Consider the following 60,948-nt stretch of genomic DNA (forward strand, 5'->3'; position numbering starts at 1 on the left):
TAAACTCAGTTAACCTCACAAATATCAACATGCATCATGTAAAAAAAGGATAAATCCAGTTATTTTAGAACATTTTATTTTTCATATATGAGCAAAAATCTGCAGTGTAAAGAATATTTTATCAGGAACACAAAGAGCTCGTGACATTGCATCACATAAAGATACTTTCTCACTGGATCGAGTGTTAAAGTGAACATGAAATGTGAAAAACAGTAGTTCCACTTAAATAATAAACTCTACTAAACATATAAAACCTCGCTGAAATACACAGAGTAAAGAAACTGAGATTTACGAAAATAAATGAGATCTATGAACATTCATTTTATCAATAGGCTAACTATGAAATAATCTCTTAAGCTTATTGCATTAAAGCACAATAACAAATCATAATTTACAATGCATTATAATACCATACAAACTCCAAAATCACTTGTCGGTGCGTCAGCTGTATAATAAACTCATAAGGAAATAGAAGGATTATCTGTGTTGCTTGCAATTGCAAAACCTTCCCACCCACATTTATGGCTAATTATTGTCTAATATTTTATCACACTGACTGTTTATTATAGATTCTGTGGGGCAAAAAGCAGTCAGTCAAAGTGTGCAAAGTGAAAGTCCATGATACAATAGCTTAATACGACCCTGTACAATTAAGCTCTGTTCTAAAACCTAGTAAGCTGCCTACATAGCAAGCATCATATACAACATACATTGCGAAAGGAATTCAAATATACTTTATGGTTATAAGATTATTGTATTGTTAGCTTAGCAACATGCAATGCCGAATTGTAAGTCTCCTGTGCGGTTTACATGAGGAGCACTAACTGAGCGCTGATTGAGTTGCTTCCTATGCACTTAGAAGTAGACATCAAGGCAGCTCACAAGGTTTTGTAAGAGAGCCTGGAAGTGAGGGTTGCAGCAGCTTGTGGAAAAGGGGAAATAATGGCCATCTCCCATTCTGAGCATTAAACCAGCAGTCCGTCAGTGAAGCGACAAAGGTCTGGAAACAGGAAATACCACCTGATACCACAGGAAGTACTAAGAACACCAGTCAATCCATGCTGAAATATGCGCTCGGAGAGCCGGCGCTCAAAGAAAGAATGTGATTGGCCGAGACACTCCCTCTGGTCCTCTGGCTTGTTTGTTTAGCCTCTTACATTCTGTATATCAAAAGAAAAACATTACATTTCAAACATATTCCTTTGACAAAGTTAATATTTTATAATTATTATGGATGCCATTTTTATGACTGGGCTACATGGAATTTTTGTACATTTAAGGCAAGACACCACAGGTGAATAGGGAAAAACTTTGAACCGATTGATAGATATCAACATACATTCCCTAGTTGATTAACTCTTTACCCGCCATCGATGGACAGAATTTTCCGGCTTTTAATGAGACGCTTCCCCACCATTGATGGAATTTTCCATTTTCTATGAGACAACACTTCCCTGCCATTGACAGAATTTTCCGCCTTTTCTTAGACAACTCTTCTCTGCCAATAACGGAATTTTCCATCTTTATTGAGACACTTCCCTGCCAATGATGGAATTTTCCATTTTCTGCTTTCTCCATTTTCCAATTATGCTTTTTTAAATTAAACTTATCCACATGCATGAAGGTAGAATGAAACTTTTATTTTTTTTATTTTTTATTTATTATTATTTTTTACAGAGGCTCTTTCTTGAAACTTTGAATTTTTTTTTTTTTTTTACAGAGGCTCTCTTCTTTCTTTTGATATTTTGCATGTTCAGATATTCCTACAACAAAATATTCTTAGGGGCAATGAAAGTTTTGTGAAAATTATCAAAAATGCTGGCGCTGGCTGACAACTTTTTAAATAAATGTTGGCGGGGAAAGAGTTAATCACAGTACATTCAGACAAATGATGCATTATCTAATTTGCATACATTTACACAATATTTATCATTTATGACACCATAAATAAAGAAATACTGTCAAAAGGCAGACTTTTTTTCACTATATTTTTAAGAAATAAAATACATAAATCAGGCAAATGATGAACAACACCCTCACAATATAAAAACCTTTAAAATATAGATAGGAATAAAACTGTAAAGTTTAGTGTATGTACAGTAAGTGCTTCTGATGTGGAGATTTGTACAGGCGCAAATAAAGTGTAATAAAATAATAATACATAAATGTACATTTTGGATGTTTGTTACATGTTATGGACATGTTATGCAAGCAAAATAGCTCAAAATTGACCAGCGAATTTATTTTGCCTGTAGTGTCTTGCCTTAAAAATATTCAAATAAAATTGTTTTTTCACTCTGCAGGAGTATTAAAGTCAATAGGTGATTACAAAAAATAAAATAAAGGAATAATAAATAAATTTCCTTAAAATAAGGAAAATAAAACAGAAATTGTGATCTCCTATACATATACATTTTATACACACCTTCTTCGGTGAGAATGGTTCCTGTCTGTCCACCCTCTGCATGATTTCCTTGACCCATTTCTCTCTGGGATCAGCGCAGAACACACGGCCGTGTCTCAGTGTGAAGCTGCAGGGAGAACATTGCATTAAACACCATTAACCATGAGGTCAGATGTAGACAGAGTCACATAAGAGTCCAAATTGGGTAAGTGCATTTTCTTGCAGCACACCTCTAAGTGTCTCGTAGCCTATCTCTCAAGTCATGATTTCATAGACGTCCAAACATGTTATGCACACACTTCCCATATGGAAAAGATTAAAACTCAAGACTTATATATTTTCTAACTGAAACGTGTTATTTATGTAAGGGATAATGTAGAGCGAGGCGGTTGTTATATATCGAATACAACCCCGACAGGCTGATCAGAGCGGAGGGATCTTGAATCAGCCTGAAGGGGTTGTTATTCGCTATAACAACCGCCTCGCTCTACATTATCCCGCTTACTACATGGCTACCCACCAAATAAATCAATAATTTGGCACAAAATATTGATTTTAAAAGGAGTTTATTGATTTAAAAACGATTGTATTGCTTCCGCTAAAGAAAGTAGTCCGTTTTGTCTCTACGGTACGGTTAGAATCGTGCGCGTCCATAGCAACGCTCTGTTTTTCATGGCAACGGTGTGTAATAAGAAGTGATAAATGGACATGCAAAATTTAAAGTAGAGTCTTTTAAGTTTTACTTTTTGTACACAGTTTAAAAAGTCATATGTTGCTTACACAATAGCAGGGATGTTGCAGCCTCCGTCCTGCTGTTGTTTTCTGTAGCTGGTCACTCTGTTCCTCATGGACTGTTTAACTTTCTTGGCATACCGCAGGCAGCAGTCCTCATACGAGCCTACAGACAGAGGTGTATAACTTCTAAAAAAAGTTGAATTGCTTAACTTATTTTGATGAGTTAAAGCCATGTAAAAACACTTTATGGTAAATGGACTGCATTTATATAGCGCTTTCACAGACCTATGGCCACCAAAGCGCTTTACATTGCCTCACATTCACCCATTCACTCACTCATTCATACACCGACGGCGGTGTCAGCCAAGCTCGTCGGGAGCAGCTGGGGTCAGGTGTCTTGCTCATGGACACCTCGACACTTGGTCACAACCTACATGAACCACTGAGCCACTGCCGCCTTGTTACTTTATCATAACTTTTTGATCATATCATTTTTTTTACAGTGTAAATAATTATTAAAAATATGCACAGCAAAGAAAACACAAATGTTTAGTAACCACGATATGTATCACCAGAACTTAATTTGTATTATTTCTTTTATTTTACTAATCAGGAGTGGAACAATAGGAGTAATATAATCATTTAGTTATTGTTTCCAAAAAGACACATTCTATATGCAATATCACTAAAACTTATCATATGACAATTATGCTAAACATGACAAAAAACAGACTTTACATTGCATGAGTGATTTTAATTAACATTTAAAATCATGCATTTTAACATTGATTGCTGCACCATTAAATAAGATGTTTGTTTGTTTTTTAGAATGAATTTGAAAAGGCAAAATTACTATTTGAGTTTGAAATTAATTTATTTGTTGTTGTTCTGAATCTCATAAGTGCACACTAAAGATGATGCAATAACAAATAAAGCATAATGCAATGCGTTCCAGTATGTTTTCTTAAACTTTGTACATTGCAACCTCAAAAAGTAACCCGATTATTTAAAACACAAGCTTAACAGCTTCACTTATCATCATCATCACTTGTGGCGTTTACCTTGAGCCAGTGTGAGGTAGAGGAAGCCCAGGAGGACGACGAAGAACAAGACGCTGAACCGCATGATATCCCAGTGTCTCTACTGTACAATGAGACAAAAAATCACAAACTGATAGTGCTTATACGAGAAACCTTATCAGCATAGGCCGGGTTTTCCCAACACACTTATCCTTATTCCTCCAGCCTTGACCCTTGGACATCACCAACATATTAAGTGTGAACATAAAAAAGCTTTTTGTGTTGTCGAAAAAGCACTTAAAATTACGACAGATGCTGTAAAATCATCACCTCTGAATAAAACAAGCAACCATTCATAAACTTTATGGGTTGCATATAGAGAAGAAAAAAACAAAAACTGAATGCAACCATTAATGTTAATTTAGCTTTAGTAAATCATTAATGAATATGGACCTGTGTTACAGTACAACGCAGTAAAATCAAGTCAAATTTGCCAGTTAACCCACCATACAGGTGAAAGTCTGCATTTCAAAGAGAAAAATCCTCTATATCTTCAAAGGAGTTTAGATTTTCAAAGCATTGCTGTTAAACATTATATAGAATGGTTGCTGTAAAATGATGTTGCTGTCGGCTCACCTTGTTTGTGAAGAGAGGAGAAAAGCAGTTTCTTCCCAGGATTGTGCACATTTCCCATCTGCATCGACTTATATTGGGCCCAACCCTGATACCTGAGCCAGGTAGAGCCACATCCCTCACAAGGAAACCGCAGGGAATTATGAGATCAACTTACTTGCATTTTTTGGTTGAAAACCACAGTTACTGATTTGTCTATCAGGATTTTGGATTTATTTCCTAATACTTCCTTATTTGTGGCTAACCACCATATCAGTGGGTTTCCCTCTCATAATAATCTTTGTTGGTCATCACTCATCAGTGCTTGCAAAAATTGTAATATGTAAACACTACATGCAGGAAATGGGCTTTAGATGCTGATAGGAGTACTGTGACTTTCCTTTAGTCAGCTTTGATGTTATAGAGATTTATTTTAATGTTTTCTGAAAGAAGTGTCTTCTGCTCACCAAGGCTGAATTTATTGTAAGTTATGAAATTTATTCCTATGTAATAAAACATATATTCACATAGAAAAGTTATTTTAAATTGTAATAATATTTTTACTGTATTTTAGATAAATAAAGGCAACCTTAGTGAGCAGAAGATACTTTTTTTCAAAAACATAAAAAAAGAAAGAAAAAAACAACTATTTGATCACAGGAATAAATTATAATTTAAAGTATATTAAAATAGAAAACAGGCAATTTAAATTGTAATAATATATTACTGTTTTTTTCTGTGTTTTTGATGAATAAAAATAAAAATATAGTCCCGTAGTGGTATATATATATGTATATATAAATAATTTAACGATTCAAATCTTCATATGATTCAAGGAATATTTCTACTCAAAAACCACTGATTTATTAAGGCTGAAGATGTTTATTTTAGTCAGTGGAGAAGAATTCGTCGATGTCTCCTGTCAGGTTCTGTTAAGCGTGAAACCTTCCAGTTATTGGGAATATATGGGAATATATGACTTTTTATGTCGTATTTCTCTTGGCTTGATTCATCTTTGTCTGAAACTATCAAGGGTCTATGTATATGAGGTCCCAAACATTTGCTGTAACCTTTTATTTGCCTTCCATAGTTTTAACCCAGTAGGCAGATGTTATTTAAGCTTTCTCTGGCCCTATTTTAACGATCTAAGCGCATGGTCTAAAGCGAGGGCGCGAGTTCACTTAGGGCGAGTCCGAATCCACTTTTGCTAGTTTAACGATGGGAAAAATGGTTGGCGCTCCCGGTGCACGGTCTAAAAGGGTCGTCCACATGAGTAATGGGTGTGTTTTGGGATTTACGTGCGTTAAACCAATCAGAGTCTCATCTCCCATTCCCAATGCCAGTTGCGCTCGCGCCATGGCGGATTCACTATTTACATGACGGACTTTGATAGTGGAAAGACCAAACGGTCTCCAGAGCGCAAACGGATCTGCTCGTGCGCGAGGTAAAAGTGTGCAAGCAGAACATCTACGGGACAAGCCGGATTCACCATATCTTTATGTACACAATAATAATCTTTTACATTGTAATCCTTTTATTTTAAATATCTGGCATGTTTGTGTGCTGCTGTGCGTCCCTGTGTGTGTAATGAGCAGAGTGTACATGCGTTGTGGACCCACCTAGCGCACATGACTAACTCGCTCTTTAAATAACAAAAAATGATATATATATATTGCGCCATTGACTTTAGACCAGGTTTCAGTTGGTCAATGGCTCAGTCTATTTCTGTTGCCTCAAAATAGCAACGCACCAACAATGCGCCAGAACACACCTCGTTTTCAGACCAGCACGCCCATGGGCGCACAAATGGGCGCAAATGCATTTGCTATTTAAACAACGTGGCGCAGGACGTGAAAATGATAACTGCGTCGGGCTGAAACTAGCAAAAAACACTTGCACCAGGTGTAAGATAGGGCCCTTTATGTGTCCACTTCTGTTTTTGTTGAAAATAGCTTTTGCAGCCAAATGTATTTGGATAAATGCGTCTGGTAAATGCATTCATAAATGTAAAAAAGAATTAAACCACAAACTTACATTCAGTTTTCATTGTTTTGATTAATAATGAAAAATACTTATGTGACGGTCAAGATAAAAAATGACTAAAATGATAAATGATAAATGTGGTTGTTCATGCATGATTTTCTGATCCTTCAAGAGCCAATTTATACAAATTTTATGAAGATCTTTCAGTTCTTGCCATGTGTTATGTAGTGAAAAAATCTGAAACACAAGCCATCAAGGTGAAAATTCAGGCCTTGCAGCGTTTTTGAGGAAATGTGAGCCAAACGCAGGGCTGTTTAAACTTGACTTGTGTTGAATGAGACTTCTAACATTTTGCAATTATACAAAAAGCGAGTGACAGGAGAAGTTCATCAAATTTCGACCTCTGAAGAGACACAAACATGCTTCAGCTTAAAAGCACAGATGTTCCTGCATCTCATGTTTCGTAAAAACCTTTTAGTGTGGCATTTTGCATTCTGATTGTCAGGTTGCTGTTATGTAAGCTTTAATTCTGTTTTTCTAAGCCTTGACTTCACACACCACATTATATAACAGGGAACTTGTAAAGGAGTTGTAATGAAATTCATAGCATGTGCAAATTCTACACCTGAGACTCACTCCAACTTTATACGGTTCTCAAACTGACTTGATTTGTTTTACAATGCAATCAAAATTAAACTGTCTGGAGTAATGTTACGGTAAAAAAAATCAAAATATCAAATAAGAGTGGAATGAAATCGTTATCGAGAAGTTGGCCTATGATCTCAAGACTGTGAAATATGACAACTCTTTCTGCTTAAAAGTCACAATAACGCTTTTTTCTGTGGTGAAAACAAGCATCCATAAAAAAAAAAAAAAAAAAACACTGCTATGAATATGCAGTGGAAATCGTTGTGCACAACCCGTTTTGTAAATGCTGGAATGATATAGGGTAAGTCGGGGTAAGATGTCCCCCGGGGTAAGATGATATGATCTCATTTAAGTTTTTTGTGTCCATTTGTTAAAGAGGGATTTGTGGAAAAATTCATGTTTTTATTGGATTTGTGGATTTTTTAAATAAAAAGATCAAATTAGACCCTTGGGGTAAGATGGGCCACCAGAAATGGCACAGAAGTCCCAGAGTGGCATGTTGTTACTAGTGTTGTTATTTTTTAATTGAATAATTATTGCATTTAATGGAGTTATTATTCAGTATTTCCATGAATTTTGTACATTTCAGACATCTTCCCTTTCATTAAAACCGATGGGTTAGTTGAGTGAAATTATTCAATTTGCAATGTTGTAAAGGCCTTAAAAAAACAAAAGAAGAGCTGGATCCAAATGCAGTTTTATAGTTTATAACAAAACCACGGCAACCAGAGAACCGGGAACAGAATGAGCATGAGCACATGACAGACGCAATGAACGGATTATCACTACTTGATTCTCTGCTTGTTCCCTCGGATTTCTCTCCTTGCCTTGAATTGCTAAACAAGACTTCGTCGGGAGTGAATGTGAAAACAGGCTTATATGGGGTGAGCTAAACAAGGTAATGACATACAGGTGAATGTGATGATGGCTGATTAGTCTGGGCAAAGGATTATGGGAAATGTATTTTGTGGATGTGTGGTGATTGTCCGGGTTGGAGTGCCCTCTGATGGTTATCCCGGGCACTCTCACTGGTGATCGTTGCAGGTGCAGATTTTAATAATTAATATACACAGTGCTGATTATAGCCCACAAACTATAAATGTACACTGTGAACAATACAACTGTTGTGCTGTTACTTTCAGATTGTACAGAGATGTGTAGCTTATATATGACATTTGGGCTGTATTGTGCCAAAAATAACATCAGTGCGAAGAAACATAAGGGACTCCTTAGGATTTAAAAAAAGTCAAAAGGACGAACTGGAGCGTTTACTTCCCAAGCTGTTCTCTATCTCATGTTGTATCATGTTCTGACAGCGTTTTGCATCATATTTCAAACTCTTCTGTCACCAGAACATTAAATCATGTGTTCTAATGTGTTGCACCTTTGGGCCCTTGTTTCCACTTCAGTCGTCCTGAGACGCCAGAGCTCCGATGTGGGAATGTGGGACCATGTGTTAGCGTCGGTCACTGTTTATGATATCTCACTTTCTTCAGAGTTGATCCATAGCAAGAACTGAATCCTTTTACTTTCGACAGTGTTTGTTTCCCACGGTATGTGATGCTCTCTTTCTTTTTCTCTTTTTTTTAAGGGTTAGTCAGGGGCTATTTTGCCTTTAATGACAAGACCAACAACATGGTGAGAATGATAGGCAAATGGGACTGTGCCTGTTTCTAAAATGTATGCTGCTATACTTTCTAAGCATTTACACATAGCCTACTATTTGTATATATATATTTTTTTCAAATATTATATATTTGTATAACATTCAAAAGTTCATTCTTTTATTCAGCAAGGACACATTAAATAGATCAAAAGTGACGGTAAAGATTCTCTGTTCATCAAAAAATCCTGAAAAAAATTATTTTACGGATTGCACAAAAATATGAAGCAGCACAACTGTTTTCAGCATTGATAATAATAGTAAATGTTTCTTCAATGCAGCATATTAGAACTATTTCTGAAGGATCATGTGACACTAATGAAGCTGAAAATTCAGCTTTGAATCACAGGAATAAATTACATTTCACAATATATTCACATAGAAAACAGGTAATTACTGTAATAATAATATCTCACAATTTTCAGTGCAGCCTTAATTGGTGTACATAAGAAAATAATTGATTTGTTTAATTCATTCATTACGTAATTAATAAATGAATGCACTGCTGGAACTATAGCAAGCTGCAGAAAAAAATATTAAAGTCATTCTTTGATTAAAAAAATCTTTGTTTATTTTTTTTATTTTGTGTTATTACCTACATAAACTGTAAAATCTGATTAGTTGGACTTACTTAAAAAAAGCATGCGAACTGATTGCCTTAAAAAAATCAAGTAAAGTGAAATAGGAATAGTATGTGGTATTGACAATGCTTAGTTAGTATAATTCACTTACACAAGAGTTCTAGTAACTAAGAGAACTGTAGAGAGTACTTGATACTTTACTTTAAATAAAATATAATTGTTACCATTGTTGTGTTTTGCATGCTGAATGTTGAAGTCTGTGTGACTCAAGTATGATCAATTGCAATGTCACAAATATAGAAGGATTATATAAACCCGAATCATAAGTGTTAGCAACAAAATTATAAAAGATCATTAATTGACATGAAATATAGTTATATTATACATCATTCATTCATTCATATACACTGTAAAAAATGATCGTGATTTTAACGGTAAAAGACTGTGAAAACTGTTAATTGGTTAACAGAAAGTTTCCGTACTATATACGGTAAATAACTGTGATAGATCTAATGGTACATTTAATGTATTTTTACTGTAAAATACCGTTAAATTTACAGTTTTTGAAAGTGAAAAAGAACAACTCATTGTATAATTTACAGTGAAAAAACGTAAATTGACATTCCCACAATTCCCTGCTATCAGGGTTTTGCAGGTTGAAGACGAGGAGACAGGATTTCAATACATCTGGTTTATTTCCAAACACAGATAACACGAACACTCACACAGACCTTGACACTACAACGACCGACCAAGACTGAAGGAACACACAGGGCTAAAATACACAAGGAAACAGATCAGGGAAATTAAACACAGCTGGGGCAAAACAAACGAGATAACTAAACGAGGTGATTAACAAGGCACAGGTGAGACAGGTGAATTGAAGACAATGACAACACAGTCCAAACAAGAACGGAAACGTGACACCTGCGTGACACTTCACATTTGATCTATTTTTGTTAAAATAACTGTTTCTTCATAGTTTTCTTAGTTTGTTCTAATCAGTTATGTACATTAGGGTTTTATGTTACATTTAATGTTGTTAAATTAATGTTTATTGCATTTTTAAAATTTCATGTGTGTTACCATGATGGTGTTTAATGTTTGTGTGAATGACACTGTGCAGCTTCTATTATATTATTATTATATTTCTTGCGAAAGAGCTGCTTGTGATGAGCTTTGATTGATCATGTGACTCTCATCACTGCTGTGATTGGTGGTTATCAGTGTATTACAATGGTACAAAACAGATATTAATACTTCAATAGGACGTTAAATTCACATTATATCAGATAATGAATTACGGTTTATTACTGTAAATTTTAAGTTAAGTCTGTAAAACCAATAACGTTGCTACCGTATTTTTGACGGTAAAGTACTGGCAACCACAGCTGCCGTTTTTTTACCGTAAAAATCACGGTTTAATTTTTTACAGTGTACAATAGGCTACTTTGGGGAAACGCAGCCCTGATCAGTGGCCGATTGTTTGGAGTCAGAAATATAGAATACGGGCCATTGCCTTCTCAATATTTATTACTTCAGCTTCTGATACAGGACATGTTCATTCTCTTTTATAGGCGGGTATTTGTTCATTACCACAGAAAACCGCTTGCGTATCCATGTTGAACTTGTTTCTTCAATGTAGAAACTGAAGTAGCCTACCTAAGCTATTTTCTGTGAATGTGTGAGACTTCCGGTTCATTAGCCGCTATATGGAAATAATGAGATGAATAACAAAATGCTGTAAATGATAAAAATATTTGTGCTACAAACTAGTGTTTACAATTATGACAAATTCAATACATCAAAATATCAAGAAGCATAACAAGCTTTTTTGTACTGCTAGAAATAACTGTAAGCGGATGACACCGGAAGCCAGACACTTTCATTTATAAATGGCTGTGCCCACTCTTCCGTGAAAAATAATGTGGATACCATAGGCAAAACAAATTCTCCTAAAAAGGTGTTGATAATGTGAGTTAGTTTTTTTTATTATTATTAGTTGTATGTTTTGCCTCTGATTGATTTGTGCTTATCATTCCTTGCAGGATTATCAGAAGTGTTGTCGCTCTTCTACCACTTGACACCATCACTACCCTCCTCACCTGGCCTTCATCCTCACCTGTCTTTCTTTCTTTCTAAGTTTCTTTTTTACCTGTTCAGGATCATTTTTGCATGAATTGAAATACATGAATTCTTCACTGATCTTAATTATTAAATATATATTGTTCAGTGGTCTTCTTTTAAAACAGATTTCTATTGTTGTATTATATTACATTATTATTACTAATGTATTGTTTAAAAATACACAATAAACCTTGTTGTGCAGTTAAATCTTCAATTGTTATTTTTTTCTATTTCCCATTAACAGTTAAAATAATATTCCTACAGATTTTCTACAGGTAACACAGTAGCACTATACAAGTAAATAAAATAACATTTCATAACTGTATAATATACAGTATTATTAAAAATCAACAGTGTAATACTGTGCTTTAATGTGGTAAAAAATTACAGTAAAATAATGTATTTAATTTTACAGTATGCTTAACAGTACTGTATTTAGTGTTACAGTAATTTTACTGTTGAATGAAATACAGCAACTACTGGATAATTGCTGCCAGTAAGTTACTGTTAATTTGACAATAATTTTTTTACAGTGAACGATTGCAACAAGAAATCAGTTATTCGGTTTCAAAGGAAGAGAAGTGTATATATATACACACACACACACACACACACACACACACGTATATACGTATATATATATATATATATGTATTGTATCAATGGGAAGAGAATTACAAGTGCCAAGTGCCCAACCAAAGGGATAACTAATCGCCATAATGGTGACTAAAAACATTTTAGGAAAATCAACATCAATTTATGAAGTCAACTTATGTGATGTTCTCTCAAATTTTTCAGTTGTATTAAAATTTCAACATTTAAGATGACTTTGGGAAATGAGTGAATGCAAATCGTGAAAAATAACTGCAGAAGTGGAGGAAATGAGTGAAAAGTCCATTAAGATTTTCCCCGCCTCAAAAACCACACTCAAACCAATCAATTAATCTTAACTTGGGTTTTCTTAGTAAACAAAGCAAAGTATGTGAATAGTGCAGATTACTAGATTTTTACAATTAAGTTAAGACTTTAAGTAAAGTTAACTAAATAGTGTTAGTTAGAATCACTGTTGGATTTTACAGTGTACCCACCCAAAAAAATTGTTTCTTAAAAAAGGATTTGTTTCTTAAGAAAGTTCATAAGAAAACAGGCTCGTTATCAAAAAAATTCCCATTTGTCTGAACTCTGACATTTAGCTGGCATAACAACAGTGAAGAGAGAGTGAAAGAGAAAAAGTGTTGGCATCTGGATCTTTCTTTTCCCGTAAGAGATCATCAGAGCACCATCTTGATAGATTAATGGCACTGATAGCAAAGAGATATTTTTTACAAATAAAGACCTCCAGAAATTGATGGTCTGCCGCCAACCGTACTTGTTTCTTTTGTGCCTGAAAAAACAAATATACACTGTCCTCCACAAACCATAACAACCGTTCCCATGCTATACCAACTTCACTGCGCTGAGGTCATTTTCTGAGAGTTTTTAGGAGAAAATATAGATGTCATCAATCATGAGCGGATCAGATTGGCCCCGGGCAGATGAAGACCTCAAAGCGCCTCAATCATCACTGCACAAATTCAGCAATGATCTTCAGTCTCTCATAAACACTTACATTGCAGCGTCTCATGGAGACTGAGAGATGTACGAAAAGAGACTCACATTGCCTAAAGGAAAGATCAAATCATCTGAGCTGCTCTCCAAATTCATTTTATAGCTCTATACTCTTACTGAATGACAACTATTGACTCATTATTGACTCATTTTGACATATTGACTCATGTTTTTATATCGACAGAATTAGGAGAAAAGTTTACACTGGCAGTCCAAAATTTGGAAAAATAAAATAATTATTTCAAATTGTCAAATGAGTCCCTAAATCCTGACCATTTGACGTTCATTACAAATACTATGCATACTGAAATCTAAAAGTAAAGAAGTCACTTCACCCTCAAAATGAGTCTTAAATGAATCTCTCTGAATTTCTGGCAGCAACATTATTACATAACATTACATAACGCATGGGAGAAATTTAATGTAAACGTGCAGCTGAGCTGATATATACTGTATATGTGTCAAATATCTGGCTGAAAACCACAGATGTGTGCCTTATAGTGTACTTGTGACATTAATGTCTTTTGATGTCTCACTTATGGTATTTTGTTACATAAGCAACTCAGATCCACCATAGGAAGCCTGAAAGGCAGGAACAAGTAGCTCACATGGGAAAATAATCAGTCATCTGTGAGAAATTTCTAACCCTCCCAAATCAAAAATTTCAAGTGACCGATAACATCTAAATTTTTCAATTGGCCCAAGTGAAAATCTTGTTGCAATAGTCTGTTAACATTGGCTCAATGAGAAATAATACGTCAGACTAATTGAAAAATTTAGATGTTATCGGTCACTTGAAATTTTTGACTTGGGGATGTAATTTTTTTTTACAGTGTAACAATGAAGCCTTCCTTTAAATATCTGGCCTGAAATGAGGTTGCAAAAGACAGGAATGTATTACCGTGGTATTCTTACATACCATATTCACTGCCTGGCCAAAAAATGCTGTTTAAACAGGCAAATGCTTAAGAGTCTATGATTGGAACATTATTATTATTATATGTTTGGCAACAGTTCTTCAAACCCTAATTGATGGAGTGTGTAGCTTTTCATTTCTTAAACAACCATTTATGAAGACACATCATGATCATATACCAGGATGACAATGTTATTGGTGGTTGATTATGATTTGACTTTTCTAACTTTAGTTAGTGTGTAATGTTGCTGTTTGAGCATAAACAACATCTGCAAAGTTACAACGCTCAAAGTTCAAAGCAAAGGGAGATATTTGCTTTTAAAGAAATCGCTTTTTAAGGACTACAACAAACGGCTGGTAGAGACTACACCACATTCCTCCCGGGTTAGTGACATCACCAACCCTAGAATTTTCATAAACCCCGCCCCCGGAACACGATTTATAGATTATCAAGACAGAATATGCTAATCAATGACTAGAAGATAACTACACATACATAAATTCATAAGTTCAACTAACCATTCAGAAATGTTGTCTATGTTGTCACTTCTTCTTGAGTCTCTCCATCTTTCTGACTCCGGTTTGAACATAAAAGGCTAAAAGTTCTTGAAATTTTCAGTGCATGTCTCTTTGAGGTAATCGAAGCTGCTAAGGACACAAGCTGTTGAAGCTCCGCCCCCTGTGCCGGGAGCAGCAGCTCATTTGCATTTAAAGGAACAGACACAAAACCGTATGATTTTGTTCACCCTCAAGTGTCAACTTTAACATGCTATATAATATCTGTGGGGTATTTTGAGCTAAAACTTCACATACACTCTGGGGACATCAAATACTTATTTTACATCCTGTGAAAAGGGCATTATATCACCCCTTTAAGATTCATCAGGCTCAAACTGTGAAAGAATGGTCGTGAGGAGCATGAAGAATCGTTTTCACACATGAATCGGCTCCTCTAAGTCCAGATCTTAAATTAATTGAAAGTCTTTGGGATGTGCTGGAGGAGACTTTACAGCGTGCTGGACTCTTGCACTGACAATACAAGATCTTGACCAAAAATTGATGCACCAATTCTTGCAACCACTCTTTCACTATTTGAGCCTGATGAATCTTGACATTGTCATCCTGGAATATGATCATGATGTGTCTTTACGAAATGAAAAGCAACTCAATCAATTAGGGTTAGAAGAACTGTTGCCAAACATATAACATTCTAGAAACATAATAATTGGAATTTTTTTTTTCTTTTTTTGGCCGGGCAGTGTGTATTTGTAAAAAAACAAGGAAATAAAAGATGTTTTTTTGTTTTTTTGTGAGAGAGTCTGGAGATCCCCTGTATCATTTCACACTAGCTATCAATGGTGAAAGTGTTACTCTGCATGTACTCTACACAACTGACAAGGTATTTATTAAGCCATTATAAGCCACGTTGTTCCTCGTATTGAGCTCATGAACCAGTACGTCAAATCTAATCTTGAATAATCTGAGATCCTTTTGTTTACGTGTGGTCTTAATAAGGGACTGGATATCACTTCTGGGACTTCATATCACATCTGATACACTTTAAAAAAATAAAGGTTCCAAAAGTGATGTCATAGAAGAACCATGTTTGTTCCGCCAAAGAACCGTCCAGGCAACAGTTCTTAAAGGACCATTTTAAAGGTTAATTACGCTCAAAACACATTTTGAAAGTGTCAACAATAAGCCTGACTGTGAGAAACTTGAATCAGCTGCTCATGTTTCACTTTAAGCCTGAATGAGCCTGTGAGATATTGTTCATTGACAGTTCATAACTGTGCCACTGGCTCATGTAATATATACGCTACACACACGGAATGGGTTCTAATGGTCAAATACACGAACAAATCCATCTTTATACTTTTCTGTGTACTAAATATTTGGAATACAATGAAAATGAAAAACACCCGTTTATACACACAATGCCCTTTAATTTACCTGTTTTCCCTTTCATAGAGGAAAATAAATCTTTCAATCAAGAGATTATCATTTTTTCACTATATAATCACTCACATTTATCTTCATCTGTCGGGAGGTCTGGTTGCATGGGTTTCGCCTGAGGGCTGTTTATACGCATTTTGAAAGAATATAAAACATTCTCCTTTCATTTATAGAAATACTGGAGCTTAATAAAAGGGAGCAGTTGCTTGCCGTTTTATGCAATGGTCAGTCTCATTTGAGAAACATGATCAATTGTTGAGTATCAGAACTTGTACTTGAGACCGGTCTTGAGATCATTTTTTGAAGGTCTTGGTCTTGTCTCGGATTTCAAGACCACAACTGCGAGGATATCACTATCACTATTGCCATTTCTGATTTATTTGTAAACATCATTGTGATTGGATATAACATTTCTTGCAATCAGAAACTCATTTCTAATTTGCTTTATTTTGTTACTGTAGTGCTGGGGCAGAAATCAATGAGGAATTGTGGCAAAGACGTCACCAAAAATGTATATATATATTCAAGATATGAAGGCTTACTTGTATAAGATCTTGTTTTTTTGTTTGTTTTTTACATTATATGATAATAATTAAGCAAGAGAGCTGTTTTCACAAATATGAGCACGACTGCAAATGTGAAATTGAGTTTATGCAAATGCTCAATAAACAAAATTTTATTTTTAAAACATTATTTATGCAGCTGTAATTTGATGCACCTCTGCAACACAAATATGAATTTTTTTGTTATTGATTACAGTGTTTTATTATTCTAATTGTATAGCCTATTGATTATATGTTTATAGCAATGTAAAAACATACTGTATGTTGTCATTGATCATGTTTTTACATTGCTTTAACTCATCAAAATAAGTTATGCAATTTTCAACTCTTTTTTTAAAAGTCAGATTAATGTCATTTAAGTTTAAATTACTTAAACATCCAAGTTGATTGCACTTAAATTAATTTATTTTTTATTTTTTTACAGTGTATTGATTATATAAGACATTTCTCTGGCAGTAAATGTGGATCTTTTAGATGAATTTGTGGAGGTCTGGTCTTGGTTTCGGTTTAAGGTGGTCTTGACTAACACTAATCAGAACTTTCCAGTTACTTTTACTGGGACTCAGGACTGAACCTGAAACATTGCAGCTTATTGCATATTTTATTAAAAAATAGATTTCATATAATTTTAAATTATATTTGAAGTCTAAATACAAGGTGAAGTTCAGGCCAACCATCAAGTCCATCTCATCCAAACTACAGCCTTGACCAACTTGGCCATCTAGTGGTCATATTGATTACAAAACACATACGAATAAAAATAATACAGAAATACATTGGAATAAAAAAAAAAATAGTTTAATGAAATATATAAATTATAGGCTATGTTCATAATATAAAAATGTATAATTTTATTTAGAATATATATATATATATATATATATATATATATATATATATATATATATATATATATATATATATTAACATTCGATTAGCAATATTCATTATTATATTATTACTTAATATTAAGGGGCGAAAAACAGGAATAAACGTAATTTAGCCTGCAACAAATAACAGTGACAGATAATATAATAAATAATTAGGCCTTGTAATATGTTAACATTAGATAATCGTTTAATATAATTAATTATTTTTCTGTTAGACATCAGCAAAGAGACAAAGGAAAAATATTTACAAATAGTAAGAATGTGGTGATTTTTAACAAATAAAAATAATAATTAGGCATTGTTATATGTTAACATAAGATAATATATTTATAATAGTAATTAATAGGCTATATTGTTAGTAGATGCAACGATACATAAAGGGAAATAATTGTCATATATTAAAATAATATAGGCCTAGTGGTTAATATCTAGATGTCATAATAATAATTATTGCAATATGTAACATAAGATAATCGTTTTTACAAGAAAATTAGTTTTTCTTTCTACAGGCAACAAGAAAATGATTTACAAACAGTAAACTAATATCTGCTATAACAGAGATTATTTACTGGATATTAAAATAATATTAACATTATAGCCTAGAGCATTATTTACCTTACAATATTTATTAAAAGTTTACATAGACAATAGGCCTACTAATACATAATATTGTAAAATTCCACACAAAATGACTAATATTCAAATGTAAATGCATTTCAAGTGCAGCTGCTCTGTGAAATAAAGCGCACTAGTGCCGCGGTGCATTGTGGGTGTGCACGGAGAAGTAAAATGGCGGACTTGGCGAACGAAGGTAGGCAACCGTGTGAATCCGCAAAATGAGCAAAATAAAGCAAATAAACCGCCACCATGAGCCGTACACACCATAATAGTGTTGGTTAGAGTTCCACACGGGTTTTTGGTGCGTTCTGTGCGTATTAGCTGCTCTGAGTGGGAGTGTGTGTGGATGTTTAGCTCAAGTTAGCCGATGAGTGTGTTAGCTTCGCGGGCTAAACAGCGCACTGACAGAACTGTGTGTGTATGGTAGTTAAGTGTGTTGTGTAGCTAACAGACGAACCCCCGGCCTCTCGCTGTGTTTCTCTTTTTGATTTTTAGGCGGGTGGAAACGCACGCGCCTCACCCCGATGCTCTCGCGTGCACGCTCTAAAATTATGAAAACATGTATTCATGCATTGCATAATAATAAAGGTTTAATGAATGACGCTTTTTTATGTGCACGTGATTTATATTTTATATATATATAGATATAGATATAAAAAAATGTGGCATACATGTCCCCATTTATCTAACTAAAATGCTTTGTGCATAATTATGGCATCTTTTTAAGCTGACACTATTAGTATGCATTTAGCTTGCAACGTGTTGTTCTGTTCTAATCGTGCTTTGTACGTCTGTCCCCGTTTGTTAACTGATAATTAATTCTTTATCCTCCTTTGAGACAGCCCAAATTCAGAAACGAAAGCAAATGTCTGGTGGGTGGGGTAGTGAGTTGCGCATCTCGTGGTTTGTTTAAATCTGATACGAATGCACAATCCTTTTTGGACGTTATTCTGATAAATGCATCGATTATTGGTCGGAAAGCAGAGTCTGGAGCAAGTGGCGGTGGTTCGTTCACGGTCAAGCCGCCTGTCGGTGCCTCTCATGCGGCCAGTGGCGTTACCGGGGTCCGCTGTCTGTGCTAATGCAGGCCCGCCCACCCTTCTCCTGCCCCGGGGTGAAATGCAACCCCATGCACACATGATTTAGCCCTCTAATGTCCTCCAGCACAGCAGCCATGAGTGGTGAGATCACCCTTCGGTGGATTCCTCACCCCTTGACCTAATTACAGTGATGTGCATGGGTTTATCACAGTGCTGAATGAGCCACCCAGAAAACTATGTGATTTGTTTTGGGAAAGGCAGCTGTTTACAGATGCACCACGTGTGTTTGGATGTATTGCTCACGTTTGTGGCTTGCATATCATCTTCAACAGGCCTTATACTCTTCATTACAAATATTTGATTTATTACCCTCCAGTTGTGTTGCTGTCAACGTGCTGTAGCTAAAAATATCAAACAGTGTCAGCCTGATCATGTGTCTCTGTTTATTTACGAAGCATGACGATCATTTTAAAGCCCTTTGAATGAGCCAGAAGTGTCTGGGATTTTATTGGTTGGCTTGAAATGAGATAAGATATAAGATAACACTTTGACAACACTGGTTAGTGACTGTTTGGCTCGCTGTTGCTGGTTACTAACTCCAGATGATCAGATCACCCAGAGGCTTGTAATAGCAAGAACATACTACAGGTTGCGGTCCAAAAAAGTGGTTGATTGATATGACTTTTTCAGTGCAATGGACAACATTAACATATTTACTTTTACGCATTTTGCAGATGCTTTTTTCCAATGTGACTTACATTGCAGTGAAGGTATACATTTGTATTAAGCCATGGAATCACTGGGAATCAAACCCATAACCTTGGAATTCACTTAAAGCAACGCTAAAGATTATTTTGTACCTTAAAATAATGTTTCCAAAATCGTTACAGGGTGAACGGCACTTCTGCATTCGCTTTGCGGCCCTCTATCGGCTATAACCGCACTATGCAAGTTTGCCAGATCGGTAGCGTTTCTGTAGTTCGAATGAGACATAAGAAACTACAAATGTGACTTGCTTTACGGCAAGCGTTACAATAGCCGATAGGTGGAGCCTATATAAAAAAAATAGCCGTTTCTGATGTCGCAATGCATCATACTTTCATAAAATCATGCAACGTACTCTACCTTGTCTGTGGACATCGTTATTTCCAAAGCCGGTGCTGGATAAACAAATAGCGTGCGTACGACGGTAGGCTAAGTTATTTACGACAGCGGTAATGGACAATTCCGCTTCCAACCTGTAGGGGGACCGAAGAGGAAAAGTGCTTTGGTGTTGCTTTAAATATTGAGTATTGCTTAAATATTTTTATCAGCCCTATCTCAAACATATAACGATCATATTAGCATCTGGTGACTCTTGCATTCATCACTTCAAAGTGGTATGACAGTTCAAACTAACTTAACATAATGAAATGTTGGTTTTCTGCTCCATAACAGACATTGTTTTTCTTTCATCACGTTCTTAATGTTTATGATTTAAGATTAGATGATATCACTGTGAAAATACCACAGTACTTCTTTATTAATAAATGTGCTTAATAGATTAAATGTGATTATAATAGGTTAATAAGTGTTGCTGTTGAACATTGCTGCTTTTTGTTATATTGCTATATATTTGTTTTTTTTTGTTTGTTGCAAAAACAATAAGCTACTGGAGGCCGTATGTTACAGTTAGTGGTCGAAAAACTTAAAATCCTTAATTTTAAAATATGCTGTGCTATATCCAGTTGCCCACTGTGTCTTATTCATATCATTTTCACTGTGTGCTGTAAAATTAGCGTTACCTTGTCTTTATTTGGAAAAAATAGGATTACCAGTGCGCAGTTGGTACAGTTTATTTGTGAAAAATACTGTAATAGGATTGCAGATTCAAGAAGTTGCCATCTAAAGTATAAGTTTATTTTAAGGATTTGTTTTCTAATTTATTTCTAATTGATTAAATATTGATTAAAATAAATATGAAGTGTATATATATATATATATATATATATATATATATATATATATATATATATATATATATATATATATATATATATATGTATATATATATATATATATATATATATGTATATATATATATATATATATATATATTTATATATCTTAGAGAGCAGGGTGGCTGATATAAAGCCTATATATATACACACACACACACACACACACACCACGAATGCCTCAAACCCCCTTAACCATGGTAAAATCTGTAACAAACACCATCAAGTGGTTTATTGATATTAAGCTCTGTTGATTTTTTTTTTTTTTGGTTAAGTCTGATGTCAATGCCATTGATCTCAAATTGGCTTCGAGTGTTTTGTCAAAAAGCGTTTGTGTAGTTAAACTCAGATGTTACATCAAGAACAACATTTGCTTTGGATGCTATTGGTCGGATGCACATTTCACCTATTTTGTGAAATGTGAATGATTATCTTGCATGACTTTGGATATTTTTGTGTGATGTAGGGAAACTTGGATCGATCTGAAAAGTAACATTGGTACATCACAGCTGACATTTTGGCTTGAAACTAAACTTTTTGTGGGAGATGTCATAGATTTCCAACTAATTTTCTTTCTTTCCGTTTTGTTTTTTTAACAGAGAAGCCTGCCATAGCTCCTCCAGTGTTTGTATTTCAGAAGGACAAAGCACAGAAGGTTGGTTTGCTCTAATTCTTGCTCTGAAAGCAGTTTCATGTGTACACAAACAGTCTTTTCAACCACACAGTATCATCATTTCTGTGTTACAAATACTCATTATCACTAACACTTTATTTTACAGTGTCCTTGTTACATATCTTACATGCACTTACCATAGTAATAACAGTAAATTATGCATAATTACATGCAACTAACCCTCAACCAAACCCTAATCCTCCCCTAACCCTATAGTAAGTGCATGTAGTTAATTATTATTACTCATTACTTAAATGTATAATTACACTGTAATACTGACACCTTAAAATAAAGTGTAAACAAATAAAGTGTAACCAAAGTTTATAGTTCGGATATAAACACTGATGAAAATCGAGTAAATTGCCTTTTGAAAGTAACTTGGCGATTCAAATAACGATTGAATATTACATTGTTACAACAAGTGACTGTTAAATGTATTTGTCATTGATTCATTTGTTCAAGAGATTTGTTTAAAAAAAACTGATTTATCTTGTAATGAAACAAGTTAATTCTTTGAGTGAGTCATTGAATCATTCATTCAAAACATTTTTTTATTTTTTTTATAATTCATTTAGATTTTGAGATTAATTTCAGAAGTTACATGTTATTTTGTTTAGTTGACTGTTCAGAATCGTGAAATATAGATTGTGGTTTTCAATTTTTCCCAGAACTGCGCAGCTCTACCATGACATTATGTAGTTGAACACACTTTCCATAATAACCCGAGGATGTTATGATGGAATACACTTAGTGGGAAGTATTTAATTTAGCTTTGAGTTTTATTGCAATAACAAAATAGACATTTTTCAATAAACACTCAGGCACGGCATGAAATTAGCATCTGGTACCTGCCAGATTTCAGCATTGGCAAGTAAATTCACCTACTCGTCTGGCCAGTTTGGCTGGTAGTGAGATGAACTTCAGCTGCCATCTGACTAACACAGATACAAATCAGGCTTTTCCCCGAAGCATTTTAAGCAAATTAATGGGATGGTTCTGGCCCTTGGTTTTAAGATTGTGTTTTCCACTGTACAGTGTGTTTCTCTGTGATGTAGTCCAGCTCTGTGTGATCAGATTAATTAATTTAGTTTTGTCTGTTCCAGAGATCCGCAGATGGGTCGAGTGCAGAGGACGGAGACGGTGAGTTAAAGTTTTCGTGCAGATTCTAGTGATGCACCAAAATGAAAATCCTTGCTTGAAAAATTAACTTTAAACCAAATATTTTACATTTGGAACTTTTTTTTGAGAGCCATTATTATGATGTGCAGAATGAAAAGCACATTTGTGCCCTACAATATATTTCATGAGATGTTGGTTAGTCTTTTACTGCAATGAGCAGTGTTATTTTAGTATCATGGAGATACTATTTTAGTTTTTATTAATATTCTTTTTTAATTTTCTGGTTTCAACTTAGTTTAGTAGTAAAGTTTTTTGTATATGTTTTTTAGTGCTGTGCGATTTAATCATAATTGATTTTCGATTTCGGCTTCCAACAATTATGCAAACAAGATAGTCGAGGTAAAACGATTCCATCCAGCGCAACTTCCTTTCCTTCACAGCGGTTCGTTTTCATTCCTCCCTAAAAACCCAAACTTAACATCCAAATCAGTGTTGTAAAATGCAGTCTACTGTTGCTAAACTGTGGGACGTGTTTGATATTAAACAACAGTGCTATTAAAAGTGCACTAAGCCACAAAAGAAAGACTTTTCCCCAGGCGGCTTTCTGTGTGTGCTAGTCGGAGCTGAACGCGGATACGCAAATGGGTTTCGGATGCGCACCTAAACGCGTACTCACAAAAATATCCAAAAGCCTTTTTGAAGAGTATTCATGTAAACACGGTGGCTTATGTCTTAAGCAAACGTACACAGTTGAGAAAGAAATGGGTGTGTAACAGTATATTGGATCCGTGCATTAAAAGTGACAGCTTAAAGTGACAACAGCCTAATAAATCTGCTGTCGTCTTTGTCATTAATGATAATCAAACAACAAATGACAAAGGAAAATCACTCGCTGATCTTGACTGAATAACTTAAGTAGCTTTAATAAGGATTCATCTATATTTAGTGTTATTTGTTTTTTTAGTTTTAGGCTATTATCTGAACAGCACTGTAAGTACATCCTGAAAAACTTAAAACACTGTTTATTTAATTTGTATTTTCGTTCTGTTCTGTTGTATTTATTTGCATGTTTTGTGTGTAATTAATTTCTTTGTTCTTTATTGTATTACTGACTGTTTTCTTTTCTTATGTAATTATTTTGAGGACTTTTTATTTTATTTTATTTTTTTACATTAGTTAACCCTGTATTAGTTTTTGCTGAAGTATCGGTAATTGTGAAATTTCACAAAAAAATTTAATTACTCGTGTCATGAAATAAGGCTTTGATCATATCGCCCTCCACTAATCGTGTTAAATAATTGTGCTTTCAATATTAACCAAAAATAATTGTGATTATGATTGCTGCCATAATCGAGCAGCCATACACATGTTTGACATTTTTTTTATGTATACAGTGAGGAAAATAAGTATTTGAACACCCTGCTATTTTGCAAGTTCTCCCACTTGGAAATCATGGAGGGGTCTGAAATTGTCATCGTAGGTGCATGTCCACTGTGAGAGACATAATCGAAAAAAAAAAAATCCAGAAATCACAATGTATGATTTTTTTTAACTATTTATTTGTATGATACAGCTGCAAATAAGTATTTGAACACCTGAGAAAATCAATGTTAATATTTGGTACAGTAGCCTTTGTTTGCAATTACAGAGGTCAAACGTTTCCTGTAGTTTTTCACCAGGTTTGCACACACTGCAGGAGGGATTTTGGCCCACTCCTCCACACAGATCTTCTCTAGATCAGTCAGGTTTCTGGGCTGTCGCTGAGAAACACGGAGTTTGAGCTCCCTCCAAAGATTCTCTATTGGGTTTAGGTCTGGAGACTGGCTAGGCCACGCCAGAACCTTGATATGCTTCTTACAGAGCCACTCCTTGGTTATCCTGGCTGTGTGCTTCGGGTCATTGTCATGTTGGAAGACCCAGCCTCGACCCATCTTCAATGCTCTAACTGAGGGAAGGAGGTTGTTCCCCAAAATCTCGCAATACATGGCCCCGGTCATCCTCTCCTTAATACAGTGCAGTCGCCCTGTCCCATGTGCAGAAAAACACCCCCAAAGCATGATGCTACCACCCCCATGCTTCACAGTAGGGATGGTGTTCTTGGGATGGTACTCATCATTCTTCTTCCTCCTCCAAACACGTTTAGTGGAATTATGACCAAAAAGTTCTATTTTGGTCTTATCTGACCACATGACTTTCTCCCATGACGACTCTGGATCATCCAAATGGTCATTGGCAAACTTAAGACGGGCCTTGACATGTGCTGGTTTAAGCAGGGGAACCTTCCGTGCCATGCATGATTTCAAACCATGACGTCTTAGTGTATTACCAACAGTAACGTTGGAAACGGTGGTCCCAGCTCTTTTCAGGTCATTGACCAGCTCCTCCCGTGTAGTTCTGGGCTGATTTCTCACCTTTCTTAGGATCATTGAGACCCCACGAGGTGAGATCTTGCATGGAGCCCCAGTCCGAGGGAGATTGACAGTCATGTTTAGCTTCTTCCATTTTCTAATGATTGCTCCAACAGTGGACCTTTTTTCACCAAGCTGCTTGGCAATTTCCCCGTAGCCCTTTCCAGCCTTGTGGAGGTGTACAATTTTGTCTCTAGTGTCTTTGGACAGCTCTTTGGTCTTGGCCATGTTAGTAGTTGGATTCTTACTGATTGTATGGGGTGGACAGGTGTCTTTATGCAGCTAACGACCTCAAACAGGTGCATCTAATTTAGGATAATAAATGGAGTGGAGGTGGACATTTTAAAGGCAGACTAACAGGTCTTTGAGGGTCAGAATTCTAGCTGATAGACAGGTGTTCAAATACTTATTTGCAGCTGTATCATACAAATAAATAGTTAAAAAATCATATATTGTGATTTCTGGATTTTTTTTTTTTTAGATTATGTCTCTCACAGTGGACATGCACCTACGATGACAATTTCAGACCCCTCCATGATTTCCAAGTGGGAGAACTTGCAAAATAGGAGGGTGTTCAAATACTTATTTTCCTCACTGTATATATATATATTTTTTTTTAAATGTCTATATAGTTTTTATTCATTTTCATTTCATTTTTATGTTTAGTTGTTTTAGCACATCAAGTTAAACTAAATGGAAATAAGAAATCTTTCCATGGTAACTAGCTGCAATAAAATACGTTTTTATTGTACATTTCAGTTAACCCTCTGGGGTCTGAGGTGTTTTTGGGGCCCTTGGGATGTTCTGACATGCCCTGACATTTGTGCTTTTTTCAGTTGCTTATAAGCATATTAATGGCAAAGGTGTAAATTCACTCTATATAGCACAAACAGGGCTACCATAATATGTAAGCATCATGTATGTAGATGTTTGTATTTTTAAGAGAATAATGTTTATGCGTGGTTATTGAACATACATACATACATTTTATCATACGTGTTTCAAAGTTAAGGATTCATTAGTTTGAATATCGCCTACATTGGAACAAACATCTTAGTTGATTATTTTTGACAAAACATATATATATATATATATATATATATATATATATATATATTTTAACACGAGCAGAAATTGGCAACATTATAAGCTTATTTGATGTGGCAGTATTTTACAGTAAAAACTTTAGAATCTGTCCGATTTTTGTAGTCGATTTTTACTCCTCTTAGTAGGCACGCATCTATGCATTCATTCACACGCAGAAACGCGACTCATATTTAAACAGTCTTTTTGCGTGTACAGACACTTGCGATTAGAACAAAGCATATAACTGACCTATTCCTCAGCTGGATCTGTTGCTCCTTGAAATGAAACTTCCAGAACTTGAGGTAAGTTTTCCAGGATTATTATCAAGATAGTTTTATTTCTCACAGCGTCGTAAAGTACATGAGACTGAAAGTGAACTCGCGGTGTGTGTTATCCAGCTGATGTGGGCGTTTCACAGGTTTGCGTCCTCAGATTATTTGCGTTTGAACAGCGCACGCTCTCCGTGGGCGGAGTCACATTAAAAATAATTAGCTGAGATGAGAACGACTGACATCTCTCTCTTTACATACATATTACATAAACTGAGAATATTTGTTTTTTTATAAAAATTACTTCATTTAAAAGAAGAGAATTCAAGCTTCATGCCTGTGTGACTGATTGACTGAGTATTCGCTGAGTTATGGTTCATTTTCAGACGCGTTTCAGAATGGACTACACTGACAGAGAGAAAGCAGAACTCGCTTCGTGTTTATTTTTCTTTATTTGGCAAAAAGCACAACACTTTGTTTTTATTGTGAGTATACACAAAAATAATACACACTTAACTGGATCGATTGATGTACAACACAAGCATGTAATATCAAAATCAATAGAGTATTTTGAATCTCTTTCGCACTGATAAGGAAAAAAAACTAGCAGATCACGCCATTTACCATTTTAACGTTCATTTTATTTCAAGTGACAAAATAATTTTTTATGGTTTTGATCTTTGCTTAAGTTAACTATAATAACCCTGGACTGCATTATTGTGTTGCACTCTTTTAAACCTGGATAATTTCACATCCAATCTGCTTTTTTTGTGCTTTTGTCATAATCTTTTATTGAATCTGTTAAATTTTCTGTAGATTTTTTTTTTTTAAGCCAATATTTGTCTTATTTTTAGTGGCCGAAATTGCAATGCATCCTTAAATAGATGAAAGGGTTTTTTTTTTTTTTTTTTTTTTTTTTGGACTTTAATGCACTATAATTTCAGTCTCCAAAACTATAATAAAATGCCATTTCTGTTAATCTGATGAAATAGAAAATACATCAAAAACATGAAACGTCCAACAGTTGATTACAGAAAACATAAGCAGCATGCACATGAAATTAATCAGGTTTTTAATATTTCATGTAAACACCGCCTGATGATGTTTTGCTGGAAAATAACTTGTATATGATATGTGATGGGATGCAGACAGTAAGACACTAACACAATGTCTCATGAAATATATTGTAGGATGCAGATGTGCTTGTATCATCCAAACAGCAGTATGGGAGTTATTTGGAGGTCATTGTCTGAATTTAAAGTCAATAATGCATTTAACAACTCTGACACTGATAATACTTTTTTCTATACAGCTTTTTATTTAAACTAGGGCGCTACTACAAGGTTACTCAACGTTACTATTCAACGTTATCGCGCATGTGATTAATTCAATATCCTTAAATAAATAATGAAGCACAAAAAAATTGCATCGTTAACGTAATTTATGCCACGCAATTAGATGATCTTGGGAGTCGGGGAGTTTATCGCACAGATCTACACAAGCATGCACAAGATTTCGCTCGGATCGGATCATTTTAAACCGCTAAACTCCAATTATCCATTAAGCGAAAGCATTAAAAAAATTGGTTCAAAACAGAGCTAATGTAAAGAAAACCAGGCTAATTACATCAGATATGGCAAAGAGAACAGTGACTCGCGTTCACTTTTCAGTGAATTATTCATTCCAGTGTCTGTTTAGCTTTAAAACGCAAGCTTTGTCATATTCTGTCATTGTTTCTGAAGAGCGTGAGCCCTCATACGCATCTCGCTGTGTGAAATACAGACTGAACAGAATGTCAAAACATCCCACCGCTGTATGACTAGATGATATGCAAACATTGTTTCTCGGCTGGATAAAGCAAACCAGCGTCTCGCTAGTAAAGTTTTAATGGATGCGAAATGGAATCAAGGTAAAGACGATTGCAGTGTCGTACAGGATCGTACAGTAAGCATGCGTGAGTTTGTTATTATTGATGCGCAATCAAACCATGCATGTGTGCTTTCGATGCACGGATCGCATGTGGTATTTATGCACAGACACATTTCAGTACATTCACGTTGTATCCATACACATTCAGGATAAAGTTTTTATCTGTGGTGTGTGTTGCTGTGTTTAATAATTCTGAATGGATCCATATACTGTAGTAGGTAAATGGTGGTTGGTTTGGGTTATTTTTTTTGGACATCTCCATGTGGTCCTGTTTAGTATCGCAAAGTGACATGTATAAAATGTAAACAAGCTCTGTAACACTGAATTCTGAAAAGTTTTGTTCCGTCATTTGTTCCGTGTGTGTTTTGGTATGCATAAATGTATGAATTATATGGACTTTTTATATCATTTGGTTATTAGGTGTCCTTTTGGAGTCTCCAAGTGTCTTTTTTTGGAAAGACATAAGTTTACCTTGAAAAAAAGCTTGCAGATTTTGTGAGAATCATCCTTCAATCTGATGTTTTACTTTGCTGGGTATAGCAAATGACAAAATAAATGCATTAAACAAGATAAGTGTATGCTTAATTTCACAATGAGTATGTGAATAATCACGATTAATCATAGACAAGGGTGCGATTAATCGCGATTAAAATGGCAATTTATGAACAGCCCTTATTTAAACATTTTTAAAAAAAAAATTGTTTAAGTCTCACCAATTGAAAGTAGAAGTTATTACCAATTCTAAATAATAATAATAATAAATTAAATATTAATTTAAAATGAGAATTTTCAGTTCTCAGCACTGTGTACAGTATTTGAGTGCTTCAATAGTTGTAGTTTCTGTTTGGTCTATTGATTTGAATTGTGTTCTTCAGATTCAGATCGGGATGATGTCGAATACTGTCCCCCAGTAAAGAGAGAGAGGACCTCATCTTTGACCCAGTTCCCCCCATCACATTCAGGTGAATCTACAACGATCCGTTTCACTGCAGTGGATCGACACTGTTCCCTTTGAACAAGTATTATTTGGCTGAATTTAAGAGTTTTATGCTCCATCTGATCCTCTCTTTCTTTCTTGCTTGCTCTCCCCCCTCCTACAGTTCCCAAGAATAATATCTTTATGCCCTCAAGTTTATGCCAGTCTCCAACTGGTAATTCAGACTCTGAGCCAGGTAAGAACCAGCCTTCTTTTCAATCTTTTTCTAGAAACTATAAAGATTTGAATCTTAACACGGTTTCCGAACCAGCCACGATGTTACGGATGTCCAGCATCAAATAAGTGTTCTGATCACTGGTGGCTACATCAGTGAGGATGGAAAAATTATGATATTTAATATGCAACTGTGGATGAGGGCTTTGGACCAATGAGATTTTACGGTGGGAGGAGCTACTAATCAGGATGCAATATAAATAGAACTCGAAAATCTGGCAAAATGTCTTGTTTTGAGTGCATGACTTCAGCTTCGTTCTGCGGCCATACATGGTCTTTGTCATGTTTGACAGTCTTAGGGTTTGTTTACACTGCACACATCCAATTTGGTTTTCACATTGTCATTTTTCACATGTGGATGTGGTTTGGATTGGGTTTGTAAACATCAGGTTCCTTTCACATTTTTATTCATACAAAAAACGGAAAAAAACTAAAATTTGAGTTGGATATGTCAAACAATCAGATTTTGCTGCCCGTTTAAAAGCTGTATATTTTGTCTGGCCATACAATCAGATTTTCTCCATCTATTAATGGGATGCATTATAATGAAGTTGTCTTGCAATCTTGTCTTGAGGCACTTTATATATGTATTTAAAAAACACAGACAGGATGCATTGGTGAATAGCACTGTATTCTGCTGCCAGGCCAGTAGTTGGCGATGTCACTTTATAAAGAAACAAAACGCGTCTATAGACTAAACACCTAATACGCATGTGCATGATGCCACCATTTTCACAAATTCGTGTTTTTGGGGTTTACATGGAGACGTTTAACCGGTATCGTTTTCAAAAACTTGCTCTTTGATTCACTTTGATTTGCATTCAGATCGACGCATGTGCGGAGTTTGGGTGTGCTTTTAGATGGGCCTTTAAAACTTGACAAACAAATATCTTCGGTATTTGGATCTAGTTTCTATCAACTTTGTCTTTTGTCTAACACTTCCTAACTGACAAAACACTAGAGATGGCTCTTCATGCTTTTATTACTTCGCATTTAGACTACTGCAACTCATTGTATTGGCGGTATTTCCAAGTCACAAATCGTTCACCTTCAACTGGTCCAAAATGCTGCTGCAAGATTTATTCGCAAAAGTCGTAAATATGATCACATCACTCCAATTCTAAGAGATCACCGGCTGCCTGTTCTAGTCCCACACTCACGACTCAAACGTAGAGGGGATCGAGCGATTTCTGCGGTTGGGCCCACGGTTATGTAACAACCTGGCCTTAGAGATTAGTTACTCTGGAAATCCAGAGTTCTCGTGAGAGCACAAGTTGAATTTGTTCAGCGAGTTTACTCTGGCGTTGAGTAATGATGCTCATTAAATATGCCCTTGTATCCGAGCTGCACCAATCACATCGGGTTATCTGATATAGGCGGGCCAGAGGCGAGATGACGACAGCGCTGTGACATCGAAGTCATTAGTAAACATTGCAAGATGGCTATGGATGAACACCAGTTGTTTGAAACGCCTTTGGCCGCTACAATGAACGAGTTAGACTTGGCTTTTTATCTAAAAGAGGAACAGAAGACGCCGCTTGAATCGTTCCTTTGCAAGAAGGGTGTTTTTGCTGTTTTGCCGACCGGATACGGCAAGAGTCTAATCTACCAGTTAGCTCTGCTGTTAGCTAAGCATATGGGGCTTGTTGTGATTGGTCGTAGTGTTATCCAATTGCGTGCAGTGAGATTTTCAAATGCATGCTTGGTGCCGCCCCTCGAACTGGCCGAGTTTCATTAGTCGATGCCAGACCATTAATCTTTCAGATTTAGGTCTGGATTTCCAGGTCAGTCTTTGGTCAGTCTTGTGTCTGTTTTAAATGTGCTTTATAAATTAATTAAACTTGAAACTTTGAAAACCGTTTCCAAAAGTTTGTTTTCAGGCCCCCAAAATGCAGTTGTTGCATAGTTGTTTAAAAAAAAAAAATGAATCAGACTGTATAAATCTCATTTAAAACACATTTTCTAAGTGGCTTCAGATCTCTCATCCCCTAGATAAAGTGAGCTATGCGGAGTAATGTAAATAGAAGATGCTGTACATGCATCTAAAGACGGCTTTCTATTTTGGTCTCTATTAGAAAGAGCACAAACCCAGTCAAGCGCACTAAACCCAGATGTGTTCCGGCTACTGTCAGGAATGTGCTAAATCAAGTCCTGAGGCCTGTGGAGGGGATTTAAAGTTTAACCGGAAGTGGTTAGAGTTGTTTTGAGGCCATAGATATGAGGCACAGCTTGAAGGCAATTTAGATATAGAGACTCTGTGGCTGAGTTTGCATTACTAGTGTATACAGTGTGGTATTGACTGCTCACTGCCTACTGTTCTGGAAAAATATGATCTAAAAATGTTTAAACTTATTGTAATGTTTATTTTTGACACAGAAACGTGTCAAAACTTTCTTTAACTAGTATAGCGTCGAGAGAATATGAGTTGTATGCCATTCATGTGGCTTATTCTTTACTGGTGTGTTTGAGGCCACATACGAATTAACTTTGAGTGTTTGTTTGTCTAAGAGATCTTATCTGGTCTTGCATAAGGGATGTTTGCTTTAGTCTTACATGTTTATGCTTCTGTTTGTCTATCTCAGAAGAGAAGCCCGTTGGGTTCAGGTTGAAACCCCCCACACTCATTCATGGCCAGGCCCCAAGCTCAGGTAAGATCAACTCATTCCTGCTTTGTTGCATGTGTGTGTGTTTAGTGTGTGTGTGTGTGTGTAGCTACAGTAAAACATTCACATAAATATAGTCTCCTGAGCAGGAAAGATTGGGGAAATTAGTCACAATGAGTCTGACTGTGAAGCTTCCTCTTTCAATCCTTTTTTTAAATGTCATCTTGCGCATTTGAAAGCTCCTCAAATAGATTTAAGTCCGTTTGCTTCAATATTTCGCTTTTTTCATGAGATGTTGCTGAGAACAGGGGTGCAAACTAAGTTCCTGGAGGGCCACAGTCCTACGGTTTACTTCCAAACATGCTCCAACACACATGCCTGTAGTTTTCACATAAAGCCGGGTTCACACTGTACAATTTTGGCCGTCTGAGACTAATGCTGAGAATCCTAAAAGATTCCTCTGATCCTAGATCAGCTCAGAAACTGATGAAGCAATTAGTGAGACAACAAGCCACCACACACATCGTCTTTGTTTGTTTTTGCTTTTCATTTTTCTTTTCAAGGCCAGCCATGATCAAAATTAATGGTAGAGATTTGCCCCCTATAACCTCATTCACTGGTTCCTACATTACTCCACTAATATAGTCCACTTGAAGGATTGAATGAAAACGAGTGAGTGAATTCTTTTGTGCTTGCTTTTTAATAATTATTTGAAACTAGTAATGAAAAGATTTGTTTTGAACTCTGTTATGGAAACTAGCATAATTAAACAATTTATTAATCAATTTATACCTGTATGATATTACGCTACAGCCACATTGGACCAGCAGTTTGTAAAATGGATCGATGGATGATTAAGCTGTGCCATCTTCTGGTCAGATGTGAGAATTTTTCCGACTCATGACTCTCACAGTGCATCTCTAGCCGTTGAGCGTACATCGGTTGTACATTCGTTATTGCGGTGCGTTGTGGGATTGAATGAGTGCACTCGATAATGTCCACCATGGTTTCAGACACCACTACAAATGGCTGTCCCCTGAAAAACTGCCCTGTTTAAGGGTATAGGCGGCGATTTCGGATACAGCCATTGTTTTTGTTTGCTAGCTACCATTTAAATCCTGCATGTAACGCAGCTCACTGTCACTGAACGTGTCACGGATTGATGAAGTAAAACTCTGGATGAGTCTTCTTGCATGCAACCTTTTTAATGCGTCTTGACTGTCGTACATTCTGACAGTAATGACAGCTGAGATCCTACAGTGTGACGTGGCTTACAGCAAGGATCATGTTCATTCAGTTCAACAGTTGTAAAGGACTATTAAAATCATACAGTGTGCATCCGGCTTAAGCCTGAATGGCTGGATCAGGTGTGTTTAATTAGGGTTGATGCTAAACACTGCAGGGCTGTGGTGAGTTTTGCACCCCTGGCTTAGAACACTACTTTAGCATTGTATATTATAGTATTTATTATTTTGAATGAGCCTTTTCTTTAAATTTTCGGTTTAATTTAATGTTGGTTGTAGCCATTTTACATGCGTTTTTCATTTTCGTTATTTCTTTTAGGGCTGTCACGATTCCTCGATTAAATTCGAGTTCTCGATTTAAAAAAACATCCTCGATTGTGTAGTAACCGGTAAAATACCGTAAATGGCGAATTCCACGGATGAGAATCCATGAACTGCATTATTAGACCGTTTTCTAAGGCTGCACAAATTAAAACCATTTAAAAATCATACTATAACATAGTGCGATTGTGAAATCACAAAGTCTGCGATTCAATTAAGTAAATATTTATGCCCTGAGGGTTTAATATGCGCTTTAATTATTTCCATGCGTGCAGGTTACGTGTGTCTCAGAGTGGCTCCGTTCACCGTAAATTCTGATCCACGTGAACCATTGTCATTTACATGCGTGGAGCGTCTCAAACTCCATCTCTGCATATGAGTTTTGGTTGCTTTTAACGTTCATCTGGGAACTCAATGTGCACCATTTCATCAGATTTGTAAGGTAAATCATTTATAAACATACGCCGACACCATAGGATAGATTTATTTTGAACTCTGTTATCGAAACTAGCATAATTAAACAATTTATTAATCAATTTATACCTGTATGATATTATGCTACATCCACATTGGACCAGCAGTTTGTAAAATGGATCGTAAATGTGCACCATTTCATCAGATAAAGGTAAATCATTTATAAACATACGCTGACACCGTAGGATACATAAATATCTTTCGAAATATGCGAACTGTTCATCACGATTTAAACGCTTGCTCTGACTTTGCATGTTTTGATGTTCCAGAAATTACAGTAGCTATAGCATTTCAATCGTAAAGAAATGGCCAAATATTAAAGATTAAGTAATTTGAATTAAATGTTGTTTGGCCAATATTAAACAATGATTTGATCATGCTGTAAAGTGTAACAACAACAATTGTTTATGCAAAGCGTTTACCCTGTAAAGTTGGCGCCCTCTGCAGGCATTTGTTATAATACATAATGTACATAAGATGATTGTTTATATTATGTACATTATGTATTTTAACAGTGTTGTTCTATAAAACCAAGTGTTTACTTGTTTTTAATACTTTATTTGAACCAAATTTTATTGCGTCATTATGTATTTCAAGTCATTTTAAAGGCTTTGGTCTTTGCTTGGGTCCATTTTTATTACCACCCAAAAAATCTGATTACTCGATTACCAAAATAATTGTTAGTGACAGCCCTAGTTTTTTTTATATATATATATATTTTTATATATCCCATTAGTTTCAATTATTTATTTATTTTCAGTTTTAGTCATTTTAGTACTTCAACTTATTTTATTTACTTGCCAAGGCAACATTTCAAAAAATTTCATCTAGTGTTTAATGTTTATTTTATTTCTGCTTTTTCAGTTTACAAAAATGATTTCAAATAGTTGTTGTTGTCAGAACAGATTCCTTGTTATCAGCACTCCGAAATGTAGCGTAATCGTGCTTAGGCCACCCGAGTTCAAGTTCCAGCTTGTGGTTCTTTCCCGACCCCACTTCACTTCCGGTCCTCTCTCAAATCTCTACTTGAATACAAAAATAGTTTTAGTAATGTATAACAACACTAGCTGTTCCATTGCTAAAGACCTAATTAAGCCCTTTCCACTTGATCCTCAAACACTGGTGTGTGTTGTTGCCCTGCGGTGTTTGGTTTCTGATTCAATCCGTTAGTAGGTTGTTTTCCAGGCGTTCCCAGTCAGAAGCCCAAAGAACAGCAGCGCAGTGTTCTGAGACCAGCCGTTCTACAGGCTCCTCCGGCCAAGACCCTCACAGAACCCGTCAAGACCAGTATGTACAAATCCCATAATGCTCTCTGCTGGCTTTCAGAGCAACAGAATATGTGGAGGTCTCAGCCTGTTCTGGAAAGAAACACATTTCAGGCTCATGTTGTGTTTAGAACGGATTTGTAAATCTAAGCCAGATTGGCCTAGTTTTCCTGAAATCTGATTTTGTTGAATTTATTTTCTGGATTCCAGAAGATTTTGGGCTCATTTAATTATAATTGTCTTACACCGTGTCCTGACTACACGCGACGACGTACGGTAAAGGTTATATTTTCCATGTTAATAAGAGTTTTTGGTTCTTACCAGCCGCGACGGCGAGACGCAACGATTTTATTTTAGAAACTGTTTCTATTTTTCTGTGACATCGCGCTGGAACAACAAACACAAAGTGTGGCAATAATAATCTCAGGTGCTGTTTATGTGCTTTATTTAATGTTAAAAGCGTGTAATGTGACTTTGAATATCATTTAGTGCTCCAGCTTTGTAGCTGTAAAAGCAACAATGGATAATTCACCTCAGATCTTGAAATTAAACAAATGGAAACAAGGAGAAAAAGATTGTTTTAGTTACTCAGTAGCCTATGTATTTTTAATAATGTTTAAATGGTGTAATATTTGTGAATTTGATTATGTAGCTGCTTATCCATGTTCTTGCGAGTGCCGTCAAGATTACTCTCTGGTGCCGTGCACTCACCGCGAGACTCCGCCCACACGCTGTTCTGATTGGCTGTGGGTTTTGATTGATTTTGACGCATCTCGCAGTCACGTCGCGTATAGTGTGGACAGACAAATTATTTGTCGCTGGAATCTTATCGCATCGCGTCTGGTTAGGACACGGTGTAAAGCAGACATCTTCAAACAGCGCCCCCTGGCTTGGTTCCAACTGGACCGCAAGACAAAATGACAACTGTAGCACCATTTTATCATTTCTACAGTTTAAAGTGAGCAACAGAGCTGTTCACACCGCAGGGGTCCAGGGCAGTTTATGATAATGATCTATCAGTGCTATATCCTTTGTTTTTATTTAGAGCCAAGCCTTTTTTGTTCCGTGCGCGTTGCTTCTCTCTCCCGCTAAAGCGACATATTAAAGGAATAGTTCACTTTAAAAAAGTTTTTTCTGCTGAACACAAAGGAAGATATTTTGAAGTATGTCGGTGGCCAGACAGTTGATGGACCCCATTGACTTTCATATTAGGAAAAAATATATATTATGGAATATGAAAGTCAGCATCGTGACTTAATCTCTGCAACCAAAAACACAGAAAACATATATACGTGTATATGTATGTGTGTGTGTATATATATATATATATATATATATATATATATATAAGCAATAAGGTACGAGAGGCGTTGTTCGCGGAGTGCCTGCAACCCCTTCATTCGTGACTTATTCAGGATACACCACTAGCCTCTTGTACCTTATTGCTTTTATAAAACGGTTACCACACAATACAAATATTAAAGCTGAAAAATATCGATCTAAGCAACTATCATGAAGTAACATCACTAAAAACATCACTAACATCACTATTTTTTCCTTCCACTGGAAAAAATAGACCCTGACCATTAGATGGCGGCAACTGTCTTCATGAGTGAGTCAGTCTGTAGAGAAGACTTTTACATTGAAATGTCTTAAAGGGGTGGTATAATGCCCTTTTCACAAGATGTAAAATAAGTCTTTAATATCCCCAGAGTGTGTATGTGAAGTTTTAGCTCAAAATACCCCACAGATATTTTTATATAGCATGTTAAAGTTGACACTTTTTGAGGGTGAGCAAAAACGCACCGTTTTTGTGAGAGTCCCTTTAAATGCAAATGAGCTGCTGCTCCCGGCACAGGGGGCGGAGCTTCAATTACCTCCGCACACAGACATGCACTGAAATTTTCTAAAACTTTTAGCCTTTTATGTTCAAACCGGAGTCAGACAAAGATGGAGAGACTCAAGAATTGACAACATGTAGACAACATTTCTGAATGGATAGTTGATGAATTTATGTAGCTTATATGTAGTTATCTCCTAGTCATTGATTAGCATATTCTGTCTTGATAATCTATAAATCGTGTTTCGGGGGCGGGGTTTCTGTGAATTTTAGGGTTTGTGATGTCACTAACCCGGGAGGAACTTGTGTAGTCTCTACCAGCCGTTTGTTGTAGTCCTTAAAAAGCAATTACTTTAAAAGAAAATATCTCCCTTTGCTTTGAAATATGAGTGTCGTAACTTTGCAGATGTTGTTTATGCTCAAACAGCAACAGTACACACTAACTAAAGTTAGAAAAGTGAAATCATAATCAACCACCCCTTTAAACAGTTGCAAGACGCAACTGACAGATGACTAGGGCACAGGAAAACCCCTTAACTGTTAAAAGGACAAGATATCGCAGCGGACACTCAAACTGATTTTTTTATTATGAATATGGCTACGTTTACACGTGGATGGCTATTTTCATAAACGGACATTTCTCTGCTCTCTGCTCTCTCTAACGAGAAGCTCAAGCCCACCTTAGCCAATCAGAATCCCGAAAATAGTCACATTCTGTGACGTCGCTGCCTAAAACTCCGTTTTTCTCTGTTTACATGCAAACGTGCAAACGAAGATTTTCAAAATCTCCACTCTGGCCGGAGTTTTTAGAAAGAATCGGTTTCATTGGCGAATCCTCCGTTTGCGTGTAAACGAAGGGTGCAAACGAAGGGAAATGTCTCCGTTTTTCAAAATAACCATGTACGTGTAAACGGGGCCTATAGGACTGACCTGAAGGAAAATGCTAGATCTCTCACAAACAATACTCTACTCTGGCTTCAATGAACAATAGGCTATCAATGAGATCAAACATATGTTTACGTTGCTAGTGGTTGCTAGGGGTGTTGTGTAGTGATACATAGAACGGTCAGAGCCGTGTTTAATCGTGAATAAAACAGCTATTGACCAATCAGAATCAAGGATTGGAACTAACCTTTTTATAAATATATATGTGTGTGTATATATATTATATATAATAAAAATATTTAGACAAGTCTCCTTCTGTTTTTTAACGACACTCATAATCATTACGAAAATTTAAAGCTACCCCCCCCCCCCCCCAAAAAAAAAGATTGCCCGGAGCTTTGCTGGAAGGAAATATAGAGACTGGACCTCTTGGAACTTTAAGTGAATAGCCCTGATTTAAAGCATCTTTAATCAGCTATATAGCTAAATAGCTAAAGCTGTTTGTATGAGGTAATCATTCCTCATATTCACAAGGCCTGTTTTAAGTTAGGAGCTATAAACAAGCATGTATACAACTAAGCTATAATCAGTTACTGAAGACTGGGGCTGGTGCCACTGCTAGGTGATGACTTAAAGTATTCAAAATACGAAATGATGATTAATATATTAAAATAATCGATCTCTAATCCAAAATTAAATGCTAAATAAATAAAATCAAGATGTATACTGAAGTCCCCCCCCCCCCCCCCCCCCCCCCCCCATCAACAATTGTTAAACACGGATATATTAGACTGAAAAATGAATTAATCAATTTTTTAATTATCAGCTTATAATTGTCCTGGCTGGACCATTTAACCTGAGTAGTTTTTCCTCCTTGTATGACTTCCAAAAGCTACAGACGACCTTGTCAACAGAAAATAAACAATTGTTTTTAGTGAATGTTGTGGTTATTTTACAGCTGTTTTTTTTTTTTTTTTTAATAGATCTCATTTGTCGTTATTAAGTTATTATGTATGTATCAGCATTATATCGGCCATCAGTCACCATGCCATTTAGATATATGGTCGACTAGTTGACGTATCGGATGACCACTAGTATTCATGACTCCTTTAGCACTGGAAATGTGTGTTGAGAGTGTGATGCTGTTAGTTTATGACGTTTTTTATTTTATTTTTCACTCGCAGACTCCAGCTGTGGAACAAATGGAGTGGGGAAGTTTGGAGATTCATCTTCAGAAAACCGATCCGTTTTCCTGAACAACACAGAGAGCTCAGACAAATCACCGGTGAGGACATACAGCACAAACATCTGAGATGGAAACACTTGATTAATGAATCGCAAATAATTGCATTGCTGTTTAGAGCATCTCGTAAATATCTCCGTCACCTGTAATCATTGATCATCGTTGAGATGACCTGGGTGTGTAGTAATGACTAATAGATAGTTGTTTGGAAATTACATTATGATCTAGTTGCAGTCTTATCTAGTTGCATTTTCATTCTAGAGTGAATCTTCTTAGTTTTAAGCAGCAGTAATGCTACATAATTGTGGTGAACTGTGACATTTGGATACATTTAAAAACTTTTTTCATATCAAAACTCTTTCTGACCACATTATTGGTTTCCGAAATGTTCTCGTCCACACTAAAACTTTGGAAAATGCTAATATCGTCTCACTGATATACTTATTTTATTTTTATTTATGTCTATGGCTACAATGATCAACACTTCAAAAACATGTTGTCTTCACCGTGCGCTTGCACAGATACACACGTAAGCGTTTGAAAGCGTTTGATCCGCTGATAGACGCCTGCTTTCAAACACTCTGTGAAGACAATGTTTTTGAAGCGTTGATTTATTGAACACATTGGCCAATCAGAGACGTATATGTTGACTGAGTGAACGCTATGGCCAATCAGAGACATATGTTGAGCGAGTGAACACAATGGCCAATCAGAGACATATGTTGAGCGAGTGAACACTATGGCCAATCAGAGACATGTATTTTGAGCATGTGAACAATGGCCAATCAGAGACATGTATGTTGAGCATGTGAACACCATGGCCAATCAGAGACATATGTTGAGTTAGTGAACACAATGGCCAATCAGAGACATGTTGAGCGAGTGAACACAATGGCCAATCAGAGACACATGTTGAGCGAGTGAACACAATGGCCAATCAGAGACATATGTTGAGCGAGTGAACACAATGGCCAATCAGAGACATATATGTTGAGTGAGTGAACATTGGCCAATCAGAGACATACATGTTGAGCGAGTGAACACAATGGCCAATCAGAGACATATATGTTGAGTGAGTGAACAATGGCCAATCAGAGACATATATGTTGAGCGAGTGGACACTTTGGCCAATCAGAGACATATGTTGAGCGAGTGAACACAATGGCCAATCAGAGACATGTATGTTGAGCGAGTGAACACTATGGCCAATCAGAGACATGTATGTTGAGCGAGTGAACACTATGGCCAATCAGAGACATGTATGTTGAGCGAGTGGACACTTTGGCCAATCAGAGACATGTATGTTGAGCGAGTGAACACTATGGCCAATCAGAGACATGTATGTTGAGCGAGTGAACACTATGGCCAATCAGAGACATGTATGTTGAGCGAGTGAACACTATGGCCAATCAGAGGTGTTTAATCTGTTCAACAGCGCTCAAAATGCTAGAGGGAAATGCTGGTATCGTCACATTTTAAAAATTTCAGTACCGAAGTCGGTAATTTTGACATTAGTGTAGATGTTGTCTAAGATTTGTGTTATTTGAATGATGAAATGTGTGTGCTAGTCAGGTGCTACGATGTGCCTTGAGCGTGGAAAAATGGTGCCATTTTTGTTTCATAAAAAATTGCTTTAATATGAGACCCTACAGAACGAGGCTTCAATATTCCCATCTTAAACGTTGCGAAAAACCCATAGACTTGTCGCTGGATCTGCATTAATTGTATTTCTTTGCAGAAGCGGGAGAAGGAAGGAGAAGAAAATGGAGGACAGAAAGACGACAGCAGTCAGAAGAAGGACTTTGTGTTCGGGCAGAATATCAAAGAGCGAGCGAAGGTCAGCGCTGACTGCAAATTGGCACCATATAAGTTCCCTCGGGAGTGTTTGTGTTTATGCTCAAATTCTCTTTCTGTGTTTTTATTGAACAGTTGGATGAAAACAGCACGTCCAGTGACTCAAAAGACTCCACACAAGATTCTCAGTCTGGCGGCACCAATTATTTCTTACAGTACATGGGCAGCGCTAGGTAACTGATTCAATAGACCTCTCTAAATCCAACTGCTGTTCGCTCTCTGGCACCTGGAACTATGTCTTGTAAATCTGCTTCTGTTTTACAGCTCCCACAATGCCACAAACAGCTCGGATAAAGGCTCCAAGTTCGTTTTTGGCCAGAACATGTCTGAGAGAGTACTAGTGAGTGGATCTGAACCACAGACACATTTTTCTCTCACCTGTTTAAAAAAAAGAAAATGTATACACTCTAATCACCTCTTACATGTAGTATTTGAAGGAGTAGCTCAAAAATAAACCCAAAAACCCAATTCACCCCAAAATAAAAATAATTTACTAAAAGAGAAGATTAGCAGAAAGTCCAAGCTGATCTTTTCCATGCAATGAAAGGAGGAGGTGACTCCAAAAAAGCACCATAACAGAACAGATGATAACCTATTCGGTTAAACTATTTCTTCAAATATTTCAGCAAACGCCAGTTAAAATACAGTAAATGAATTGTTTTGGAAATGTCAGAGGTGTTTAAATATAGTTGTGTGTGTGAACTCTTCCAGAGTCCCCCGACAGGAGGCGAGGCGCCAACAGAGGCCAGTAAAGACAGTTCGGCTCCAGCGTCCGAGCCGTCATCACAAGAGGCCACACCTGAGAAAAGTAGGTTACATTTCACACAGCATCAACTACACACAATTGTAATATATTGTGTATATATATTTTATATTAGGCAAGGCAAGTTTATTTATATAGCACATATATCATACACTATGGTAATTCAAAGTGATTTACACAGAAAGGAATTAAAATAATCACAAAAATAAAAGCAAGGAAAATTAAAACGGTTATAAAAGGAATTAAGAGAGTAAAAAGATGATGAATAGATAAATATCTCATCTGGCAAAACACCGGTGTATCATATTTTTCCCAGCTCCCAGTTTTACTCTTTTCCAGATTTTCCCATGGTGATTACACTGTGTCTGTCATATTATATGATTTGTTTTATAAATAAAGTATTTAATTAGAGATGCACCGATTGATCGGCTGGTGACCGGAATTGGCCGATTTTCACGTGATCGGCGACCGGCCGGTTAGTCTGACATATGCCGATTTTATGCCGATCAAATGCACCCGGGCGCCGCATGATTAACACCGCGCAACATCAGCATCACACGTGCAAACGGAACGCAATAGGAAACCTCGTGAATTACGGTTGTTTCACACCGCAAGCGTGAGCGGCGCATGAGCAGCGCGTATTTTTTTCGGCGTGCATGTTAATCAATAAGTGCATTCACACTGCAAGCAGGAGCGTCACGTGAGCAGCAGTGAAGCGCGGGTTTCGGCGCTGAGTTAAATTGCTCAATTAAAATGAAAGCACACTTTTGATGGACAAAATAAGTATTATTTCACACAAAAAGTGCCCAAAATGCACAGAATTTGCATGTCTAGTGTGTTTTAACAAGAATGTTAAAACAAGAATTTAACAAGAGTAGGCTATGTCAGAAAATAATATTTATAGAAAATTTACCCATTTAAACTTGTTTTTATTATTCAGTTTGGGTAAAGTACTATATGGTGTTTTATAAAAAAAAAGAAAAAATGAGTAAATTGGTCATAATATACAGTATAAGCTTTCTTTTAGTTTAATTTTAATTAACTTTTAATTTCCCACACCAGGAGTAATTTATATAGTTCCATTTTATAGCAATTATCTGTTCAAAAAAATTTCTATGTTCTATGCAAAATGTTCTATTAAAGAAAAGATAGAAAATAAATATTTGTGTGTGCTGTAAAGTAGTTAGAAAAAATGAAATCGGAATCGGTTAAAATCGGTATCGGCAGGTCAAACTCAATGAAAAATCGGAAATCGGAATCAGCCAAGAAAATTGTAATCGGTGCATCTCTATATTTAATTTTAATAATGTTCATTTGCCATGTTCATATGCGTTTGTAGTCGTTCTCCTTCTTTCCACAAGTGCTTGCGCTCCCTATGCAACCATGAACATAGGCGCAAAACTATTATGAGCGTGCTTGCTGCGCCTTTCATTTGAAATGACGAATTTGCACGTGCAAAAAACGTGATAAGTGAACGGCCCCTTATGGCAACGTGACATTAGCCCTGATTTAGATAAAAAGATAATTTTTTCCCAAACATCATCCGAAGGACGAGACGTTAAACCGTGGTCCTGACTCTCTGTGGTCATTGTGGTGTAACCCCGGTGCCCTGGCCACATTCCACCCATTGGCCCTTACCAATAATGGCCTCCTAATAATCCCCATCCACTGAATTGGCTCTATCGCTCTCTCTCCTCTCTCCACCTATAGCTGGTGTGTGGTGAGCGCACTGGTGTTGTACTGTGGCTGCCGTCGCATCATCCAAGTGGATGCTGCACACTGGTGGTGGTTGAGGAGAGATCCCCTGATATGAATGTAAAGCACTTTGGGTGTACAGTAGTACATATGAAAGCGCTATATAAATGCCTCATTCTATTCTATTCTATTCTATCAACACTGCTTTCATCAAAAAGAACCTGCCTCTCACCGAAAAAGGCTTAGTCTTTAGTACTGTACTAACATATGCTAACATAATTTCAGTTGTTCTTAAGTTACATTTATGTGAAATGGGCAGCAGTGCCATGTTTGTTTAGGAAAACACCAAGTTGAATGTTAAAATGTCAGCAACAGCATCAGTTGTATATTTACTGTGTTACAGTCAGAAAGTGAAAAACATCTGATGAAAATAAAACATTGTTAGAAGAACTGTAATGGTATTATTAAGTACTCATATAGGTATCTTGGCACCTAAATGTAAGTACTTGTACTTGGTCTGAAAAAAAGTGATATCAGTGCATCCCAGAATCACACTATATTGTTGGCTGTTTGAATATTAAGTTAGTTTTGTGACTGGATGCTCTAGCATTGTTGTCATGCTGTAATTAATAGCTAAGCCTTCCCCATAGTAGGCAGATCTGCTGAAGTTATGCTACGTTCAGTTCATCCTGACGTGTCTCTCTCTGTGCATATGTCAGATCACAGTGTAACAGAGTCTCTAGAAGAGTCGGCAGCCGCGTACACCAAAGCCACTGCCAAGAAGTGCATTCTGGAGAAGGTGGAAGTCCGTACAGGAGAGGAGGCGGAGAGCAACGTTTTACAGGTGAGACGATGTTCGGCGTTGCAGTCAGAGTCGCCTCAGGAAAACTGTTGGCATTTAGTCCACAATTTAAAGGGTTAGTTCACCCAAAAAGGAAAATTCTGTCAGTAATTACTCACCCTCATGTGTTTCAACCCCGTAAGACTTTCGTTCATCTTCGGAACACAAATTAAGATATTTTTGATGAAATCTGAGAGCTGGATCCACTCCTCCTGCAGGCTTATGGACACCTTAACTTGCTGGCCCAGAAAATGTATTAAAGACATTGTTAATATAGTCCAAGTGACTCCAGTGGCTCAATCTTAAGTTTATAAAGCGACGAGAATACTTTTAGTGCGCACAAACAAACAAAAATAACGACTTTATTCCACTTTTCATTTCCTTCTCTCTGGGCCTCGAGTCTTTTCACGTAGTGTTTAAGTGTAGCGCGTCTGTGTTGCACGTCACCACGTAGGCTCACTATTGGGCGACTCTGGTCGTGTGTGATACGTGGTGACGTGAAACACAGACGCGCTACGCTTAAACACTACGTGAAAAGACTCGAGGCCCAGAGAGAAGGAAATGAAAAGTGGAATAAAGTCGTTATTTTTGTTTGTTTTTGCGCACAAAAAGTATTCTCGTCGCTTTATAAACTTAAGATTGAGCCACTGTAGTCACTTGGACTATATTAACAATAGCCGCTTTCCGACCGGAGGAACCTTTTCACAGTTCCTAGAACTATTGGCTAAAGTACCCGGATGTCGGCGTGTTCGCACCACCGGAACTAGGAACGATTTTAGTTCTAGGAACTCCATTTGGAGGAACTAATTTAGGTCCTACTTCAGAGAAGGGTCTAAACCAGCACTATAGGAACTACCCGTGACGTTAGTGTACACTGATTGACCGAGTGCACGCGGAACACCAGCACCCGCCATTTTTAAAACAGCTAGAATGTAAACACACAGATTATAGCCTATATTTACTCTATAAACTAACTATACAAACATGGGAAACAGTGATAGATGGGTCTCTAAACCTTTATGCTGAAGAGAAAATCCAACGCAACTTTGAGGGGACCAAGTCAAACATGATTATGTTTATCTGCCCAGCTAGCAACACTGGACATCAACCACACAGCAAAGGCTAATAACCTTTTTTTCATATACTGTCTACTTTCTATAACAGTTCTATCTAATAACATGTTAAACAGTACTGTTAGACAGATCGCTAACTAATAAACACAGAGAATGCGAGCATTATTTGCTCTGGCGTTCTCAGCGCCGCCAAAATAAAGGTCCGTCGCGCCGTCAAAATAAAAGTCCCTTACCCCTCCTACCAGTTCCTATGGCCACTTGGCCAGTGCGAATGCAAACAGCAAAACCGAGTTTGGGGGAGAGTAGTTCTTAGAACTGTTTAGAAGTGGACAGTTCCTAGAACTAAGTTCCTGTAACTACTTGGTCGGAAAGCGGCTAATGTCATTAATACATTTTCTGGGCCAGCAAGTTAAGGTGTCCATAAGCCTGCAGGAGGAGTGATCCAGCACTCAGATTTCATCAAAAATATCTTAATTTGTGTTCCGAAGATGAACGAAAGTCTTACGGGGTTGGAACAACATGAGGGTGAGTAATTACTGACAGAATTTTCATTTTTGGGTGAACTAACCCTTTAAAGAATGTTGTCAACAACATCTGTTGCAGCTTTCAGTTACAACAGAAGATAATCTCAGCTCGTCGTTCAGTCAGTAGAAAGCTCACATTGCTGATCAGCAGATGAACTTCAGCATTGCTGAGTTGAGTTGTGTGATATGAATACTTTACGAATAGTTACTTCATATTGAAGTTACAGGGTTTAAATTGTCATGACAAGTGTTGCAAAATTGGGGATAACATTACATGTACATGTCTCATTTCACCTGTCATATTTATTTATACCCAAGTGTTCCTCCTTTTTTTTTCTTCTAAAAAAAACATATTTAGAATGGAAGTGAATGGGGTCAATTTGTAAACACAATATTGTTTCAGTAGGACAGTCATATGACGTAAATGCATTGATTTTAGTGTGGAAAAAGAACTTTTTGTGTAAAGTTTTATCCAATTTTACAATGTTGTTGCCATGATGATAACTGGAAAAAGGATGTAAACAGCTTTACATAAACAAGTTGTTACTGAATATTTAATATTAAGGGCATTTATAAAATGATACACTTCACATATTGACATAAATCCTTTACTTTTAAGTGTCTTGGTGCTATTTATTTTTTCTTTGCTGTAACCTTTTTTTTTTGTAAAGAAAAGGAGAAAATTTATTTTATTTTTTGTGATATTTAAATATTTAATTTGTCTTGCCAGAATTTAAGACTTAATTTATTGTTTGTGTTAATCAATATAATGCCAAATGAGCTTAACTTGTACTTAACTTTCTGGTTATACTTTCAAAACGGTGTGTTTTAACTTTCATTCTGGTGCACTGCATTGACTTGCCCCATAGACTTCTATTGTAAGTGCATTACTGTAAACTTATTTTCTTGTTTTTACAGAGTCTGAACTATTTTCTGTGGTAATTGACAGCAAGCAAGTTTCATAGAACTCAAGTTGTATTGACCTGAAACATTCCTTTAATCATTGCAGGCTAGTTTTTCCCTCTCAGTGATAAGATGACCTGGTGATAATGAGCTGATTTGTGTCCCGTCTCTCCACAGATGCAGTGCAAGTTGTTTGTGTTCGATAAGCCAGCTCAGTCGTGGGTGGAACGAGGCCGCGGTCTGCTCAGACTGAACGACATGGCGTCCACCGATGACGGCTCGTTACAGTCCAGATTAGGTAAGAGCGCCGTCCAGTCGGTCACGTGTCTTCAGAGCATAGACTGTAAAAAAAAAGATGGACGACGCCCCTTCACTCTCTTCCATTGGTGAATAGTGAAGCTGTCAAAGTCCTAATATGGCGCTGATTTTGGGACCTGATTCTGCGCAGTAGTGAACGTGAAGTGGAGCCGCAATATCAAGGTCCCGCAGAAACCTTTAATACAGTTCACTGCGGTACAACTCATTAGCCGCGTTTCCACTGTCGGGCCAGTGCGAGCCAGGGCTTTAAACGGGCCGTGCCGGGCTAATAGCCTCGGGCCTGCGTTTCCACTGTCGGGCCAGAAGCTCCACAGCGCTTCACTAAAACACGCCTCTCTGGAACAACGTCACACTAACCCATCATTTCACCAACAAATGGAAGTTTTATCATAAAACTAATCGGAAATCACTGGAAACAGCGTTGAAAACCAACATGATAAAAGCGGCCGTTTGCTGGCTTTTTTTTTTTGTTGTTTACTTGAATATTTAAAACCCAAGCGTCGATGTTTTACCACAGGTTTACAATAAAAAGTGATACATTGATCATAATGAATTAATTTGTCAAAATTGCACATTAGTCACTCAGAAATAAATTACCATTAGGTCTATTTCACAAAAGAAAGAGGACACACTTACTACTTCAGTCGCGTCTGTTTCTGTTTATCTGGTAGTTACAGGACATATTTACATCACATTTAGAAAGAATGATAATTTCTACAAATATGCCACCAAAAATACGACCTGAGGAGCTTTAGCACTCTCTCGACTCCCATACAGATATTTTCAGTCAGAGAAAGAGGAAGCTCCCGAAAAAAAAGTTGCTTTATTTTATGATAGTCCGGTATAAAGAGACGAGACGTAGGCTACTGACAGATAAAATAAAAACATGACTGTGATAGCCTTTATGATTGGTCTGATTTCTTCAAGCGTTCACTGTTTTTTTTTTACTATGCATGCGTATCTTCAAGCGTTTACTATGTTTACTATGGTAATGGTTAGCGCGCATATTCTTTTGCATCACAAACAGAAGGCATTCAAACATGAACGCGAGTTAAATTATTTTAAAAGTCTTTAATGCTGACAGAATCAACCGGCGCTGCCGTCTCCCGACTCAGGTGAACTCGTAACCACTCCTCTAGCCCGAGCTGGCCCGCTTTGGCCCAAGGTATTCGACGGGCCAGAAATCCTGGCCGTTGGCCCCGAGTAAGCCCCGATCAAGCCCCGGAAGTGACAGTGGAAATGCGACTGGACCTGGCACGCACTAGCACGGCCCGGCCCTGGCCCGACAGTGGAAACGCGGCTAATATGTCAGTGTGAAATTAACAGTTATGGACATGTAGAAATTAAAGTACAAGCTCCAATCTCCTCCCATGAAAAAAACAAAACAAAAAGTCTGTTGGTGCCTGAGTGACCACTTCGTTTAGAGAAGCTGTCAATCATGACGTCACATTCCCGTTAGTATCAAATAACTAACTAAGACGAAACATATTTAAAAAAATTAACATTAAACTTACATCTGCGTGATACAAATGACCTAAAATGACAGAAAACATCTTTGGAAAGAATTTATTTGAAGTGTAATTTGATTTTTTTAGTTTCCGTCGCACTTCATGGGGAGGACTAGTCTGGAAATCCAGACCTAAAGCTGAAAGATTAATGGTCTGGCATCGACTAATGAAAATCGGCCAGCTCGAGGGGCGGCACCAAGCATGCATTTGAAAATCTCACTGCACGCAATTGGATAACACTACGACCAAGCACAACAAGTTATCGCTTAGCTACCAGCAGAGCTAACTGGTAGATTAGACTCTTGCCGTATCCGGTCGGCAAAACAGCAAAAACACCCTTCTTGCAAAGGAACGATTCGAGCGCCGTCTTCTGTTCCTCTTTTAGATAAAAAGCCAAGTCTAACTCGTTCATTGTAGCGGCCAAAGCCGTTTCAAACAACTGGTGTTCATCCATAGCCATCTTGCAATGTTTACTAATGACTTCGCCGTCACAGCGCTGTCGTCTTCTGTTTAGCTCCGCCTATATCAGATGACCCGATGTGATTGGTGCAGCTCGGATACAAGGGCATATTTAATGAGCATCATTACTCAACACCAGAGTAAACTTGCTGAGCAAATTCAACTTGTGCTCTCGCGAGAACTCTGGATTTCCAGGGTAGTGGAGGACGGGGTTTATGATCTATACTGGGAACAACCACTGGGCGATCGAGACGCTTAGGCTTCACTTTTCAGCACTTGTGTGGCACGCTTGCTTCAGAGTGGTCTTCATCTTTCTCTGTCTGTCTCCGTCTGTCTCGCAGTGATGCGTACGCAGGGCAGTCTGCGATTGATTCTCAACACGAAGCTTTGGCCTCAGATGCAGGTGGATAAAGCCAGTGAGAAAAGCGTTCGCATCACAGCCATGGACACTGAGGACCAGGGAGTCAAGGTCTTCCTCATATCGGTATGATGGACACCTCCATAACGCTTCACACAAGAAGGGGATTGGTATTTAGTTGTATTTATCAGTGAATTAATGCAAAGGTAACATGCATAACTTGTTTGAAAAAATTAATTTTGGTATCAGGTTTTCTAGTCAATTTAATCAATTATTTATCTTCATAAAATGTATTTATTTTTTTATGTATTTATATTATTTTATTAAAATGTATTGTTAATTAATTTATATATGTAAAAATATACTTTTATTTAATTATCTTATTTTAAATGAATGCATTTTCATTTATTAATAATAAATATTTTTACTTTAATTTATTTAAGGTTTTTTTTTTCTTCAGATTGTGTGCCATGAATAAAGCCCATTATTTACAGGCCTAATAAGTCAATGAAATCAAGTGATAGACATTTGCAGGAGGATATATAAGAGAATCTAAATTGTATAGGCCAAGTTATTCTCAGCTTTAAGATATTGCATCTACTAGAAATTGTTTTGTGTGTGCACTGCAGTCTATAAAATAATTTTTCCATGAATCATTCATCAGTGACTGGGAAAGTCATGCAGATGTTGTTTTTGGGAACCCTGCATGAACATTCACAGTTCGTCTGTGATGTGTGTCCTCAGGCGAGCTCTAAAGATGCGGGTCAGCTGGCCGCCGCTCTACATCACCGGATCCTGGCCCTGCGGAGTCGTGTGGAGCCGGACACCGAGAGCACCCCCGCCCCGGCAGAACCAGAGATCCCACAGTCAAACGAAGACGACAGCGATGACGATGAACCCACTAACAACAGCAGCGGCGCCAACTCCACCGGCACGGGGAACTCCACCAGCAGCGGTACGACACTTTCATTCGCCTGACAAAGATGAATAAATACTGTATTAAATATTAACATTAAAGTGCACCTATAATGATTTTTTTCATATTACCTTTCATGCAGTGTGTAATACAGTTTGTGAATGTAAAAGGTTGCAAAGTTTTAAAGATCAAAGTGCACGACAAATAAAGTTATTGTCTCCTAAAAGAAAGAATCGATTAGACCTATCAGAGCAGAGTAGACCAATCACAACAGACTGGGCCATCTGACCAATCAGAGCAGAGTAGACCAATCACAACAGACTGGGCCATCTGACCTATCAGAGCAGAGTAGACCAATCACTACAGACTGGGCCATGTGACCAATCAGAGCAGAGTAGACCAATCACTACAGACTGAGCCATGTGACCAATCAGAGCAGAGCAGCTCTCAGAATAGGGTTAGGGTTAGGGTTAGGGTGGTACGGTAATGCTATATTTCTTGATCAACCCCTTGTTTTACTGTATATTTGTGAGTTGAATGTTGTCTTGTTCTTTTCCAGGTAACTGTGAGAACAGCGAGACCCCCGCGGGCGAGAGCACATAGCATCATGAAGCTCTGCTCCACCCCCAGCCGCCCACCAGGGTTTCAGTGCAGGCATCTCTGCGGACAGCCCAGTCAGACCGCTCTGAGGACCCCTGGGACTCACCCAAACTTCTGTAGTTCATTTTCCCCTCCAACATTTATTGTAAATCTGGAGCTGTTTTTTTTTTTTTTTTAATCGTTTCGTTTGTTTTTAGTTGTTTTGTTTTTTTTCCTCTTGGACTGCAAATAAACAAATTAAAAAGACAACAAAAAAGGAAAAAAAAAAAATCGAGACTTTTCCATGTATGGCTTTGGACTTGGTCGCTCATCATATTGATGAGTGTGAGGGTGTTTCTCTCTCCGTTTAAGACACGGAATCGACAAGACTGCAGTTTCTACCGTGGGACCGTTTTTTACTCATTCGCTCTCTATCTCTATCTCTCTCTCTCTCTCTCTCTCTGTCTCTCTCTTTTTTCACTGGCTCTCGGCTTCAGACCATTTCATCATGACCTCGCTGCATCATCACACTTATCGGCCAATCAGCTGGCCGGTAGCATCAGTCACCTGACCTATATCCCCTGTGTTCGGTGTAATTGTACCATTTTTTCCCAGGTTGCGACTGATTTCTGGCAGTTTCACCAAACATCTCCTGGATGTTCAGTTTCTAGGACAAGCTGACACTTTTACTAGTCTGCTAAGATGGTAGTTAGATTTCTCATCGGTGTTAACCAATAAAGGACTTAACCAGCACACGGACTCGTGCTGTAGTGGATCTGTTTCTAGAGCTCGCCCCCTGTAAAAGAGAAAAACATCTTCACACCAAGAAACATCTAATTGAGTTGTGTAGCTTCGTTTAGGGGCAGATAATGTTTAATATTTCTTTTTTTAGTTGATCTGATGAGAATTTAACATTTTAAAGCAGCATCTCTGTATTTGTTTTTATTTTCCATATTCTGAGGGTTTGTATTGTTTTGGCCTTTTTTTTTTTTTAATATTGATTTACTATATTAACTTTTTATCCATTTTCATGTCATTTGGAGATGATATTTCTTCGTGTGTTGGAAGTTTGAGTGCATTTAGACAGAAAAAAAAAGGACAAAAAAAAAACAAAACTTGTACCCTTGAATGTTCTGTAAATTTCTATGCGTATATTATCACTTACTAGCACACCATGTCTCCAAACTCCTTTACAAAATAAATAGTAATATCAAAGTAAAAAAAAAAAAAAAAAAAGATGAAACATTTGAAATAAATTTTTGTCTTATGTCAAATCGTGGGCTTCACTTTCTCACAAGGAAGAATCATGTGATTTTTCTGTATGAAGTTATGGTGATTTATAGCACTTTTTGATTTATGGGTGAATATCATGAACACATCCAAAGTTTAAAGAAAATATATTTTGCATAAAGGAAATATCATTACAATGAAAACTTCTTAATGGTTTTAAAAAAAAAAAAAGTAAGCTTTATTTACTTTTGTGTGAAATATACTACCGTTCAAAAGTTTGGGGTGACATTGTTTTTTATTTTATTTTTTTTATTTTGTCTCATACTCAAGGCTGCATTTATTTGATCAAAATATTAAAAACAATTGTAATGTTGTGACATTTGAATGTATTTAACAATGTAATTTATTCCTGTCATCATTACTCCAGTCTTCAGTGTCACATGATCCTTCAGAAATCATTCTAATATGATGATTTGCTGCTCAAAAAACATTTCTGATTATTATCAATGTTAAAAACAGTTCATATGCTGCTTCATATTTTTGTGGAAACCGTAATACATTTTTTTTTCAGGATTCTTTGATGAACTGAACATTGAAAAGAATCGCATTTTCTTTTAAAATAGAATCTTTTGTAACATTATAAATGTCTTTACTGTCACTTTTGATCAATTTAATGCATCCTTACTGAATAAACAGTATTAATTTCTTTTTAAAGGCCCTAAACTTTTGAATGCTAGTGTATTTAGTTTGGTTAAAATTGCCGATTGCTAGTTGTTTGACAAAAATCTGTGTAGTGAGAGTCACTTTTGTTCTACTTGTTGATTAACTGCATCAATAATCAAAGACTTTTTTCCCTAAAATGAGTTGAGGAGATTATGACCTTGAGGTGTCATGTTGTGAATGTTCAGCAGATGGCGACACAAACTCATAAACATCTGCACAGAAACTGCATCAATTGTATCGATGCACAAGTTTACAGCTGGTGCGATTTAACAACTGATTGAAAGGTGTTTGTCAGAGAAATCAATAAAGCTCTTCTGAAGCTGACGTCTTACAAGCCCAGATTTTGACTGGCTGTCACGCTGTTTACTTTCGTGTCCTGGGTCAAAGGTCAACTAGAATCAGATGGATCTGTGAGAGGGACTTTGTCTTCTGGGAACAAGCAATGTGTGAAACATTAAGGCAAGATGTAGCAGCCAAAAACCTTTAATTAGACATGATTTCTACAAGTAAATAGTTTACAATATGCACTATTTCAGTGTTATTTCTAATGAAAAATGGAATGCGTGTGAATGGCGAGCGCGCAAACTCGAGCGATGATGACTACAGCTTCCATGCGTTCTTGATCATGGTGATGAAATACTCGTCGCTGTCAATAGAAGCACTGACCCCACTGTAGTAGTTCACAAACTCCTCCAGCGTCACCTATCACAAGAAGAAAAAAAGATGTGTTCATGCCATGTTGTAATTTAGACATTTATTCACATATAAACTTTAATCAACTCACACATCAGTTTTGATAAACGGAGGTTCAAGCATGTTCGCTTGATGTGAGGTTCATTCTCGTGTTACGCAGCACGTTTGAGCTTCAGCAAGAGCCAATGAGGTTCATTCTCGTGTTACGCAGCACGTTTGAGCTTCAGCGAGAACCAATGAGGTTCATTTTCGTGTTACGCAGCACGTTTGGGCTTCAGCAAGAGCCAATGAGGTTCATTCTCGTGTTACGCATCACGTTTGAGCTTCAGCAAGAGCCAATGAGGTTCATTTTTGTGTTACGCAGCACGTTTGAGCTTCAGCAAGAGCCAATGAGGTTCATTCTCGTGTTACGCAGCACGTTTGAGCTTCAGCAAGAGCCAATGAGGCTCATTCTCGTGTTACGCAGCACGTTTGAGCTTCAGCAAGAGCCAATGAGGTTCATTCTCGTGTTACGCAGCACGTTTGAGCTTCAGCAAGAGCCAATGAGGCTCATTCTCGTGTTACGCAGCACGTTTGAGCTTCAGCAAGAGCCAATGAGGCTCATTCTCGTGTTACGCAGCACGTTTGAGCTTCAGCAAGAGCCAATGAGGCTCATTCTCGTGTTACGCAGCACGTTTGAGCTTCAGCAAGAGCCAATGAGGTTCATTCTCGTGTTACGCAGCACGTTTGGGCTTCAGCAAGAGCCAATGAGGTTCATTCTCGTGTTACGCATCACGTTTGAGCTTCAGCAAGAGCCAATGAGGTTCATTTTCGTGTTACGCAGCACGTTTGAGCCTCAGCAAGAGCCAATGAGGTTCATTCTCGTGTTACGCAGCACGTTTGGGCTTCAGCAAGAGCCAATGAGGCTCATTCTCGTGTTACGCAGCACGTTTGGGCTTCAGCAAGAGCCAATGAGGCTCATTCTCGTGTTACGCAGCACGTTTGAGCTTCAGCAAGAGCCAATGAGGTTCATTCTCGTGTTATGCAGCACGTTTGAGCTTCAGCAAGAGCCAATGAGGTTCATTCTCGTGTTACGCAGCACGTTTGGGCTTCAGCAAGAGCCAATGAGGCTCATTCTCGTGTTACGCAGCACGTTTGGGCTTCAGCAAGAGCCAATGAGGCTCATTCTCGTGTTACGCAGCACGTTTGAGCTTCAGCAAGAGCCAATGAGGTTCATTCTCGTGTTACGCAGCACGTTTGAGCCTCAGCAAGAGCCAATGAGGGTCGTTCTCGTGTTACGCAGCACGTTTGGGCTTCAGCAAGAACCAATGAGGTTCATTCTCGTGTTACGCAGCACGTTTGAGCTTCAGCAAGAGCCAATGAGGTTCATTCTCGTGTTACGCAGCACGTTTGAGCCTCAGCAAGAGCCAATGAGGGTCATTCTTGTGTTACGCAGCACGTTTGAGCTTCAGCAAGAACCAATGAGGTTCATTCTCGTGTTACGCAGCACGTTTGAGCTTCAGCAAGAGCCAATGAGGTTCATTCTCGTGTTACGCAGCACGTTTGAGCTTCAGCAAGAACCAATGAGGGTCATTCTCGTGTTACGCAGCACGTTTGAGCTTCAGCAAGAACCAATGAGGTTCATTCTCGTGTTACGCAGCACGTTTGAGCTTCAGCAAGAACCAATGAGGTTCATTCTCGTGTTACGCATCACGTTTGAGCTTCACAAGAACCAATGAGGTTCATTCTCGTGTTACGCAGCACGTTTGAGCTTCAGCAAGAGCCAATGAGGTTCATTCTCGTGTTACGCATCACGTTTGGGCTTCAGCAAGAGCCAATGAGGTTCATTCTCGTGTTACGCATCACGTTTGAGCTTCAGCGAGAACCAATGAGGCTCATTCTCGTGTTACGCAGCACGTTTGAGCTTCACAAGAACCAATGAGGTTCATTCTCGTGTTACGCAGCACGTTTGAGCTTCAGCAAGAACCAATGAGGTTCATTCTCGTGTTGCGCAGCACGTTTGAGCTTCACAAGAACCAATGAGGTTCATTCTCGTGTTACGCAGCACGTTTGAGCTTCAGCAAGAGCCAATGAGGCTCATTCTCGTGTTACGCAGCACGTTTGGGCCTCAGCAAGAGCCAATCAGGTTCATTCTCGTGTTACGCAGCACGTTTGAGCCTCAGCAAGAGCCAATGAGGTTCATTCTCGTGTTACGCAGCACGTTTGAGCCTCAGCAAGAGCCAATGAGGTTCATTCTCGTGTTACGCAGCACGTTTGGGCTTTAGCAAGAGCCAATGAGGTTCATTCTCGTGTTGCGCATCACGTTTGAGCTTCAGCAAGAACCAATGAGGTTCATTCTCGTGTTACGCAGCACGTTTGGGCTTCAGCAAGAGCCAATGAGGTTCAATTAAACAATTTAAAAAAAATGTGACAGTCATAATTATGAGATGAATAGTGACAAAGTCATGAGAATTTTTTTAAAACGATGACACAAAAGCAGAAATTATGACAAACAATTAAATTATGACATACTAAGTCATAATTATGAGATCAAAAGTCAACACAGAAAGATACTTTATCTACGTATTTTTAATTTTCAGTGTTTAGATGTCTTCAGCAGTTTTGTCTTTAGTAACTGTTTTGTTTTTGTATCTTTTTGCATAGATTAAATTTAGTAGTAGAAGTGATGCTTATGAAAAAAGCTTCAGCCTACACCTTTTCGGTTAATATGTATAATCATTATGGTATTGTGTATGAGGACTAAAATGAACACTCATGATGATGATGATGATAGTCATGTCTAATGTCCAGACACTTATTAGACTGTAAATGCAGGAATAAATGGGAGGAACCTTTCCATCCTTGTCGTACGGAGAGTCGAAGCTGTCGAGGAACGAGCGGAAGACTTGTTCTTCTGTCCACTCTCCGCTCTTGAGTTTGGGGTGATGTTTGCTGTTGTAAACACCCTGCAGATCTTCTACAGTCACAACACCGTCTCCTGTCTTATCAAGCTTCTGGAACGCCTGACCGATCACCTGCCTCCGTGCACTCGACATGGGCGGCTGAAGCAAAGACACGGATTCAAGTGGTTATTTATTTTCAACTATGTGAATGTTGGTATATTTCACTGTGGATTTGGTAAATCAGTTGAAATTTCGGCGCAGGCTTCGCTAAAATACTTTTACTATAAGATATGGACCCGACAGTAAAGCCACAACATGCAAGTAACCTTGTTCATTCTGATGCCTGATCTGTGATCAGTAATTTCTATTCAATAATGATTCCTGTACAGTCAGAGGTTCGTCTTAAAATCATTTATTGCTGTTTATGAGTCATTGCTTTACATTGTTTCTCTTAGTAGCATGAAAATAATTGGTTGTTTAAATTGTGATTAAATTATATACAGAAAGCGATCAAAGAACGCTCCCTTTATTATCACTGGAGCTGTCAATCACACAGCGCTAGTTTATCAGTGACTGAGTTCTGGACTCTTGCTTTAACTTCAGTTATAATCAATGACATTCTCTACACTGCACAATGAATCTCTTATTTACATTTCTGCATCCTGGAAACGTTTCTGTAGTTTCTTACCCTTAGTTTCTCCAGAAACTCGTCAAAGTTGAGGGTGCCGCTTCCATCCTTGTCCATCATGGCAAAGATCTGCTGTGCTTTGTCCTTCCCCACGGACACGCCGTAGTTCTCCAATCCCTTCTGAAACTCCTGGAAGTCCAGAGATTTACTGCCATCATCGTCCATAATGCGGAACGTCCTGGAAAAAATATTTACATTCGTTGTTTAAATGTTGGACTTGTACATATTTTAATCCTCAACCTTTGTAAAAGCTGAATGAAATAGCCAAAATTATTATTTGAAATATTGATTTATCACCTGACAAACATCATTGTATCATCATATTAGGTGAATTTTATGAAGTACATGTCCAAGTCCGAAATCCATCAAATAACATTTATATTAAAAAAAATGTGATAATGTGACTTTAAGTCATAATTATGGTCGAAATTATGATATACCAAGTCATAATTATGAGATGAAAAGTTGAAAATGTGACTTTAAATTATGACTAAAAAGTAAAAATTATGAATTAAAACGTCATAATTGACATAAAATTTGAGATTATAACTTAAAAAGTAGAAATTAATCACAAAGAATAATGAGAATTACACAAAAAAATAAAAAAATAAATAAAGCATCTGGGTGCATTATGGGAGAGAAGGGTGAGTTGAGCCCATTTTTACTAGCAATGTCTTTTAAAAAAATGAGCACATGACAGTATGTGTCCAACTAAAATATGACATATATATCATATCTTATATCATATTTTAATTATGTCCACATAGGTTTTATTAATTTTTATTTCAGTTTTAGTTTTAGTTATTTTAGTACATCAAGTTAAACTAACACACACACACACAATAATATAATACACATAAAATGTTTTTATTTTATTTTATGGTTTTCATTTCAGGTAACTAAATAACCCTGGGTCCCTATCACTGGCTCAGTCTTTCTGGAGTAACCTATTATCTCAATATTAATAATTCATCAACAACAACTTTCCCATTACCAGACCTGAATATAAACCACTGCCCCACATCACCACAATTTTTTCTCTCTCTTTGGAATCATACAATCATTTACAATTTTTAAAGAGATTTGAATATTTCCCTGACCTTCCGAGACCCTTGATTCCTGCTGAGCCCCTGTTGAGGCACTGCTGGCGGAGCTCGTTCACTGCATCTGTGGCCATTGCTTTCTGTGTCCAAGTTCTTCTCAGATTTATCTACAGTCTGTGCTCTCTTGCAGCTTCAGGTTGGTCTGTGAAATTAAATATTACAATTTTTATATAAAATAATTCACAGTTTGATATGAGCTTTTATTACATTGTACACCGAATGCATTTAAGATATTTACACCAAAGGCTTTTTGAAGTGAACTGAGGTCAGGTGGTCCTCAAGACGTCACGTGGGATTACAAGGAAGTGTTTTAATGTAGCCCTAGAGATTTCTGTTGGCTTGGAAACATAAACTCAGAGAATGTAACCATGGCAAATGTAAACATAAACTGCCATATAATAAGCTGTACTAACGATTATCAACAGACGTTATATATATATTTAATCTTTTTGTAGACATTTTATAATGAGAAAAAAATCTTAATCCCAAAATAACGCACTGCTATATCATCATCATATTTATATTTGATGTGAGGAAATATTAGATGATTAAACAGGTTAAAAAAAAAAGAACAAAATATGAAGCTTATCTTTTATTTAACCTCGTGCTTAAGGTAATTTCTACCTTTTATTGTGTAGAAATAAAAAATGGTTTAACATGAATATTAATTTAAATTCAAATAAATATAAAGGAAATATTATACCTGTATCTTGCGAGGGTCTCTGGAGGTTTGTGTGCAGTTTCTCAGATGTCTCTCAGGTGCACTTGCTCGTTTCTCCGCCCCTCCAAACTCAACTATCCTTTTGATTGGCTGCAACGCGTGTCAATCATCACCTTCTGCGTTCATCATCTGTGTTAGCTAATATATTTTTTGATTTATTTAATTAACATTTTAAACCTATCAATAGCTGAGTTTTACCTTGGTAACCATAGTTTCTGCTTAAATACCAGAGTTAGGCAACTTCAATATTAATTCCTCCGTTTGTTTATATTATAAAACAATATCAGTTAATATGGAATCACCTTCAAAGTGTGATAAATGTTCAGAATGTTTCTTTAATTTTTTATTGTATTAACAGTAACTTTATAACCGTTTTAGCGGAAACTACGGGTACTAGGCGGGAATACTCGATCACGTGACGCTGAATCGCCTGAACGTACGATTAAATGTTTCTCTCAAAATCACTAAAATATGGTCTACTGGTTTAAATCATACATTTGCTGATGAAATCATTCGTATTTACCACGGTAAACTACAACACTTAAGTAGCCTACAGGTAAAGAGAATTGTCTAAACAAACCCTATTTCATGTATGGACTAGTCTGTAGATTGAGGTAGTTTGTTGTTTTAGTCAGTGTATAGAAACCTGTAAAAACCAGTAAATGCCCAGATAGCATGTATAATCGGCCCGAGCTCGGCTGCCCCGCGGCGCCTGCGGCTCAGACTCGGCATCGGCGTGTGTTAACCGGGCCGATTGTGGCCCGCAGCTCGCTCTGGCACATGCATTTTTGTTACGGCTGTAAAGCACTGGGCCGATTCATGTTCACCGTAACTGGTAACTCGGCTCTGCTGTATGATCTGGACCACTTCTGGAAATGACTCGGCTTAGGTTAAATCAAGGATGGTTTTAATGTAGCAATAATTAACATAAAAATTATTTTAAAATTGACGTAAATTCCTGACTGTATCTTAGGATGTTATACTCGTCGAATGTCGTTGTCCAAAACAAAATATCTGCGGTAAATAATAATAATAATAATAATAATAATAGAGTCATTTTGTACAGAGCAATTTTTAATATTTATAACCATAGCAAAAATGTTTAGTTGTCATGAAGAATCTTTACGTGTTTTTTAAACATGCATGGGCGCTTGACATCACTCGCACAGTCACGGTGATTGCAGTCGC

The 60,948-nt window shown here is 37.1% G+C and overlaps 3 protein-coding genes across 7 annotated transcripts; 1 reads left to right on the plus strand and 2 right to left on the minus strand.

Annotated features, from left to right (window-relative positions):
* Positions 1 to 65: 65 nt before the first annotated feature.
* ccl25a (chemokine (C-C motif) ligand 25a) lies at positions 66 to 4,855 on the minus strand. Of its 2 annotated transcripts, none has more exons than XM_084119595.1 (5): positions 4,795 to 4,855; positions 4,201 to 4,282; positions 3,185 to 3,302; positions 2,426 to 2,531; positions 66 to 1,160 (listed from the first exon to the last, which is right to left on the minus strand). In XM_084119595.1, the coding sequence occupies exons 2-5, from the start codon at positions 4,262 to 4,264 to the stop codon at positions 1,146 to 1,148; spliced, it is 303 nt and encodes a 100-aa protein (XP_083975721.1). In that variant the 5' UTR covers positions 4,265 to 4,282; positions 4,795 to 4,855; the 3' UTR covers positions 66 to 1,145. The 2 variants fall into 2 exon arrangements, with proteins under 2 accessions (XP_083975721.1, XP_083975722.1); XM_084119596.1 differs by having other exon boundaries at positions 4,201 to 4,279; positions 4,795 to 4,841.
* Positions 4,856 to 18,451: 13,596 nt separating this feature from the next.
* On the plus strand, positions 18,452 to 53,997 carry ranbp3b (RAN binding protein 3b). Of its 3 annotated transcripts, none has more exons than XM_084119065.1 (17): positions 18,452 to 18,516; positions 21,960 to 22,015; positions 23,137 to 23,173; positions 29,720 to 29,806; positions 29,945 to 30,016; positions 32,637 to 32,702; positions 35,882 to 35,983; positions 39,871 to 39,971; positions 41,668 to 41,766; positions 41,859 to 41,956; positions 42,048 to 42,123; positions 42,495 to 42,591; positions 44,961 to 45,085; positions 47,760 to 47,880; positions 50,209 to 50,351; positions 50,970 to 51,180; positions 51,701 to 53,997. In XM_084119065.1, exons 1-17 carry the CDS (start codon positions 18,495 to 18,497, stop codon positions 51,742 to 51,744), a joined length of 1,557 nt encoding a protein of 518 aa, XP_083975191.1. In that variant the 5' UTR covers positions 18,452 to 18,494; the 3' UTR covers positions 51,745 to 53,997. The 3 variants fall into 3 exon arrangements, with proteins under 3 accessions (XP_083975191.1, XP_083975190.1, XP_083975192.1); XM_084119064.1 differs by having other exon boundaries at positions 18,457 to 18,516; positions 35,870 to 35,983; XM_084119066.1 differs by lacking the exon at positions 35,882 to 35,983 and having other exon boundaries at positions 18,457 to 18,516.
* A 143-nt stretch (positions 53,998 to 54,140) lies between these two features.
* Positions 54,141 to 59,775, minus strand: capsla (calcyphosine-like a). Of its 2 annotated transcripts, XM_084119067.1 has the most exons (6): positions 59,743 to 59,766; positions 59,278 to 59,377; positions 59,037 to 59,181; positions 57,937 to 58,114; positions 57,198 to 57,407; positions 54,141 to 54,375 (listed from the first exon to the last, which is right to left on the minus strand). In XM_084119067.1, the coding sequence occupies exons 3-6, from the start codon at positions 59,111 to 59,113 to the stop codon at positions 54,274 to 54,276; spliced, it is 567 nt and encodes a 188-aa protein (XP_083975193.1). In that variant the 5' UTR covers positions 59,114 to 59,181; positions 59,278 to 59,377; positions 59,743 to 59,766; the 3' UTR covers positions 54,141 to 54,273. The 2 variants fall into 2 exon arrangements, with proteins under 2 accessions (XP_083975193.1, XP_083975194.1); XM_084119068.1 differs by lacking the exon at positions 59,278 to 59,377 and having other exon boundaries at positions 59,743 to 59,775.
* Between the last annotated feature and the right edge of the window lie 1,173 nt (positions 59,776 to 60,948).

The sequence above is a fragment of the Abramis brama genome (genome assembly GCF_963993115.1).
Source record: "Abramis brama genome assembly, chromosome: 7".
NCBI classification, from domain to species: domain Eukaryota; kingdom Metazoa; phylum Chordata; class Actinopteri; order Cypriniformes; family Leuciscidae; genus Abramis; species Abramis brama.

What these genes read in the sequence shown, in the direction of transcription:
- capsla (XM_084119068.1), bottom strand. Translation starts at nt 59,113, where the DNA reads ATGGCCACAGATGCAGTGAACGAGCTCCGCCAGCAGTGCCTCAACAGG. An exon ending in GGAATCAAGGGTCTCGGAAG is followed by an intron (nt 58,115 to 59,036) that starts GTCAGGGAAATA and finishes TATTTTTTCCAG; the next exon opens with GACGTTCCGCATTATGGACG. An exon ending in AGTTTCTGGAGAAACTAAGG is followed by an intron (nt 57,408 to 57,936) that starts GTAAGAAACTAC and finishes TCTTTGCTTCAG; the next exon opens with CCGCCCATGTCGAGTGCACG.
- ranbp3b (XM_084119064.1), top strand. Translation starts at nt 18,495, where the DNA reads ATGGCGGACTTGGCGAACGAAG. An exon ending in GTTCCCCCCATCACATTCAG is followed by an intron (nt 29,807 to 29,944) that starts GTGAATCTACAA and finishes CCCCTCCTACAG; the next exon opens with TTCCCAAGAATAATATCTTT. An exon ending in CGGAGAGCAACGTTTTACAG is followed by an intron (nt 45,086 to 47,759) that starts GTGAGACGATGT and finishes GTCTCTCCACAG; the next exon opens with ATGCAGTGCAAGTTGTTTGT.
- ccl25a (XM_084119595.1), bottom strand. Translation starts at nt 4,264, where the DNA reads ATGCGGTTCAGCGTCTTGTTCTTCGTCGTCCTCCTGGGCTTCCTCTAC. An exon ending in CTACCTCACACTGGCTCAAG is followed by an intron (nt 3,303 to 4,200) that starts GTAAACGCCACA and finishes CTCTGTCTGTAG; the next exon opens with GCTCGTATGAGGACTGCTGC. An exon ending in TGCAACATCCCTGCTATTGT is followed by an intron (nt 2,532 to 3,184) that starts GTAAGCAACATA and finishes TTCTCCCTGCAG; the next exon opens with CTTCACACTGAGACACGGCC.